Raw genomic sequence first — 72,089 nt, forward strand, 5'->3', positions numbered from 1 at the left:
TGCTTTGCGTTTCATGGTGTTTAATCTCTCAGGAAATCAAGTGTATTTAAAGTTTGTTATGTACATTTTATAACTTTGATCAAATGCGAATTAGTTAAGTGAGATACTTGTTCAAAAAGATCACAATGCTAACATATCGATTAGCTAAACTGGACCAAGTCAAAAGAACCAAAAAACATTTTTTGCTTTTCTATTTTTGAATAGCAATTCTGGGTTGGCTTTGTTGAAGACTGTTGCCGAGGGGGTGGGTCTCTTTTTTGCTTTTGTATTTCTGAATAGCAATTCTGGGCTAGCTTTGTTGAAGTCAGTGTTGCCGAGGGGTCTCTTTTGTGTTGGTAGGAGGCCTTACTACTCGTCTACAAATGGCGAATGTGTTAGTTTAGTAGTGGCAGGGTGGTTCCGGACAACATTGCATCCTGAGGATTCCTAACGTAACTTAGGATTCCTTCTATAATATTTTGCTTTACACCAAGCAGGGCCAATGTAATTTATGGTGTCGAGGATTCATGGTGCAAATAATGAGCAATTGCACCATTGAGTAGCTCAAAAGTTGGTTTATCTCATGACGTTCATTAAATGAATGCATCTTCACCTAGCAGAACTGCATAACTTAATACTAGTTTGATTTATGATCTAAGGCCAGTGAACTGGAGCAGTGTAATAGCTGCATTTGGGATTTTTGGAATAGCTGCATATATATTGATTTTGAACCATTCTGTTGGTACTAAGCAGGAAAAGCAAATATCCAGCGAAGTCAAACGGGGCCTAACCATTTCAGATTTAAACATCTTTTCCACAAACTCAATTTGCCTTTGCTTAAATTACGACAATCTGCTGACTTTTGTTGTGAAGGTTAACAAATGGTTGAGCCGAAGTATATCAACCTTGCAAGCTAGACATTTGACATGAAGATGATAAGGAACCTGCAAAAATATGGACTCTCCTGCACAATTGTGTTTCTTTTATTTGACCTTGCCAGTTGGCCATCAAGACTTGTCCGTCCTGTTGATTTGCTTTTTTCACTAGCTAGTGCAACTGTGTCAAAGAAAAAAGTAGTCCCTACCTTGTTCCCTCCCCAGTTGGGTTAGATTTAGACTTTAGAGAGACCTGCGCCTCCATGTCTTCATTCCATTCAACTAATTTAAGGCTAAATCTACCGTGCGCGAGATGTATGGTGCGCCATTACATCTCGGCCACTCATCAAGGGGGTGCGTGTGTATTTCGAGGCAGAAGTACTGAATCCAAAGGCGCTGACGACCTGCGCACCTTACGACCTGCGCACTGAAGAAGTGCTCCTAATTTAATGGTATGAAACAGTGTAAATGAAACAAATAATTGTGCAAGCACTCTGAGTCATGATTTTACAACAAAGTGGCGATTTGGATAGCTCAACCCATAATCACATCCACCCACCCACTTTTTCCCCACTCCCCCACACCAATACTCCCTTTCACTCAAAGCTGCTATAGTACCTTTTCTTCTGAACTCATGGATACTACTGCACATGTTAATGCTGTCTGCATATATTTCATGTGATCATCTGCCACCATGAAAAATGTATGCAGCCACCTTTACACATTGTCTCAGCTTCATTCATCCTTTTTGAGAGATTTCATTTTTACTTTTGGATAAATTAGTGAAAAGAAAGTACAAAATTACCACAGCAAGAACTTGAGCAATGCATATTCATGTAGGAAGCATGAAATTTTATCCGTAGATGCTCTGTGGAGTGTGGAGTGTGGACGTACGACACCTTCTAAGAATCTATACTTCAACTGAATTTATTTACATTGCAATCCTATTGTCAGGATCACAGTGGTACCATGATTTGGATAAGTAGGAAATGTCTCTTAATTAGGTTCCACTCCATCATGATGGTGACCTGCAATTAAAATAGAATCTGCTCAAATGTAATTTCAAATTTTCAATCTCGTAAGTGACATAAGTGAACAAGATTTGGCCGAGTCACTCAGAAGTCCATACACAAACCAATATGCCGACACTACAAAGTCTCGTGCTAGATCTTCAAAATTTCACAAAAATCTCAATATATCGCAACATTTTCCAGCTATGTGATGTGACGAGTTTAAAACGGAACCAAACAAAAAGTTTCTGATAATAGCCGTTGGTTGTCCCCATTATCCCCCCACCATCTCCACCGTCCATTTCAAAAAAAAAAAAAAAGTCTTCTCTTTAACGGCTACTACTCAAAACCCTAAAACTTTTTTCCTTCTCTCAAAACCCCAACTCATTCTTCTTCACTCAACAATGGATTCAACACCTCTTTCTCATCGATCTTCACCCCGTCTTCCATCCAAATCCGCTTCTCGTCTATCTCGAAACGATAACCTTGATGAAACACCTTCTTTAACAATAACAAAACTGCCCCTTAAAGAGTTTCTACTCCTTTCACCTTCACCACAGAAAAGATCAAGAACTAGACTTATTGAAAGGCCTGAAATGGTAGAAGAACCAGTTGATTTAGTTGTTCCAAGAAGACGGTGTAAAAGTAGAGCTTCGCCTATGGGGGTAATGGGATGTGCATCACCAAGAAGTACTCGAAGGTCGAGAAGGAGGTTGGATCAAGAAAGTAAAGAAGAGAGGGAGTTATTAGTTGTTTTGGGTGATGAGAATGTTAAGCCAAGAAAGAGACGACAGACTACTAGACCGCGTAAGGAGAAATCGAGTGTTCCTCCTTCAAGTTTATCTCCAAGTATGTTTTTAACTCTCCCCATTTTTCTTTTGATCATTTTCTTGTATTGGGTTTTAGTCTTTTTTTTTGTTTATTTTGATAGATTAATGAATGATTTGGGTTATTTTGTTTTGGGTGTGTAGAAACGCACGATGATGATGAAAGTAGTCTAGATACTATGAGGCAGCTAGTTTCTGATTTGATTATGTGGAGGGATGTTGCGAAATCGGCCCTTTGGTTTGGATTAGGTTTATTATGTTTCTTGTCTACTTGTTTTACAAATGGCTTAAGATGGAGGTTAGTAAGTTGCCTTGTTTGTTCAATTCAATGTGTTTTCGTGCTTTGATTTCGGTATTGAGTACTTCTGTTTCATTTGCAGCATCTTTTCAATGATATCTCAAATGGGCCTAGTATTTCTGGCTGTGTCGTTTTTTTATAACACATTCTCTAAAAGGTAGCATTCTGTTTCCTCCTACATTGTGTATTGTGTGCCTCTATTTCCTTAGTTAGTTAAAGAACTGGTGAAATTTACAGAAATAAGGATGACCCTAAAGTTGATTTCAAGCTGAAGGAAGGAGACATTGCTAGGTTGGCTCGAGTATTCCTTCCGGCGGTGAATCTTGTAATTGCGAAAACAAGAGAGATCTTCTCTGGTGATCCGTCTACGACTCTCAAAGTATATCCCTACCTTCTTCTTTTAAAGGGTTTTGATTGTTTAGATAGAGCTGACATATTTTCTGTTGCAGCTGGCACCCTTTCTCCTCTTTGGAGCCGAATACGGCCACCTTATTACCCTATGGAGGCTTTGTGCAATTGGTAAGAACAAAATTTTGTAGGTCTGACATATTTAAAATTGTGAAATGGTGCTTTTCTATCAAATTTGAAGTCCACGAGGAAAATTTCTGATGGTTTGTGTACATTTCAACAGGATTTTTCATCAGCTTCACTGTCCCCAGGCTTTACCGTTGTTACTCGGTGCAGATAAGTAGGCACGGTAAATATATGATTTGGTTTTAATGGGTTAGCACATGTATTTGATATATGGGGTTTGTCTGTCTAACATATGCAACTGTGTTTTTGTTGTTTCGGTAACCAGTTGAATACTTGAAAACTCGGTCTGCGAAGCATGGGGAGCCTGTTCTCATAAGAAGATTATTGCAGCATCAGCTGCTACAGTATTTTGGAATTTATCTAGTGTAAAGACACGGATTTTTACAGGTTTGTTTTTGTTTTTCATTTTCGGTATGTATTGATGAGAATGCACTACCTAAGAGTTACATACTATGTTTATTGTTGAGCTTTCTGTTCATTAATATCCAGCAGTATGAAAATATTGGGTTCATCAACATATGATATCTCGCCACTGCTTCCTACATTAGAGACTATGTCTATATTGGCCTATTCCCAAATGTGTTCATCGTAGTTCATGTACCTCTTGCATTTGAGTTACTGTCACATCTTCGTATAGCCTACTACAATTATGGGTGGGGGGTGGCAACATGTATTCTATCTTCTTGTTAAAATAAGAAAACTCCACTATATCTTCAACAAAAGCATGTGACTTAGATCTGATTCCAATGTATCTTCCTATGTATATATATGTCTAGCCATATCAAAAGAATTGAAACATTGTCTAGAATATCTAATATTAGACAGAACTTGCATATTGGCGTCTTTTTACATCAGCTGAACAGGTAGTCCATAAGAAAACAATTTAAGGTCGCTAATTAATGGGACTATTTTTTATATATATACCTGAGAAAACAAAGTAGGCGTCCAAGATGTTACATCGATATCTTCAGACGAATCGTAGCATACAAATTGTGTGATCTGAGCCCAATAATTAGGGTATAACAAAAAGAACACTCCTGTGATGCAGCAGTGTGGTAAAAGTATTTACTGAAGCATATGTAAAAGTGTGTATACTTCATTAAGGAAGTAACCTAGACCTTATAGAGTTATATGCCTACACAATTGTATGATCTGAGCCCAAGACTATAAACATAATTTTAAAATCAACTGAAAATGTCTCTAACGACAGTGCAGAAAACTGTTGTTCAATGTTAACTTTAATGTAATTCTCTTGCAGCATTTATTTCTACAGTGATACTGCGATACCATCGCCAAAAGTCAGCAGAAAAAGTTGTAGAAGTGGGAGTAGAAGATGAACAGAGCCAACAGCCACAGCAAGCCCTGGTGGTAGTACAAGAGGGAACACATGCATAGCAGAGCAAGAGGGAACACATGCATAGCAGAGTTAAACAATGAGCCTGAAAGTGCAAACTTCGTTTTACTAGACAAATGTGGCCTAGTCTAATTGTACAAATTCTATAACGAAGTCAGCTAATTGTTTGGACCAGAAATCCATATGTTTTTTCTATTAAATCATACAGCTAATTGTTCTTTTCTTTAGCAACAACGACTATGTACACTTGACTACAAGTGGTTGATATGTATAGTACAGTTGGTGTAATCCTCTATTATTTCCATAATATTGTTGGGGATTATATCAATCCAATCGATTCCCCCACTACTAGCGGATAACTTGTATTTGAACAATAATTGACTCGGGACAAAATCTAAATATCAACTACAATCTATATACTAACATGCCCGACTTCATTAAACAACTATTAACAGCGGATAATAATGTAAGCGGTAAAAGCAAACCCAACCAAAGATTTACCGTGGTTTCGACCAATGATGCCTACTTCCACAAAAGCCCGGTTCTTAATAAAGTGGGAAGGAAGATTACAATCTCTCATTTCGGTCTCTCACCTTACTAGATCACTCTTATCTCTTTCTGAGGGGTTGTATCTGCGTAAAGGGTTCTCTCTCTTTGTTTTTGGATTCGATCCTTCCGACTTGTTAGGTTAGGTTTTTCCAAAACCTTGATTTTTGTTTTTTTTATCTCCAAAACCAAATTCGGCGGAATCTTGTAAAAAGCCCACGAAAATTAGACTGAAGCTTGGTAGCAAATATTCTGGCCTTTTTGGTGATAAGACTTAGGCCCCCTCTCGCTGGCGGGTTGCCTAAATCAACTGGAACTCGGCGCGAAGGCGCCATCTCATCCGGCGGTATCTCGATTTCAGCGCCGAATTTGCCCGTTTCTCTCCGACTCTGTTTTCTCTCCCATGTGAGGGATAACTCGACAATCCCCCCCTCGAGCGGTGAGGGGATACCTCCATACAATTGCCAAATCAGCGGGAGGAGGTGTCTTTGCCATTCGTGATAGCCGCGACAAACATCAAACTTACCTTTCGGTAAGACTTTGGTCATCATATCAGACCCGTTCTTGTCGGTATGGATCTTCTCGATACCACAAATGTTTGTCTTCCGGTACTTCTCTAATCGATGATAGCATGCGTGTATGTGCTTGGATCTAGAATGAAAACTTCGGTTCTTGCTTTCGAGTGGGATGCTCACGGTACATCGTAGAACTACAAAGCTGTTTTACGCTTTTACTGGATTAGGTCGAAGAACCTCTTCATCCATAGCAACTCTTTTGCAACACTTCGATTGGCTGCAATATGCTTTCGGCTTCTACGTAGTGGAAGGCAAACACTTTTGCAACTTAGATTGCCAAAGAAGCTGCTCCCCTGCAAAGTAACGGATGCTTGGGAGGTGGACTTCATCAGTCGACATCACCGCCGTATGCTGCATCGGTGTAGCGCCAAGTAAGGGCTTACTTCCGCAAAACACAAACACGATTTGGAAGTGCCTTTGAGATATCTCGATATCCATAACACCTTCGATGCTCTTTGCAGGGTTTGGAAATCGCTTTACCGCAACGCGAAAGCAATATCGGTCCTAGTACTGCGCCATGGCATACATCAAAGCGCCCGGCTGCGGATGCGTAAGGAATCTTTTTCCATCGACTCTGCTCATGCTCACCGCCCAGGACACATCTCTTTGGTCATGCGGGCGGCCACCAAGCGGATGGCCCGGTGGCCGGCGATCCATGTTGAATCTCTTGACATACCGATGTAGCTTTCTTGAAAGCCTGACTTCCGCTCTTTACGTCGCGGTGATCCGTCGTCAGTATCTGCTTTTGCTTGACCCAAATCCTTCATCTCGAAAGGACTTTTCGAGTCTTTCTTTAGCTTGGATATCTTGTTGATGTTTGGGCTGACTATCGACATATCATCCCATCACAATGATAACGCTGATGAAATAAATCGGAAATCTCACGAACAAACACCGATGATCCGGGGCGGACTTCTTGTATCCGCGCCCGTAGGGAATCAAACTTTATGTACTGCTTCTCGGTGCTTGCTTCACCCATTACAAGCTCTTTATCGGCTTGCGTACTAGGTGCTCCCTTGCCTTTGACCTCGAAACCCTGCGGGTGGTCCATGTAGACATCTTCTTCCAAGGTCTCCATGAAGAAAAGCATCTTAACATCTAGGCTTTCGACCTCTAGGTTCATACTTGCGGCCGTACCCAATACCACCGGATAGAAGTCATCTTCACTCTGGAGAGAAAATCTCATCAAAGTCGATCCCTTTCCTTTGACCGAATCCGCTTCCACAACAAAGGTGAGCTTTGTGCCTTGGGTGAGATTGTTCTCCTCATGCTTGACTTTGTATATCCACTTATTTGAGAACTTTTCTCCTGTGGGTTTCTCGACTAACTTCATAAGTGTGATTCTTATGCAAAGAATCCATCTCGTCATGCGTGGCCTTGACCACTTTTCTTTATGCGTACGCCTTCAAGTGCCTCGCGATGGTACATGGGTTCTCCACCATCCGATAGTAGCGACGCGTCATTATGTGGTGGATACTGGTTGAAGCTAGTCTCCCTCTGTCGGACCTCGCGCTTGCCCGGTGCACCGAGGGAGGTTGCTTGCTTTACTCTTTACGGTGGTGGTTCATGCATCTCATCTGCATCTTCTATACCCGATAGGTTCTATCCCGTCATGAAGCGATAGGATTCTCATCATGGCTTCAAACTCATGGTTCTACGCATTCTCGATGCATACGCGCGTTCAGCGGTAGGAACTTACGGTTACGAATCGACAAGATCATTGGTGAAAGCGCGGCTTTCTCCTCACAAAGTCGCTATGGTTTGGTCTTTAAGAACCTGACATCTCGACTTGGATTACTTCTTGTTAATCGGATCATAGAGTTTGTAACCAAACTTTTCATCTCCATAACCGGAAAAATGCTTTGCTTGGCTTTGTCATCAAGCTTGGATCTCTCATCCCGGAATATGCACAAATGCCGCACCCAAATACCACCAGTATCCATAATCAACATCTCGCTGACCATACTCTCTGCGGATAATCACTATTGGAGGCTTTCGCGGCGACGGGTTGATCACGTGCCGCGGTATGCGCATTGCTTCTACCGGTAGCTTCTAGGTAGCTTAGAGTGAGATAGCATCATCTCATCCTCTATGATGGTGCGGTTCGTTTCTCTCGCTATTCCATTAACGTTTGCGGTGTCTTGGGAGCGATTGCGCTCATGGCCGAATCCCATGACTCGGCAATACTCTTCAAATGGCCCAATGTACTCACCCCGTTATCGGCGAATACATTTCTGACAACTTTGAGTCTCTCTTTCCACCATCTTTGTGGAATTTCTCAGGCTCGCGAAATACTTCATCTTGCGGTGCTTGGACTATAGGCCCATATCTTTCTTTTGGCATCATCGATGAATGTCAAAATCTGAAGCTCCACGGTGGGACTTCACTCTCATAGGACCACGTAAAGTGCGGTATTTGCACTAGTTCCGGGGCGGTGTGTCGCTTACGTGAGGCGGGAATCTTTGGAAAGGCACCTGTGTTGCTTTCACCAAACGATGAGTACATGTATTTAAATGTGTACCTTTTAATGCGGCATGACCTTTTGCTTAGCAAGAACTTCCATCCTTTTTATGCCCGTGTGACCGCGGTCTCTTTGTGCCCCGATTCGGATGAAACTTCTTAACTACGCGCGTTAAACCTGTTTTTTACACAAAAGCGCTTTGTGTTTTGTAAAGAGAGCAAGTTTTCTTTCCTCACAGGCTTCTGATGGAACCTCTGCTCGGTTTCCATACCCGTTACCAAAGCGAGTTTACAAAGCCATCGTCATCTAATTTCCGGCCGAAATTAGGTTTAGGCGGATATGTCGGGGACATGTCTTACATCGCGAGTGTCAAGGTGTAGCCGACATTGTTTTATATGAACATCTCTCGATGCTATAATCTTGAGACTCGGCATTTACCCATCTTACTTCACCATATTCACCCACGGGTAGGTAGTGAAGAATCCCATAGCGATTATTGGCGTGATAGGATGCTCTGTATCTATCACCCACGCTCGTATCGACGCGAAGGTACTAAGGCGGCCACACCACCAATCGACCGAATTCCACTAGGTAAAATTGACTAGTCGCGGTAGTATCTGCACGCTGTGTTTAGTTCCTCGCACCATGTCTTCATGTACCGCGGTTATTCTTCTCGTCCTCTTGATTGTTACTTTCATATCTGAAGTGGCCTTTTTTGCAGCACAATAGTAACATTGCCTCTCGCGCTAGGGGTTCTAGCTTCACCCCTAGATTTTGCGTTCATCGTCCTCAGAGCGAGATGGTTTTCTGTTTTGACCTCTCCCCGTTTCTTTGTGAAAGGATCTGCGGTGAAACGCGCTTGCCTCCTACAGTCTCTCATTCAACAAAGGCGTGGTAGCCATCTCCATGGTAACAATTCCATCCTTGGGCGCTCCATAGAAGCGCTAATGTCTCGACTTTTGGTGAGAGCCTAATAGAAACAAAGCCCGACCGTCTCCCAAATTGATCTTCATCAAATGCATCGATTGATGATGATACGTACTTCATTAAGATGCTTTCGGACATTGAAAAGAACCTTCTTGGTGCCATTAATGCGCAAACTTCTAACGACTAGCACTTTGTTTCCACGGGCTTCCTCTGGCAAAAGTCTTGAGTTTCTTCCATAGACCGAGAACGTAGTCTCTTAGGGCCACATGGTGAAAGACTGCTTGTCGTCAATCCGTTTGTCGAATGTAATCGATGGCACTACGTCAAGCTTTTTTCCAGCTTCGGCCCTCATCCCGGTCTTTACGGTTTTACTCTAGATTTCGTTCTGATGGGAAGTGCCAAGTCCTTGCGATTATAGCAAAGTCTTCCATCTTGGCTTTCGGATGGTGTAGTTCTTCCTATTCGGACTCGTCAATGCGGTGTTCGCGGAATGGTCCATCTCACCAAGTTATTTAACCTCGAATCTTCTCCGGGGAATTTCGTCAAACACGCCGACCAAGATTAGGATAACACCCAAAGGCTATTTAACAGAGCTCACGATACCACTTGTTGGGGATTATATCGATACCAATCGGTTCCCCAGCTTTACGGATAACTTGTATTTGAACTCAATTGACTCGGACAAAATCTAAATATCCTTCTGACTATCTTAACATGCTTGACTCATTAAACAACTATTAACAGCGGATAATAATGTAAAAGCGGTAAAAGCAAACCCTGACACAAAGATTTCTGAGTGGTTGACCAATGATGCCTACTTCCCAAAGGCGGTTCTTAATAAAGTGGGAAGGAAGATTACAATCTCTCCTTCTGGTCTCTCACCTTACTAGATCACTCTTATCTCTTTCTGAGGGTTGTATCTGCAGTAAAGGTTCTCTCTCTTTTTTTTCACGGATTGGGTGGATTCGATCCTTGACTTGTTAGGTTAGGTTTTCCAAAACCTTGATTTTTGGTTTTATCTCCAAAACCAAATTTGGCGATGCTTGTGGCAAGCCCCACAAAAATTAGACTTTGGTAGCCTCAATATCTTGGAGCTGAGTCGCGGGTGAATGGCGCCTAAATATTTATTTGGTGGTTTCTCTTGGAACCATTGAGGAGCCTTATCTGGCCTTGTATCGACATTTAAATCGCAACATATGACTTCAAAATTTGCATTTTGCATCCTGACTAAAACAGCCTCAAGTTGTTAGGAACTGCAATTCCGTCAAAGAGCTGCGTACTTTGATGCAGTTTACTAGATGTACTAATCTAAATGGCCGACTGATACATCATGTTGCTCCAGACTCTGTTCTAACCATATAGGTGGACTATCCATAACCAAAACGGCGCTATCTAGATAGACCAGAGCCTGAAGTGCTAGAAGCACGTAAACGTAGCATGGTTAATACGTGCACACAGCAATGGTTCTGTTTTCCTGATCGCATTCAGGTGCTATGATCTGCTACTAAAATATGAAACGTGTATTACAATTAGATGCAGACAGTGATGGTTCTGTTTACCTAGTATCTGGTACTAAAATATGAAACAGATACTTCAATATGAAAGATGAAATATGTGGAGATTGAAGTGATAACATTTTGAATGTTGTGCATTGAATAAATTTTTGTGTACTTGTCCAACATACACGGAAAGCATCAATGTAAATCCCAAGAGCCTTTCACATTCGCTGTCTTTAGATATTTACAGAGATTTTTCTATGTCCGGTGTGCAGGAATATAGTTAATCATTTTAGCAATCCTAGGCTTGCATATTAGGTTTGCCGGAATATCTAACATTGGCATCATCTCACCGATGTTGGAGAGGTTATTTCAGAGAGCGAGTTATTACTAAGATGTATGTATGGTTTTCATTGTAGAAAATGCAAGTAGGGAGATACGGCTTCCTTAGAAGACCATGTTGACATTCAATTTATAATTTATAGTCCGTAGAGAAAGGCTCCTCCGAGTTGGTTGTAAGACCTTTAAATCTGAGGACAAGTTCCAAAACAAAGTAGATAATTGTGTCTGTAATAATCCCAACAATTCACAGATACTTCATCTAAAACTATAGTTACCGCACCAGTGCTAGTCTGCTAGACGTAGCATTTTCAATTTGCAAAGCTGGCCGAAACTTGTTGGCATTCCACAAATGTTCTCATTGATGGATATTAGTGTCAGTCTGTCACACAAACAGAATTTGAAGATTTCCTTCTTTTTACTTACACTGGATACGGTTTGCTTCCCCGGTTATCTACATAAGGCAGTTTTATCTGCAAACCCGGCATCAAATCCTAATTATCTAGTTATGGCAATCTATGGTGATTGATGTAGACTAGCCTTCTGCAAGCCGGTGACAAAGGGTGGATTAGACTGGCTGCCTTAGCATGATCTCATTCATCCGAATGGACCCAAACATTTAATCATCCAACCGTCCCCTTTTGCGACCGATTCTGTGGTAGGCGAGTATTAAGTTAAACACTGACATTGTATGTTTCTCTATCCATGCTTAGGTCCATGAGGAAACATACCCCGAGATATATAAGGTCATTCAAGTTAGCGATAGATGTATAGTGCATCCAAAGCAAACAGAGCCACCTAATCTTGCATACACTCTTATAAAACAAATTTACCTCATGACATGATTTTATAAATACCATTGCCCCAACACCACAAATAAACTCTACGTATCCAAAAACACTACAATTTGTAAATGGCATGTAAGGAAGCATTTCCATTGAGTTCGGTAAAACAACATTTGCCACCATATTATTTAAGAACTCACAAACCATTGTGTGCATTGATCGTTTTGAAGAATGATATATAAACTTAGCTAACACAATATACACGCTTACAAGTGACGTTGGAACATTGATTTCAAGTGTTTATAATCATTGAAAATTGATACAAAAGTTAAATATCTGAAGAGAAATTCAAGGGAAAAAAACACTAAACTTTAAATTTTGTTCTTACAATGAGAGGCTTGGGTGAGAGAGAACTAATCGATCTCAATCCAATAAAAATTTGAGAGAGGGAGAAGTGGAGCTAGGGAGAAACGAAAGCACGAACAAGTTTGAGATAGGAACAAAGAGAGATGCCACCCGGCTCGTTTTTTTCTTTGGTGTCTCGAGAAAAAAAATGCGTGAATGAAGAAGGAGTTTTTGGAGAAAAACAAGCGTGAAAAAAGAATAAGAAACAAAAAGAGAAGTTTTCTTTCAGGAAAAATGAATTGTCCGTTTAAGCCCTTTTCTTTTTTTATTTGTTTGGTTTGTTAATTAGAAAAACATATCTGGATGTTAGATTTTGTTTGATCTAAAGGGTTGTATTGGTATGTCAAGATAGTATGTTAGAATAATATGTCGATTAGCCGGCCCGTGTATATATATATATATATATATATATATGTGTGTGTGTGTGTGTGTGTGTATTATTATTATAGGCGACCAAAAAAAAAACAACAATCTTACGACTTTTTGGGCCGTTGGATTCGTTTTGAGATTCGATCTAAATATCGAAATAGAGACTTTCGCTCATTCTCTCTCCTATTCCTCTCTCCAACAACGAAATCATTTCAAAAATTCAACCCATTCGACTCCAAAATCAACCCATTGTAGCTCCTCCAAAATCAAATTCTCCAAATTCAACCCATTTCAACCTCCAAAATCAACCCATTTCATCTCCAAATTTGCTTTAGGTTCCAGTGATTCTACAAGCAACCGATCTCCTGCTCCAATCAACCATTTCAGATCAATCATCTCTTGCCCGGCAACCCATTTAAACCTCCAAAATCAGCCCATCTCCCAAATCCAATCTCTACAGGTTTCTAGTGATACTTCACTCATTGGTTATTCTCTGGATAAAGTGTATTACCTTGAGGCGGGAGTGTAAGACTTGGATTTTGGTAAGTGTTAAAATTCCATTTTGGTAAGTGTTAAATTCCATGTCAAATAAATTGTATTACCTTCTTAGGTTTGTTATGTTGGTTGAGTACAATCTCTCATTGTTTGTTGAAATGCTAGTTATTAGATGATGTTTTTTATGATTATGATTGGTTTAAGGTTTGCCCATAGGCCATAGTCAGTGAAATAGTTACTAGCTTTATGGTACTTGAGATGATTTGGGGTGATGTGGGGTTTGGAGTAGGTAATATGTAGTTGAAGGGCTTACTATCTTTTTGGGTCAAAATTCAAGTGAAGTCCTTGAGGATAATTCGTTTGGAGCACTTTAGTTTTAGGTTAGGGTCATTCATGAGATGAGAAAGTCCTTATTGTTTAGTTATCGCATGATGATCTTTTTGTTCTCTTGTATCGTTTTCATCTCAAAACATACATTTTTGTGTTTTGGATAAGGTGTAAATTTTATTCAGTCAAAAGTCACAACTTCGACCATAATAGCTCGGGGGCCTCGGGATGACCATTTACCAATCTCAATATATCTTCAATAACGGAAATAGCATAGTCTTCCAACTGTAACTTTCAATTGGCTATATATAATAAGATTATCTATTATTGTGTTGAAAAAGAGTGTAAAATTTTGTGATTAATTCCTTGCTCTTGGTTGATGACCCAAGGACTTATTTATTATTCTATCATATACTTTTTTTGTTCATCTTTGGAGTCAAATTCATTTATTGTGAAGGCGGTGTGTTGTTTTGAATCTCATCTTATTGGAGGTTATTGGTTTGCTTAGAAGTAGCATGGCCGAAGTCATTCTTTGTGATCTTGAAGAGCTATAAAGTTAGTCAAATAAGCCGCCGGGGACTAAGTAACACAATCTGGAGAAATCTATTTCAGGGGAAAAGCGTATTTGCATCATTGGAACAAAGGAGAATTGAAAATCATTTAGAGGTAAGGGGGTGCGGTTATATTTCTATATGGTATAGCAATGTATTTGAGTATTTGACATGGTTTGGTTGCTAAGTTTTCAAATCGAGTGTTCATCTATCTACTTTCCATTATGTCCGGCCTTCAAGTGTTGTTGAATCATCTTCTATGTATACAATGTCATTTAGGCGTCTAATTACTATCTCTTTTTGCTGTTGGTCTAAGTTTTCAAATCGTCTTTGACTTTTTGGTGTTCATCTATACTACTTTCCATTATGTCCCCTTCAAGTGTTGTTGAATCATCTTCTATGTATACAATGTCATTGACTTGGTACTAATTACTATCTCTTTTCTGTGATTGCTTCCTAACAAAGAAGTATTTGAAGAAACACGAATTGTTTATGTGATTGCTTCCAACAAAAACGAGAATGTTTATGAAAGTTGAGGTACTTGACATTCTTGAGAATGATGGGGAAGAGGAAGAATAAGAATGGCTTGTTTTAAGTTTTCTCGGTTTAGGTTCATCTTTGTAGTTCCTTTTTGAACTGATTCATTTCATCGGTTATCTTGTGCTAGCTATTTTAACTAATAGCCGATAGTGCGGATGATTATACTTGTGCACAATCTATGTTTTGGAAATTGAAGTGTACCAAATGACTTTTTTACTCTTTGCCAGAAGCACTTCAAATATTGGTTGTGGTAAATGGAACGCAGACTTAATTTGTTTGAGTTAACTTGAGCGAGTGTGTGCGAATGGCTTAAACTTTGGTTGTTTGAGTTAAGCTGTAACCAACATGCGTATTTGAAGCTATAACAATAATTGCGAGAGTTCACCGTGTTTTCAAATTCAATTCAGCGTACTCTACAAAACTTCAAATGTTGTAGACTTTATCTCCGGCGGAAAAGATTGGTGAAAGAAGCGAAAACAAGTTTCTTGGATAGTACTAATGAAATTGTCACAAGCTTGTAGTATTTATCTACTTGTAGCATTTGTAGTTGTGGTTGGTTCCATGTTCGATCTCCAACTTTTCTGCGTATGCGTAAATCACGTTCTTATTATAATAAAAAAAGCGGTTGATTGAGATTGTGCAATCTGAATTATGCGGGATGGTAATGTAGGCAAATGAATTATCGTTAAGTTGCAGCGATTAATGATAAATTGGACCACAATTTCGTTCATTTTAATACATCAATCGATTACTTTATTCCTCTTAATGCTAATGCATACGTTGTTACTTGGATACATATCAGATTTTGGAGCTTCGGTTGTTTTGAAACTTGGACAACGGTTTGGAGCATAAATAGTACACAAGTACTAACAATTCCAATAGGGGAAAATGAGCAAGCAATACCAGAATTTCTTTGTTGAGTTATCGTTCTTATTAATGGGAAATCTAAGTATTACAAGGGAAATTCTTTATTTTCTTCATCTCCCCCTGCGTGAAACCAATCCGAACATGCTCCTGGGAAATCGGACCCGGCGGCAATCTCAAGCTCTATTCCTGGTGATTACATCTTTTTCTAGAAGGTTTCAGTCACTCTTGTCATCAATGATGCACCATGTTTTCATCAACAAAGCATCCAACAAGCCTCACAATGTCTGTTAAATATGCATAAAGATATTCCGGACAAGAAACAAGTCGATTATATAAAGAAATTCTCCTAAATATTAAATGCTCAAATTCAATTGGTTCAAACACATTGTTGACTTTCATTTTGTATAGTCGTACTAACAAACATAAAAGGAGCTCAGCTCCTCTAACAAAAGCTTGTATGCTTAGGAGAACTTCAACTAGTTGGCTAATTCTCTTGCAGAAATTTGCATGGGATAACCGTGGCACAAGTATATTTAGACATAGAACTTTGTCATACAAGTTCAAGAACTTAAGGATATATTACATGCCTCTTGGATTTTCAGCTATATGTAAAGGTAGTTTACTTGTTCTCCATTTCTGCGGGGGTTTGTTAGAGCATATATACAACCCTTTATCTCTGCGACCGTATTAGAATCTTGTGCGGATATTTGATAAATCTTGTCACTATGTTTTCTAGAGTTTTCAAATGCAATTCAAGTTGAGTTTTCTCCTTGTAGATCGAGTTGCGACAACTTGAATTTGATCACGAGGGAGTCGAGGGGTACCATATACACATACTTGTCTAGATTCAAAAAGCCGAGAACTTTGTGTCCATAAATAGGAAAGAACACTCAGAGAAACAACAATATATGTCACTAATCGATTATAGAACACCTAAATCCATAACAATATATAACACTAAGACCTACCGTCAGAAGGGTGGGCTCATGGGACATTCTTTAAAATTCCCAAACTACAAACTTTGAAAATTCCCAAACTACATATTCATAGTTTTACATAGTTTAAGTAGAAGCTACTAATCCTGCCATACAAAAATAGAAAAATAGAAACTTGGGGCTCATCAAACACAAAGGCAAAGTGATCTCATCAAACATGCCTTCACACATTGTCTAACAACAAAGAGGAAAACATTCATCTAATACCCCTCAAAGAAAAAGGATGTAGTGCTTCACAGTAATAAAGATCAAGATATAATATTGCACTAAACTGCCCAAGCAAAAATCCCATTGTATAACAATACACAGGGTATAGCCGTATAGTGTGGCAAAACTATAAATTCCATATCATAGCACCTTAAGAACCAGGCCAATCGGTAGCAGGGACCCCACAGAATTGTTAACAAACTGTCAATTACCCTTATCATCCAGATTCACGGCAAAAATATTGTCCTAAACAAAATAGAATTTAACACTTACCAAAATCCAAGTCTTGCACTCCCACTCTGAAGGTAATACACTTTATTCATAACAACCAATGAGTGAAGAATCGCTGGAAACCTGTAGAGATTGGAGCTGGGAGATGGGTTGATTTTGGAGGTTTAAATGGGTTGCTGGCAAAGAGATGATTGGATCTGAAATGGTTGATTAGACAGGGAGATCGGTTGTTGTTTGCTAGTGGGAAATTTCAAAATTTCGTATTTTGTGAGAACTGAAATTTCGTATTTTATGGGTTCAATTCCGAAATTTCGTTTTTTAATCTTGATCTGATCAGCTATGATCCAACGGCTTGAATTTTGCTGTTTAGATGCTGTTTTGAAATCTGCTGTCTACTAGCCTGCCCCATTTATATATATATATATATTTATATATATATATATATATATATATATATATTTTCGGTTGGGAAATAACTCATGCAACAACCTCAAAATGATATCAAAACCCTTCAAGCTTCAGGTGATCTAGATGGCTTATAACTTCAGTGTGCGAGGAAACAAAAAAAGAAAAGAATATTTGTAAGAAAAAATCAAAAATTGGTTATTTGTAAAACCAAAAACATCAAAAGACCAAAATTAAAAAAAAATAATAATAACAACAACAACAACAACATATACACATGGTAAACCAAAATGCGACATCCAAATTTCGACCAACTCCGGAGATGACCGAGCATTAAAAAAAACCAACAAAAAAAACAACGACATTCCCACACACAGCAAATAACAAAAGTAAAAAAACCAAAACATTAGTAGTGGCACGCCACATCCATAGTGTTGGTCAAAGTCGAAAAAAAAAACTTGGGGCGACATTAATCCCTTAGCGACATTACTATTAATGGCATCCCATCAAACCTCTCAGATTTCGCGAACAAGAATCTATAGGATCGCACCATGAATGAGGCCACCTTGGAATTCGAGAACATTTTTTCTTCAAATATGAAGGATTTGACAGGTTATACTACCACCTAGAGATGCTCTAACAACAGCAGCATAACCAAAACCAGACATCCATAAGATAAAAGCGCGTACTGCCGGATCCCTTGTTCTTAACATGCAACGCGTAATCTTCTTTTAGAACATCCGGCAGATCTGTAGACAAAAAATGCAAGTAAGTTTAAGAAACCCAATTTCACCAGATTTCAATAACTAATTGCTGAACTAAGAGTGCACCAACCTTTAAGCTTTTCTGAAGTGTTCTCATCAATTTCAGCGGCAAAACCAAATGGTATCTTAGACCAAACAATATAAATTTTGTCTTTAGCTTCTTCTTCACTGAAAAAACAGCCAGATTTCAAAGCCAATAATTAAAAAAGAATTAATATGCGCCTAGATAGGCATACCTAACTATTTGAGACAAACTCAACTCACAACCCATAAGTTAAGAACTGACTGCAGTATAGCTCTTGTTTTATTCTTTTGATCAGTGAAGTGAAAATTTTAATTAGAAATAAGTAGGTTGAGAAAACCTAATAGTATAACAAGAAAGAAAAAGGGAAAAAAAACTACTTTTACATGGACATGCCATATTTTAAAAATAATCAGTGTCGGATTCATATCTGTGTCGGACACGTCAGGACATTGTATGTGATACACCTCAATTTTTTGATATTTTCCGTGTCAGACACTTTGTATATGTGTACGGACACATGTATCCGTGTCAATGTAACTTACAAAAAACAAAGTCTCAAGGATTATTGTACAAGCTACCAATCAAGAGTTTTTAGACAAAATTTCACCCCATGTCTCACAAACACCGCATCTCCACAACCACTTCCTCACAGAATCACATTAAAGAGTGGATGTTCCCTAAGACTTACCCCAGCCTCCTTAGACAAACAAACTAAATTCCAATTAACAAGGCTTGTTTTACCAACGCAAATGACAAAATCAGTTCCAAAGGACCACGTAAACCCAACACTGTGTGATATAGCAGCGGATATTGATGACAAACTGAGCAATTTTCTGGGAGCAGATACATTTGCTGATCATAGAGTGATACACAACATTCACAACCTTCTCCACAAGAAAACCTGAACCAGAGAAATTTTTCGGTTAACTGATGAAATTGAACTCCTTCAGTTGTTTACACTTGACACAACTGCAGTCTCTCGGGGACAATCTCTCTAACTTCTTTTCTTGGTAGGAGTATGTTTTGGATGTACGAGTTGCATTAGTATGTTGAATATGTACCAGATGTATCCTAGTTAGCGTATTCACACCACGTAACTGTAATTCGCAAATAAGCCCATCCAATAGGCGACAATAAATTAAAACAAATAAACAAAGCAAATGCATTGAAATTTTTTATAAAGGATTTGGTAAATCCCAATTATAATAGCATCTAAACACTATCATTGGTAAAATGACTACGTCAAGAAAATTAGAAAATGAATAACTGGAAGAAGAGCAAAATCCAACAAAGCCCATATTACAGATAACAACAATATAAAGTTTTCAGCTGAAATGATCCATCAGATACCACAAAACATCATACAGTTAATCCAAATTACCCTAACACCCCAACTCACAATCACAAAAAAACCAAAAATTGACAACAATTACCCAATATTTACTCGACCCATATATTAAATGGAAGCAGAAGTGCAGAACTAACTAGGACAAAAGAACTGTAGAAGTTAAAATTAGCCCAGCATCAACGTATTCAATAAAATATATAAATTAATTAAAAACCTAAACCAAATTTTTGAAAACAATAATCAATATTTCTATCCTTACCTTCCAACAACCTAGCTAACATTTTAATACAAAGATTAAGGGTTTCTTGCTCAGTAGAGTATCCACCAACAGGAGGAAGCTTTATGTGAATAAGCCAGTGATCAAAATTCCATTCAGGATTTGGTTCAGAGAGCAGTTGATAACTAAAGATATCCTCAAGTTCGTGATTAAGGTTAATGGCAGTAAATCCGGACTCTGATTGTACTGCATGACGAGAAACAATAATTACAATTAGAATGGTAATAGTATCCTGTTATAGGCAGCAATTGAAACACACAACTTGGAAGGAATTCAAAGCAAGGATTACATTCTATGCACATATCATGAACATCTTTTACAACTACGTTTGTAAGACAAATAGTTACTTTGACAGCAAGGCTTCAAGATAAATTGTCAACAAGTATTTTGCTAAGTCTTGCATAATGTCTCTATGCTAATTACACATAATTTTATAGGTACGTAGAAGTTCTTGTAGTGCTTACTTATTTTTTCACAATATTTTAAATTTATAGAATCATTAAAGGCTGGTATCATAACCCTTTGAGCATTATGTGATCCAGAAAACTATAAATTATGGTGTTGTTAGACAGCCAAATTGTGAGATCTGGTGATTCACTTCCTTGCAAATAGGAATACAAATGCAACGCCTAATACTTTCAAAAACTAGTTGATTGTGGCAACCTCTTCCTTTTCTCCTTCAACTTTTTTTATCAGCGGAAGCTGGAGAGTTTGAGGTTGCAGACTTGCAGTAGTCATCGAAGACGGAGTTGCGGTTGCAGAAACCTCAATGAAGACGACGAAACACAAGTAAGATCACTTCTCTAATACCAAATTGATGCACTTGCATGCAAATAGGGATATAAATGCAACATCAAAGAATTGTGAACTAATTTTGATGCATGAGCATGGATTAATTAATTATTAGCAGTTTCTATTTTCATTGGTTTCCTAGTTCAATTAGGAATTGGAATTAGGAGGTTTCCTATTTGGAATCCAATTAGATTTAGTAGTTGTTTTCTTATATAAAGGCATCTAGGTCTTCATTGTTACATTGGTTGTTATTGAATATTATTTCTTTCTTCATGTTTGAAGGTTTAAACCCTAGTTTTAGGTGTTTCTTTCATTAAACTTAATTTGAAGCTTCCGCCAACAAGATACATCAAATTCTTATGCACCACTTTCGGTTGTTGTGCCACGACAACCAGACTTTAAAGTCAGAATATTGAAGTAGGGATGACAAAGTTTGACCAAAGGTTTTGATGCATGGGCATGGAATTAATAGTATTTGGTTTAGTTAGTTTCTATTTTTATTTGTTATGTACTTATGTTAGTAGTAGTTTCCTCTTTTAAGTCATTCCCAAGAGTGTTGCAAATAGGATTGAAGAAATTATGAGGAACTTTCTTTGGGATGATTTGGACCCGAGCAACATCACTATCACTTGGTTAGGTGGGAGTTGTGTTGTTTAGCTAAGAAGGACGGGGTTTTAAGTCTTGAGACATGAGTAGTTTTAATCAAGCTTTCTTTGGGTAAGTGGTTGTGGCGGTTTGGAGAGGAAACGTCATTTGTGGAGAAAGAGTGATTGTGTCCCGGCTTGAGGGAAACTCATTTTGGATGGGATAGTGATTCAGTTCATATCTCTTATGGTTATGGGATGCGGAGAGGAATCCATAATGTTTTCCTATGTTTCTAAAAGGTGTCCGATCTGTTAGGGCTTAGTGACAAGCTTCTTTTTGGGAGGATAGTTGGTTAGAGGGAGGTTCACTTGCCAACAATTATCCCTTGTTGTTTAACTTGTCTAGCTTCAAAGGTAAACCGTTTCTGATTGCATGATTAGAACCGAGGTGGTATATGTATTGGAATGTAGGTCTTTCTTGAGCTCTAAATGGCTGGGAGATCGATGTGTTAGCTTCCCTTATGGCTAGGCTTGATGCACTACCTTCTGTGACGCAAACTGTGATAAGAGAGTGTAGTACACTGGTACCCGAGCAAGAAAGGTACTTTCTCTGTTAAGTCTTTTTATTTCAGCATTCCTACTTGGTCAAATTCTTATAATCATTGTGCTCCTATTCCCGCTTTTCCTACTCTAGTCATATGGGGAACTAAAGTCCCCACGAAGATTTCTTTCTTTGCTTGGACAATCTCCTTAGAGCGTATTCTTACCATTGATAATCTTCGGAAACATAAAAAAATTATTGTTAACTATTGTCAATTGTGTAGGAAATATGGTGAATCTATAAATCATGTTTTGTTAGGGTGCCCTTTTTCTTGGAACATTTGGTCTTCTTTCCATTTAGAGTCTTATTTTTATTGGGTGAGTCCTGGGCGAGTGGTGGATTTGTTGATGGGTTGGGGTCATGGTCCTTTTACCTCATCAGGCAATCGTCTTTGGAGCTTGTTACCATTTGCTATTCTGTGGGGTATTTGGCTTGAGCGAAATCGTCGACACTTTGAAGGCGTTTCCGCATCTAAGCAAGAGCTTATTATATCTATTAAGGCTTTATTATTTCAGTGGTCTAAAATTTTTAAAGAGTTTAGGAGTATCCCTTTTGAATATTTTGTGGTGAGGTCGGATAGGCTTTTGTATTTAGAAGTAGAATAATTTGTAGTTCTTGGGTTAGCCTCCTGTGGCTCTGTTTTTAGTTTTATTTTGTTTCTTTGTAATAGTAGGCTCTCTCGGCCTACTTTATTTTCTTTTCACTTTTAATGAGATTTCAACTTTACCAAGAAAAAAAAAATAGTTTCCTATTAGGACTATAATTAAAATTAGAAGTAGGATTTTATTAAAATTTGTTTTCTCTTTGAAACCCTAATTTTTTGGGTGTTTATCAATGTTATTCATTGGTGTTATTAATTCGAAATTGTTTCCGCCTTCGTATACATCAAATTGGTGTCAGATTTTTGGGTTTTTTTCCTGGTTTGCTCGTCATGGACACTTTCAACAAAGAGGACACGGGCGACCAAAGCGGTGAATACCGCGACTAAACCGTGTAGAAGAAGAACTACAAGGTAGCAAGATGGAATTGCAAGAGATTAAGGAGATGTTGTCGAAACTCGTACCAAATTATCAACGCAACACAACTGTTGAAAAGCAACTAGTGCCAAGGGAAGAAGACAATGCCCCTAGTGATCACAGTTTGCATAGTTCTTGTTCCGATGTCGGCACGCGACCCTCCAAAGACACCTCACGCGCCGTAGCCGCGCCTTCTAGACCCACGTTCACCAATAAACTCTTGCAATGCTGAAGCATATTGCACAATGGGTGGCTGCTGCAGACCCCCACAATCGCAGCTTATCATACTCACCGTCTCCGGTTAGTCCATTCATGAGCTCCCGACTCTAGTGATTTTGGAGAAGACCCGCGAGAACTCTCCACCACCAAGTTCAGAATTTGGTTCCTCCAAATCAAGTTGGCAACCACCACCATCGAGAGAAATCAAAGAGGTCGACAAAGGCGTCCGCAAAGCCTACTACACAGATCGAGTATTTGCTCCCTGGCGGTTAAGTCTTCCACAAGTCCACAACCAGTTTGTCGGGGAAGAAGACCTCTTCCTCCTATTTCGATTGTGACATTGAAACCCCCACCGGGCTTCTCTTGACCAAGCCCAATATGTTAGTAGCACTAGACCGGGACCAGGTTCTAATTATGTTGCACCTAATTTCCAACCGTGGGCTTATCGCGGACTAGGCCCAAGGCATGAACAACATGCTTTCGGGCCCAATCCTAATGGTCACCCACCAGGCATTTTAGACGCCACCGGGGTGCTCCCACTGCCCGTGGTCGACAAGCTTCACCCCCAGTTCTCCACCGACGAAATCGCCGACAGCCACACCGGTTAGCACCAGCTTTTGATCCTCCGGACCGCCGGATTCTCCATCTAGTCCTTCCCACCAAGGCTTGAATAACCACAATGGTCGCAATCAAAGGCATGGGCATCAACAAAATGTGCACCATAATGCGGGTAACTTTGATATTAATCGTTTATTGTGCATTTTAGAAGAAGAATCATATGGGTAATATTAAATTAGACGTGCCTAAATTTGATGGAAAATTACGACTTTATGCTTTTGTTGACTGGTTAAATAAGATTGAAAATATTTTTTATTATAAAACTTTGGAGGATCCTAAGTGTGTTAAATTAGTTGCGACTAAATTAACGAGCTATGCACTTGTTTGGTGGGATGAGGTAGTTGACTCGTGCAAAATTGGACTCTGAGAAAAATTACCACTTGGGATAAGATCTTGTAGAGCTGAAAAGAGAATTTATACCTCATAATTATGTGAGAGATTTATTTATGTGCCTCCAAAATTTAAAACAAAAGCTTAAGGCGTGATCGAGTATACCGAGGTATCTTTTCTACTACTATACCACCTCCGGATATTGTTTCCAAAAAAAGCTCTTGATGCTACATGTTTTGAGTCGGCCGCGGTTGGACATAAGAAAAGTGATTGTCTACGAGTTAAAAGAAAGTGGCGTTAATCCATGATGATCATAGTGTGACTCGGCTGTTGTTGTTACACCTCCTCCCGATTCTCGTTCTGCTTTGATGATCGGCCCGATCCTTGGTTACTTCTTCTTGAAAAACCTTCTTGGTGTCGTTTTGCCATTTTGAAACTTCGTTGTATTGCGGGGAGGCAAGCGTTGCAATATCATTATTGATAGTGGTTCTAGTGATAATCTTGTCTCACAAGAAATGGTTGATAAGCTCCAATTGAAGACCGAACCACTTCCCGAACCATACAAAATACAAGGCTTGAGCAAAGGTAGTGAAATTGAGGTTATTCGTTGTTGCTTGGTTTCTTTCTCTATTGGCTCCATGTACAAAGATGCAGTTTGGTGCACTGTGATTCCTATGACTACTATTTGCTATCTATTATTGGGGCAACCATGGCAATATGACCAAGACACAACATATGATGGCGCTGCCAGTACCTATTCTTTCATTTTTCGGGCCACAGTTGTATTGACTCCACTTCCTCCTACATCTCTTGTTCAAGGACTGCCACAACGTTAAATTTCTTCTTCTTAACTTCGAGGGCGAGTTTGCTTTTAAGCCGGGGAGTCTGATGCATGGACATGGAATTAATAGTATTTGGTTTAGTTAGTTTCTATTTTTATTTGTTATGTTAGTAGTAGTTTCCTATTAGGACTATAATTAGAATTAGAAGTAGGATTTTTATTATATGAAGGCATCTAGGCCTTCATTACGAGGGGTTATTTTTGGATTGTTTAATTAAGAGATTGAATTAAGAAAATTCGTTTTCCATTTGAAACCCTAGTGTTTGGGTGTTTATCAATTTTATTCATTGGTGTTATTAATTTGAAGTTGCTTCTACCTTCCTATACATCAGGTTTACAACCTTGTAAATTGGAAAACCAAAACACCTCCTAATCACCATATGGACAAAATACAGAATGATCTGTAAACGAGAAATATAGAATCTATGAGACCTGAGATGTGTATGCACCACTCGGTTGTTGTGCACGACAATCAGACTTTAAAGTCAGAATATTGGAGTAGGGGATGACAAAGTTTGGCCAAAGGTTTACAACCTTTTAAATTGGAAAACCAAATATGGACAGTGCAAATAGAGAATGATCTGGAAACGAGAAATACAGAATCTACGAGACCTGAGATGCGCTTATTGCTTAATTCACACCCTTTACAAATCAAATGTCAGCCCTTGTTTTGGTAAGTGTTTCATCGTAACTTAAAAAAATAACTTCCTTGGTGAATAAGATGTGTTGTACATGGTGCCCAAAGACACCCAAAACTTCTCTCAAAATCCCACGTCTAGTAACTTAATAAACAAACCCAAGCTAACCACAAATGGGTCTAAACACCCCAACACAAACAAATAGACACACAGGGTTGGTGCCTGAATGTTTCCCAAGGAGGATCACAGTTGGAGGCTTAATAAGAAAGTCACAAGGGCAGTTTGTTGCAGACTGCATGGTGTCATGGCCGAATGCTACGAGTAAACAAACTTGTGTGCAATGTATAAATTTGGCTAACAGACTGAGTATTAGGTATCCTGTGGTACAAATGCATTCTTAAATGGCCCTATATAGAGTGTGTTGCAGGCAACTTCGGTGGTGTGAAGGTAAAAACTAAGTTCAAAAAGACTGTCACAGACACCTTCAAGAGCTCCAAGATTGCGCTGAAAACTTGAAACACGTCTATGGAATCCGGTGGAAGGAGATTACAAGTAAGCAATTTGCAGTGTCTCACGGGCCGTCACCGCAGATAATGGTCAAGAGTTAGGAATATTTTATAAAGATCCACGTCATGATTGAAACAAGTAAACTTCGAAGATGTACAATGACATACTACAAGCAATGGTGGCAAGATATAATCTTGTAATAAATAATTACGTTTTCAAACAATAATAACAAGTCAACGATACATAATACTTAATTCTAAACTTAGTGTAAGCAACCACTAGTGCAAGACATCAAACAATCCGAAACATACAATTGAACCACATTCTCAAATTGAAATCAAAGACTAACAACAAATATGTAACTTAGAACAGAACACTAAATAGTTCATGCAATCAAAAGCTTACCTTTGCGACCCTCGATAAATACGTAATCTGGACAAACAGCTTGAACACCTGACAACCCTATAGACATAATATGGACTTTTAGTGAGATCATATGTCATCAGATGGTGAATTAACTGATTAACTGATTCCTGTACTAAGAAACTTCAACCTTTAAGCTTATTTGAAGCCTCCTCATCAATTTCTGCGCCAAAACCAAAAAAGTCTTTCTGACATTTAACCCTGTACAGTTTCTTCTTTGCCTCTTCTTCACTGAAAAACAATGTAAGGTTTTATAAGGTGACAAATAAGGGTGAAGGTTTCCAGTGAAGGCAAGGTTGGCAGGGTGGAAATCAAAGTTACTTTCTAAAGGACATCTACAAAGCAGAAATAACGGCATCAAACGTGTTCTAAATCTATAACACGACGATATCAACAATTCCATGCATTGAAAAGAAAATTAATAACTAAAAGCATCGGAAACATAAAACTCTGTATTGTGTATCTTTACCTTCCAAGAACAATAGATAGAGTTTGAATATAGAGCTCAAATCTTTGTTGCAAAGAATCAAATTGACCACCAGGTTTCTCCATCTTAACAAACCAACATTTGCAGTCTGACCTCTGACCATGTTCAGTCAGATAAGGATCAATAATATTCAGTTCAGGCTTCACACCAACAGCTTCATGCATACCATTTAACCAATTTTCAGAATTGTTCTTTTCACTCATATCATAATAACAAAATTGCAAGCTAAGGTGCTCATCCCATACAGAGCAAACATCTATGACTGCATGAGAGAAGACAAAAAATTGAGTTAAAAGATTAATAACAATAATAACGATTTCATGTTATGCATAAAAACAATTATCAAACAAGAAACAATAAGTTTCTCATTAGAATTTCTAGGGATGCGTGAGCAAGGAAATACTTTTACCTCCACCTTTAAAAATAGTGCAACAAAGCTATCTGGCAATACTTCTGTTGATCTCCTAAAATCATGCCGATCTTAGGCAGGAACTTACATAGCACTTAGAAAATGTTTATATTAGAACTTACAAGTTACAACGATCGAAAGAATTCATAAAGTGTGCACGCCAAGAGCACTTACAAGTTAAGTTTGGCATGAGCATTTAAATCAAGACATTGTCTTCAAAAAGTTAATTTCTTTTGCAATGAGGGAATAAGAATACTCTAGGATCATAATACCAATATATATTTAGTTAAATCTGAATGATGGAAAGATTGGATACAGTAGAAATCTAGAATTGTATAGATAATAGCAAAATTCAATTATTACATGGGACTCACTCTCCTTAAATAAGACTACAGACATACTATCACTCCTACCTACTCTATGTGGGACTAAAAACCCTATTGTAGAACACTAATACTTATATTTCTCTACACTCCCCTCAAGCCAATATAGAAACAATGTATATTTCAGACTTACATTTACAATGACTAACCCCAACAAAAAACATCGATGCCATCTCCCCTTTAAACAAAATCACAAATAGAAAGATAATATTAACACCAAGTTCCAGCAGCAAGCCTCATCCTCGAACAACAGGCACCCGCAACAACACCAACAAACAAAAGCAAAGGCTCCATGCACATATGTCATGGTAGCTCCAACAACAAAACAGCAAATACTTCTTACAGTTCCCCTCAAATGCAAAGGCATATACTCTAATTAACTCCCTTATAAGCATCTTGTCGGGACAATTAATGACAGCATCAAAACCAACAACAAATACCTCAACAAGAGGTAGTAAAAATCAGTGAAACACCTGAGTACTCTGCACCACTACAGCATAAAAGGGAATCAAATCCTTGAAAGCTTAACCATCATTGACAGCAGCATATATATAAGCTCCACAACAAGAGGGCTAACAAAAAAAGGGTGAAAACACCTAAGTTGATGCAATCGCAATTGCAATACAAATCAAATCTACGGATTCTCAACTAAAAATCAATTCAATCTCAAAAACTATCATGGCAAATGCCTACACTATATTTATAGCCTTAGAAGGTTTATAATTTAGAAACAAATGGAAAAGGAAAGTAAAAACAATAACTAAACTTGTAAACAGAAATAACCTAAAAAGAAACATAGTCTAAATAATAATAATGAACCCTAAATCACATCATAAGTACTCCGGCACCATGACATAAAAGGGAGTCAAACCCCAACCAACACGTCGAATAATCATTGAGCTGCATCTAATCCACACAAATCATAGCTCCAAAGGGGTGAAATATCCGATCAATCGAACATCAACCCTGGGGAAGCATTATACAAAATGACTTACTAACTCCAAGCTTCAAACCAAAACCACAACAAACCACGAACACTAGCACCAAACAACACAAAAATAGCCTTAGGCACACAATGGGCCACTAGTAGCATGTCCTAGGAAAAAAATCAACAAGGCCAATAGCATATGGTAGAAAAAATGTTCCTCAATTTGAGGAACCACATATGGTGGGTAGAGAATACAGTAAAGATGTGGATTGGTTCCAATATTCTTGGTGTTGGTATAACAATTTCACCACGGAATACATAGTGGCGCCTCAAGGGTGCATTAACTTTGGGAGCATCCAACTGGCTTCATAAATCCACGACCACAACAAAACAAAATCCAGCACAAACTCCAATATTTTCCTCCGCTAATAACATTGTTACCAACTGTTGAGTTACAAGCCCACAGTAAACAGAACCATACATATGCAGAATTTCTGTCCAAACTCCTGTCTGCCGCCACACCATGGCATCATACTTAATAAAATTTAGTCTGATGTGGTAGAGTGACAAAACACACTACTGATTGATGCTCAGGCCATTACCATGGCTAAATCTTCTTTTATCAACGTTAACAATGCCCATAACCAGTAATAAGCACTAGACAAAGAACCAAGACAACATCAACCGATCACAAACAAAATCAACAGAGCAAGAAAGCAGATTCCAGAACATGAGATTTGAGAACAACAGATCATATCATGCTAACAAAATCCCAAATTCAGCTAATCAACGAAGAACCCTAACATCCTGAATGTATACAAGAGTGGATTTGAGTACTAAGTCCACTACCAATAGTCAACACCAATTGACAAATTGATTGAAACTCTTCAAAGCAGCAAGTGGGGATCAAACAACAAACAAAAAGTATGGCAACAAAACATTGAAAACACACTAGTGGGTAGCACAACGGCCTCAAAACAGAAATGTGTGGAATAAGGGAGAAAAGGGGCTATGTCGATACTAGAATAACAGAAACCCTAATAGCGAGAAGAGGATTAAATCAGGAGAAAATACCTCCACGTTCGTCAGAAAAAACCATCATAAAACGAACAGACATGTGATTTGCAGAGAACCACATAAAACAAAACAGCCGACAGAAAATTTACTTTCTTGGGACTCCAGCAACCGACCGGTCACGGATTTTTCAGCATCGCTGACCGTAAAAAAAACCACTAGGTGTGAACCTCGAGAAGGCTCCTAACTAGACTTGAATAACTAAACTAAACACTAATAATAATGGGTATTGCCAGGCATGACCGCAGCCATGCTTCGGGCCCACACATAGTGCCCTCACGGGCTCACGGATCTCTCACCAAAGCCAGATATTGTCCCAACCTTAGCCACCAGCTCACCACTGATCCCAATCCACAGTTGGGCATCCTCTCATCGACGGTGTCGAATTTTTAATTCAAAAGGCCTCAGTTGGGCATCCTCTCATCTATGGCGTGGGATTTTTAACCCAAAAGGCCTCGACGCTATTAGGGGTGAGAGTACACTTTATCAATTGGACTGTAGCTTCTTTGCTACCCAATGTGGGACTTCATACACAACTCGGTCCACACACTCAACAATCTACACCTTAGACCGAAACAGGCCCAGCCGAACCATCGGCTATGATCTTAAGTAGAAATTTATAATTATATTGACAATAGTGAAAGTGAATGATTACACAAGACTCACTCTCCTTAAATAGAGACTAAACTCATACTAACACTCCTACCTACTCTATGTAGGACTATAAAAAATTACTATAGAACACTAATACTTATATTTCTTTACGGTTATCATTGTTCATAAAATCGTGAACACTCTGAAAAAGATAAAAGCCATTTCTGGATGCATGGGTATTAAAGTTGACATGCATAACACCTTTGATCAATTCGAATGGAAATTTGTGACCACTGTGATTAAATCTTTTGGCTTTTCAGATAAATGGTGTAGGTTGATTTTGAATGTTAATCTTCTGTGTCTTATGCTATAAAGCTTAATAGTAGTCCTTATGGGAATATATCAGCATCAAGGGGTCTCGGGCAGGGAGACCCATTAAGTTCATTATTGCATTCTCTACACTGAATATCTCTCTGGGAAATTAATCAAGCTTGAGCATGGGAAAAAACTCCATGGTATTAATATAGGCAAGTATAGTTCCATTCCCTCCCCCTCTATTTTTTTTGGCTGACGACTGCTATTTTTTTTAGCTAATCCTGTAGAAGCTCATAATTTGCTCGACAGCCTAAGTGAGTATTGTAAATTGTCTAGTAAAACCAAAGCAAGTAGACATTAGTGGAGCTTCCTGAAGAGACTAAGTGATGCATGCGCATGGATTAATAATTAATTAGTATACCATTAGGCTGGAAAATTTCCAGAGTCGTTGACTATATTTGACATGATTAAAGCATTGCATGAGCATTTCCCCTTGAAATCAGAATTTTTAAAAGCCTCAAATCTCTATTCAACTATTTCTGATATGAAGGAAAATATTTATTGGCTCAAAACTTATGGATCTTATTCTTACTCTGAAAAAAATGACGAGGAAGGTTTTCTTCTATGGAAATGGCTTAAAGGAATTTATATATGCAGGATCAATCAGTTATGGTGCCAGAAATCCCTGAAGAAGCAAAAGCACTGAAGCATATTGCACTCTGGGGAGGACTAAACAAACTTTAAAGCTAGGTGTGGACTACCTTATTGTCCGATGTGACTGTTTAGGTCTTGTAAATAGGCTGGTTGAAAACTCATAATTTTTTTTATCTAGGTGTAGTGTCATGTCAGAACTCAAGTCTTGTATAAAAAGGTTCAAGTGGTGCAAGTTTGTACATATAGTCAGGTCTGTAAATACTATACCCCATGAACTAGCTTCAATGGGGCGGTAAGGTCAAGTCAAGCTTTGGCATGATATGCCAGTGCAGATGGGAAGTGTCAGTGTTCTAAATATCAGCCTAGGCAACCGCCTAGGCGGTCTCTAGGCGCTAGGAGGTGCCCAACCGACTCGCCTAGGCCTAAGTCATTTAAAAAATCAGTGGACCGATTAGGCGGGTCTAGGCAGACCAATCGACCTCAAGGCGGTCCAGTCAAGTATTTTTTTTTTGAATGATTAATGTCGAAAATTAAAGACCCATATAAGGCTTAAGATTTGAATGAGTTTAAAAGAATAAAGCCCAATGTAAATTATATGCCACTATAAGAAAGAGTATGTTTTTATATGAAGTCGATCTTCTTCAACTATTATGCATTTTTGTAATAAGTATCTTTGTTTGTGTTTATTTTTTGAGTTATGGTAAATGATTTTCTTCATTTCTTGTTGTATAGGTGTGTATTACTATATATATTATAAGATATATTAGGAAAAAAAAACGCCTAGCGCCTAGCCCATCTAGGCACTGCCCAGAAGGCCTAGGCGCTCTCCCACCACCCGACTACCGCCTAGCATTTTTTAGAATATTGGGAAGTGTGCTTCCTAGAATTATAAATGATCTGTACTCTCATGCTTATTTTGTATATATGAATATCATCTTCTTTGTTGTAAAAAGAAAAAACAAAATAAAAGAAAAGGAAAGAAAGGCACAAACTAAAGAGATGATATGATGTAAACTTGTTGATAGAACCTTCCACAAGGATGCTAGATTGTAAAAGTTGGGTTTTGAAACAAGAAAACCCCAAATCAACAAGAACAATAACAAAAGAAACAATCAAAGGAATAAAATGATCTCTCCATAACAAGAGAAAGCACTATAACATTCAAATATGCTCTAAAAGCTTAATTCTCTCGAACAATATCAATCAAAATTAATGAATAACTCAAGACTTTGTTTAGCATAACTCTCAAGAAACAACTTTCACAAATGCAACTCTCCAAATTAAGCCAAACAAACCTAATCAAAACCAAAGTTCTTCTACCCTACCACCAACCTTCTCCATTCCACTCTTCATCACATTGCAGCCTCCTCATGAATTTAATGCTCTAGTCTCCCAACTCCGCTTACATAGAGATCTTGCTTATAATCAAACAAAACTTCGGGGTTGATCAATGCAAAGGTGTTCAACTATATCAAAGGACGAAGGTTCCTATATTTTAATGTCAATATCAAATTTGCCTATTATTGGCTTCATCTACTGGATGAATTATTTTCACAACACACCTATACTGATTAATCTTGGAGACAGTATTCCTAATGAAAATCTGGCCAAGGAAGCACATCACGCCTAGACCAATATAAATAACCTTCAAAAGAATTTTCTCAACTGTTGGCATTGCATGAAATTCACGTTAACGTGCATTTTAGGATTAAAACACTAGTGTATTTAAGGATTTTTAGACTCCCCTTCCCTTCCCCAAACCTTTCCTGCACCAAAAAGTCTACTGAGATGTTTGGTCTCACATGGGATAGGTTAAGCCACACATAAAAATATATAAGTCTTGGGGCCTCTCCACTTATCACCAATTAGTTTTGACTTGGATGCCAAAAATTAATATGGTATCAAAGTCGGCTATTGTATTTCGCCCAAAGGGCTTGTTGTGTACTCCACATATTCCAAGTATGTTTTCCACGTGTTAGGCTCATTCGCATGTTGAGATGTTCAGTCCCACATATGTTAAACTACACATAAAAATATACAAGTATTGCAGCCTCTCCACTTATCGTTTTAAGTTGGATGCCCAAAATTAATAACCCCCAACAACAACATTAGACCCTATATCATTATTACCTATGACATCTCAAAAATTACCAAGCAGAAACCTCAACCTATTCCCCTAAATCTGCTACCTACCAAATACATTGTTGCACTAATTGTTGAAACATCAAAAGATGTCCACAGTTACCTCGTTGATGTTCCCATTAAATTTTGACAATTTGGTGACACTGACACGTAATGAAGACAGCTTGCGTACTAGTTTTAAAATTCCACAATATACTTATAAAAGTGGTAAATCATGAAACAAGACTTCTACATACACAAATACTCAATTCAGAACCAAACTCCAATACATATAGTACTTCAAAGACTCAAACACTAAAAGTTACACATACTAAAAGACTTCTATGACTAACATTCTTAAAAGTACATACACACAAAATCCTCATAAGCACGTCCAAATAATGACCATGACATAAAAACAATAAATAACACCTTAGGTGTTAGCATCATCATCTCTCTGATAAGAATATGTAGAAAATATAACTTTTTTATTCAACATACTAACCCTTAAATGTCTTATATAGGCTACAAATCCTACAATATTAAAACCAAAAGGTGTAGTTCCTATGCTACCCATGTACCTTATGCCCCTATATTATTATAATTATTGGTCCCAATACACAAACTTGTCTATAATCTCTACACTTCCTCAAGCCGAAACATATAGACTATATTTCAGGCTTGCAATACAATAAATAATCCCATTACATAAAACATATAACAAAGTAAAACCCTAGAGACAACATTGTGAAAAACTTGTAGAATCACAAAATGAGAATATAACTATGTTATTCATCATACTAACCCTAAATGCCTTTATATAGGGTACAATGTTGAAACACTAAAGGTGGAATTCATATGCAACCCATGTGACCTATATTATTAATATTGTTGGTCTCAATACACAAACTTGTCTATATTCTCTACACTTCCCCCTCAAGACGAAATATATAGACACTTTATATTTAACGCTTGCAATACAATAAATATTCTATCTTGCAAAGTTACAATATTGCTCTCTCTTTTTTGTAAACCCTTCTAACGGTCTTGATTTTCTCGAAATCTGAGTTTAGACTTCTATGGTTATAAACTAACATTTTAGATTTCTTTCTGGAAAAAAAAATAGTAATAGAACCCGAATCAATGCAAAGTCCTAAAAAAACATTATTTCAATTGTTGATGTGTATGTTGTGTTCCAGTTCTGTAATATATGATAATTATCATGCGTGTAACCTTAAAATAGCATATGAACAAATGTAGTTTCCCCTTCAATTATTATTTTTCTTTAAAACATATATAATTCTATACTATATGTCTTCGTAGAGCATATATACACAACTTAATTAATTGAATATGAATATTTGAAATCAACTGTTCTTAAGAACACGTGGTCGTAGGATAAAAAGAATTACCAAGTAGTCAACAACGATAAAGAGCTACGTTATCATATTGCCAAAGCATGTGAGGATTTCAAATGGCACGTCATAGTGGGCATTAGTTGCATAGTCACGGGTTAGGACTAGTCCCATTACATAACACGTATAACATGATATTTAAAATATAACTATAATTGTTATCGACAATCAATTTGGCACACCCTAAGTTGACTGAAATTTGGAGTAGTTTTCAAGAACCGGAGAATTTTGTTATTAACTGGCTCTAACATGTATTGCACTTACTAGATGAATGACTAAATAAACAAACAAAAAAAGTATGTTGTAACGTAGAAAAAGAAGTATGTTGTAACGTTGAATTCATCCGGTCCAATATTGCGAAATTAATATGTTAGATATAGATTAAATGCATTGCGGACGGACAAAATAATCCATGGCATTCAAAAGACTTACCCCCACGGTCCTTTTCCTTAGCATCAAATGCACAATCTGGAAGCACTTTTAGAACATCCGGCAGACCTGTAGAGAAAAGACTTCAGTAAAACTCCATATCAGATTTTCAGTACTCATTCCTGAACCAAGAATAAACCAACCTTTAAGTTTTTTTGCGGTTTTCTCATCAATTTCAGCGCCAAAACCAAACGGCTTAATGGACCAAATGACATAAATTTTCTCCTTTGCTTTTTTTTTACTGAAAAGAGTCCAGATTCAAAAAGACGTAATTAAAACGGAATATTGAGAGATAAGTATATATATCACATTAAATGAACATACAAAATCATTTCACTGCCCATAAATCCTAAAAAAAAACTGATAAAACCTAAAATATACATCAAGTAATTGTATATCTCCAAAAGTCAACCAAACAAAACACTACCAAAAACAACAATAGATCCTACAAAAGAAGAACTAGAAGTTAATCATAAATGATTGACCAACCTCATTCAAAAATTATTAATCTATCATAAGATCAAACTAAAATAGGAACAAATGACAAAATTAACTTACAGAAGACAATTAATACAAAAAGAAAAAAAAAATGCAAAAACTCTAACATGAGATCAATAACCAGTATGTACCCATCTCTCAAGAAAACAATTATAACGATCCAAATGATATCAAAGAAGCATAAATAATTGTGTCAAATGGACAATTGAAATACGTCGAAGACGAGAAAACCAATGGAACAGACAATGAAAACCCAATCTGAATTTCTGAGAATGAAAATTCAATAATTTCTCAGACTACCTTCTAAGAGCTTTAGCTAACACTTTAATACAGCATTCCAAGGCTTCTGTCCAAGTAGCAAATCCACCTTCGGGACACTTAATATTGATAAGCCAATGATCAAAATCCCACTCCAAGTTCAGTTTAGAAAAATGATAATAGCTGAAGATATTTAAGAGTCTCTGATTCTGGTTAAGCGGACTGAAAATATTAGTTGATTCTGCCACTGAAAAAATCAAACAAAAAGGGGCATGTTAAAGCCAAAAATCATTTGCAAATCACAAGTTGCAATACAAGATTTTAACAAATAAAAAACATGAAACGCCTAGCCTCACTTTCAAACACAATTTGTAAAGGATACAAAGAGGAAGAAAAAAAATTGTAGTGAAGAATTTTGCGTAGGAAACCTTAATAATTTTGACATCAAGGTAGTAAACAGATATTACACGAGGCACAGAAAAATTGCTGTAGGACCATGTCTCGGAAAGCGATCATTCGGAATATATCAGGAAATGTACGGTGTGTTTTGGAAGAAAAACTAGGATATAAATTTTAATATTTTATTACTGCATATCAAGACTGACCTGATTTTTCCAATATGTTTCCAATGTGTTTTCTCCTATGTAACAATTCAATTTATTAATGTAACATCCGATATAACCCCATATTTCATAATAGATATCACGCTATGACACGTAATATAGTTACATTTTGTTCTGTGACATGAAAAGTTTTGCAGAGTCTTACGTATCACCTCCTTTTTCTTTTCTTTTTTGTCTAGATAAGCAAAAAATATACTAAGGTACAAAAAGAAAGTATAAGAGAAATTTCCAAATTATAGTCTTGTGTGTGATGCAGGCATTATCACAAAATGGCCATGTGATTCAAACCATGCTGATTAAATGTAATCCTATGCAAGGAAGTGGTGGAAACCAGGGTTGCAAAGATGGATGTACAACACCATAGTGAATTCTGAATACAAAAGTTTGTTCTCAATCGCAAAGAATTCAAGGCACACGAAAACACTTCTTTTAGTGTAACGAAATTTGTTCCGTCTCTCCTAAAGTTGTTAACAGATGAGTTAAAAGAGGAGTTTGTTGATTGGTCCAATAGTATTTAAAGCTACACCTAGCCTTCAAAACCTGTTATGTGTTTGCCCATATATTTTAGTAACACTTTTGAAACCAATCAAGTAAAACTTTCATAAACAAGGATGGTTTTAAAAACAGAAGTAGAGTAATTTTGCATATGCACAAATGATAATAGCAATACTCAGAAAGCAGGTGGTGGATATAATATACTGTACATTTAGAACCGAAAGAACAGCATGATAAAAAATATTCTGTTTGACGAAATTTACCTGCTGTTGTTTTCTCCCTGGCAAGAAAGTACTTATCTTCCACCACATAACGAACAACCGGAAAATCTAGTAAAAAAGAAGAGTAAGTAGGATTATCACATTTAATTTTCTTATCTTTAAGCTTTTCTGCGGCCACGGCATCAATGTGACTGCAAAAACCCAAGTGGTTCCACTCTCTCGAAACACAATAAATCTTCTTTCTTGCTTCTTCTTCGCTGAAAGGGAATACGTTTGATTGCCTTTATCTTCAATGATTCACATTTGAGAATAAACTAAAATCATTACCTTCCAACAACCTCAGATAAGAGTTCAACATAATAATCAAATAATGCTTTCTCGGAACCAAACTCAAGACCATTGGTTTCCAGAATACAAATGTATCTGGGAGAGAACTCTATGATCGGCCGAAAGAAATGACGAGTCGATATTGGGTTGGATGGAGATATAACTGGGACTGCAGAATGTGAAAAATAAGCTAGAGAAGAAGGAAACAGGCGAGTGCGACCAAAAAGCAGGATTCGATTAATACTTGTAACCATTGTTGTCCAGGCTCCAGCTAGGGGGAATATGGTGTTCTGTACGAGCAAAAAGTCCAGTGGGGTGCTATTTAAAGTCCATATTGGCTGCTGCCAGATACGTAAAACTGAAACTGAGGTCACTTATTTTTCTTTTCATATACAAATGGGGTTTTTAGGTTTTGGTCCTCCTAATAATAGGGGTTTTGGGCTTTGGTCCACGAATGATCGATTATTAGGTTTTGGTCCTCCTAACCGTGAGTTGACCGTGAGTTGACCACGTTGACCAACGATGGACGTCTGCCCAACTCACATATTTTGCTATTACCTACAATACCCTTATGAGGTCAATGTTGACCAAGTTGACCATCTCCAATTTTGTAATTTGATGTCAATTCAACGGTATGTGATGAGACACGTGGTCACTTTTTAACGGGTAAGATCTTCTAGATCTTGGCCGTTGTTATCAAAACACGTGTTAACTATGGATCTCGATAAAATTGGCGGGAATAAACTCACTAACTCACGCCATTTCTCTTCCTTCACTCTCTCTCATTTTTGTTTCTCCCTTCTCATTTCTCTGTTCTATCATTTTCCACACAGAGAGAATGAAAGTGTTAACAGTCCTCTCATTGACGTAGTTTGGATCTTCGAAGGAAAGTTGCAAACTTGGTTAGTTAGGAGTTGGATTTTTATATATTAAAGAAAAAAACAAACTTGCAAACTTGGTTAGTTGGAGTTGGAGTTTTATATTAAAAAAAAAAAAAAACAAACTTGGTTAGGTACGTTGTCAATGCTCCTTCTTTTGCATGTTTAATTTGCATGTCAATGATTATTTTGAATATTTAAACCCTAATTAAGTCTGTAAATATTACGTATTTTGTCTGTTGGTTATGTTATTCCAATGGTTAGACTTTTTTTGTCTGTTGGTTATGTTATTTAATTTAAAATGAGGGATTCTCCATGTTGTTGCCATTAAATAATTACTTAAGAATAGTGGATTTGTATTTCAGTTTCCCCGTATTTTATTGATGTTTATGTCCATTCATTATTATATAAAATGTTGTGTTTTTGCTTTAGTTCAGTCATGTGGTATGGCAAAAGAAAATTTGTTGTTCATTTGGGAGGTTCATGGAAAAATACTATGCCTGGTTTATTTGGTTTGGAGGAGTACTCTGGTGGATTGAGGAGAGTATATTCAGTAGAAGGAGATGAGTTGAATTGGATGGAATTCATCCGTGAAATTAGGATGTTTGTTCCCGGAAAAGGTGTCATCCGTTCAATGCATTTTAGCAGGGTATTTGTGTCCACTGAGTACTGACAAACAACTTATGGATATGTGGGAGAATATAATGGTTGAAAGTGACAATAAATTCCATCTGTTTATGTCTTATGATTACCAGAATGTGCAAGGCATGACCCAAGATTGGGAGACAAACCCTAGGGTCATGGGTGTATGTCCTTCAATACCCATACATGAACCTAATTCAATGCCCACACATGAGTCCACACTTTCGGTTCAAGTCCACCAATTGATGAGTCTAGTTCAAATCCCTTCACATCATCTAAGCACATCTCTCATCTTTGACTTGACCATGCCAAATGATGAGTCAAGTGAAAATGTCATTGTAGACTTAACCACTTCACCTTTATGCCAAATGATGAGTCAACTAGAAATGTCATTGTAGACTTAACCACTCCCTCAAAACAACCTATTCTGACAAAAAAACCAAAACCAAATGATGAGTCCACTTCACAACCTATTCTGACCAAAAAACCAAAACCAAATGATGAGTCCACTTCACAACCTATTCTGACCAAAACCAAAAAACCAAATGCAAAACTTCCTAGAAGAGTAGTATTGCTGAAACATGGGATTCCAAAGACTTTTTTACAAAACAAGTCTAATTTCTCAGATTTTGAAAGTCAGAGTGATGAAGATGATGTTGAACCAATTCTGGAAGCAAGTGATGAATCATTAGATGAAGGATTTAAGGATGATCAAGAGGGGGAGATTGGCTTTGAAAGTCAAAGTGAGGATGGAGATGGTGTGGAACCAACTGTTATTGATCAACAAGTTGTTGGGAGTAGTCAAGCATGTGTGGAAGAAGTTCTTTCTGAATTCAATGATTTGTTTGAGAGTGGTGAGGCATTTGAGCATGATGTTGAACATGGAAACAATGATATATTCCTTGGTGATAGCTCAGATGATGAAAATGATAGACAGTTTGAGGTGGTTGCTAGATTTGGTCCTTGTAGTCAAGATACATTTAATTTGGGTGATCCTGAATCTGATAAGGAAGATGAGGATTGGGATCCTGTTGATGTACATTCAAGTCGAGTTCGAATGTTCACTAGTGTCAGATAATGAAGAAGAAGATACTGAGATGAACAATTTTGTGATATCAACAAGAAATTGCTATGTGGAAGAAGATGCTGAGAGGACTGATAACCCAGAAGCAACAGTCTCCAAAAAGAACTTGAAATTGAAACCAAATATGGAATGGAGACACATTGGAGAGTGTAGACAATTTATAAAAGATATGGCGCCTCTCCACGGGTTTAGTTTCAAACAGAAGAAAGAATGATAAGGAAAGGTATTTTGTGATTTGTAAAGATAAGGACTGCAAGTGGTTTGTGAAATGTAGCAAGAAGATAAATGAGCTTACAGTGAAGCTCAGGAAGTATAATGACATCCATACTTATGAAGCTGATGAGGAGAACAAAGTTGTGCAAGCCAAAGCTCCTTGGGTTGCTAATGAATTGGAAGCATTTGCAAGGGCCCATCCAACCTTTTCTCCAGTTGACTTGTTTAATGAGATATATCATGAGTATGGTGTACACATATCTTATTGGACTGCTTGGAGAGCAAGGATCATGTTGTTAGAGAAAATGCATGGTAATTATGAAGAGGGGTACATGGTGATTTCAGAAATGAAAAAACAAATTTTGGAAAGGAATGAATGCAGCATTGTAAAGTGGTACAAGGATTCTGTAGATGAGTTTGTGGGTTTCTTTGTTGCATACAAGGCATCATTAGATGGGTTTGTGAATGGGTGTAGGCCAATCATTGGACTTGATGGTTGCTTTCTTAAGGGCAAGTATGGGGGATGCTGTCTTAGTGTCATAGGAATGGATGCAATGAATGGCATTTTTCCACTTGCTATCTTTATATGTAGGGGTGAGAATAAGTTTACCTGGAACAAGATCTTTGAGCTTACTTAAGCCCCACTTGAACAAGCATCCAAAGAGGGCAGTACTCACTTTTATATCCGGCGAGGCGAAGGGGTCTCATTGATGGTGTTGCAACTAACTTCCCATATGCATATCACAGGTATATTACATCATATATTTAAACTTGATTTTCTCATATTATAGTCTATATTCACACCATTAGGTCACCTCAATCACGTTCTGTTTTAGGACATATGTACAAGAATTTTAAGACTATCTTTAAAGGTCATTATTTGGAGAGTTTATGTTGGGGGGCAGCGGCTAAAGCATCTGGGATAACTACACATGAGGCATTTATGGATTCAATAGAGCAGGCAGACAAGGATGCCAAAAAATGGTTGGAGAAGGAATCTAGGAAGACATGGGCTAGATCATATTTTGATCTAACACCAAATACTGATGCTGTCACAAGTAACTGTTGTGAATCTTTTAATTCTTGGATCCTTAAGATCAGAGACAAGCCACTGATGCAGTTTGTGGACAAGTATACATTGACAATTATGTCACTTATGTATGATAGAAGAGAGATAGGTGATGGACTAAGTGAGGGTGATTTGGTACCTGCTGTACAAGGTGTAATTGAAAAGTTGGAAGCCAAGTATCATAGGTATCAAATTTCAGGAGTTGCACCAAATGAGTTTTTAGCCACCAATACTAAGAATGGGAAGACCTTCCTTGTGCACATCACTGATATGACATGTGAATGCATTGTGTGGCAAATGACAGGGATACCCTGTGTCCATGCAATAGCTGTGATAAGACCAAGAAGACCAAAGAAGGAGAGTTGGGCCAAGTGAGTTGTTATGTTATTGTAAATTGTTTTGTTTTATAGTATTTCATATTATCTTCTTATATTGTTTTGTAAATTGTTTTGTTTTTTTAGGTAACTGCAGTCATTACTACACTGTGGGAGTCATTCGTGAGCAACTTATACAGGCTATATCTATCCAATTGCCAATAAAGAACACTGGGACAAGGTTGTTATTTGAATCTATATTGTTCTATTTATTTGTTATCTAAATGAATATGATTTTTTTTTTTTTTTTTTTTTTATAAACAGATTAAACCTAAGAATGTTGTGCTACCTCCTCCAAATGAAAGAAGGCCAGGGAGGCCAAAGAAACAAAGGATAAGGGGAAATGATGAAGAAAAGGCTAGTGGTAAAAGAAAATGTAGGAATTGTGGTGAAGTAGGACATAATGCAAGAACTTGCAAGGAGGCTGCAAAGGAGACAAGCTCATCACCAAGCAGAAGAGGTAACAATCCCTAACATGTTTGTTTGTTTTCTATTAGGATTTCTATTGGTTAGTTAGGAGTTTTCTATTGGTTAGTTGGAGTTCTATTGGGATTTTGTCTGTTTTCTATTAGAGTGTTTTCTATTGGAGTTAAGTTTTATATAAATAAAGTTGTCTGTTTTCTATTGGGATTTTGTCTGTTTTCTGTTTTCAAAGGAGACCAAAACCTACACACATATCCATGTCTTGTCTATTTTAAAACTTGTCTATTTTCCAAGATTAGACTAGACTAGACATATAAGCATGGTCTGTTTTCAAAACTTGTCTATTTTCCAAGACTAGACTAGACTAGACATATAAGCATGGTCTGTTTTCAAAACTTGTTTGTTTTCCAAGACTAGACTTGACTTTGGGCTATAAAACCAACACATTACTTTCATACCTCTCACACACTTCTCACTTCTCTCGTTTCCACATCTCTCACACACATATCAATGGGAAAGGGAAAGCAAAAGGTAAAGGAAAGGGACTTGACATTGTTGGACTGGTACCCACCCCACTTAAAAGATCTCATCCTTCCTGGTGTTTACAACAATTTCTCTGCTAGACAAGTTGAAATCTGTAGACAATTCATAAACCTTAATCCAAAGTGTTCACACAAAATGGTGCTGGATCACATGGTTGAGCTGAACTGGGAGGAAAATCATGGATCTAAAAGGAAGGAGGAAGACCTTCATGGTGGTGAACACCAGAACATACCAAAGAAAGTTGTTGTGCAAGCCTTAAAGGCTAAGGGATTTGTGCTCCCAAAATTGAAGTAGAAGTAGTGTTTATGTTTGTGATCAACTATGTCTATGCTAAGTAAGGTCTATTAAGTTTATGTTTGAGTGAAAAATGTTTGAGTGATGAATGTTGTTGTAGGGTCTATTATGTATAGGGTATGTTTTAATGTTATTATGCTATGTTTGTATGAAGAATGTTTGAGGGAATTGTCCTGTTAATTAAGGACTGTGTTTCAATGAAATTATGTTTGACTTATTGTCATATGTTTTAAATTAGGGAAATTATAATTGCATCAATAAATGTTTCTTAAATCTTGATTAGTCAAACAAAAGGCTCAAAATGGAGGGCAAGAAGAAGAACATGATCAGCACAACCAAGCTGAGCAGCAAGAGCACCATGTTCATCAGCAGCAGCAGCAAGAGCAAGAGCACCATGTTCATCAGCAGCAGCAGCAAGAGCACCATGAGCATCAGGAGAATAATGCTAATCAACAAGATGTTGGGCAGCAAGTGCCAAGAGCTAGGAGAGGGGGAAGAGCACCTAGGGGAAGCAGACCGCCAAGGGGAAAAAGAGGATCAAGGGGATTTCATTACTGGTTTGGTGGAGAGGATAATGATGGTGGTCATGTTCAGACACCAAGTACACCAGGGAATACATCTGCTCCTTGCCTCTCTGAGCCTTTAAGTCAAACCCAGTGAGATCACTCACATCACAAGATGTTGGAGTGTTATTTTGTCTGTTTTATTTTATTTTTTTTGTTTTCAAGAATCTTATCACAATGCTCTGTTGGAGTGCTATGGTTTTTGTGTTTTTTGTTTGAAGAATCTTATATAGTACAATGTTATGTTTTGATATGTAAAAGCAGACAACTTTATTTATAGGGTATGAATAGAGTACTTGATAGCACTACATCCACACAGATTACACCCACAGTAGAACATATTATATTTAGTACAACTTACACATAGCACTCTTCCTCACAACTCTCACACACTCTTGACACAAGTATTAGGAAGATGACAACTAGTGCACAACTCACACTTTTCACAAACTCCAACTTGTTCCTTGCAGAGGTTACAAACTTGGTGGTATACCTCTTTGTCGAAGTATATCCATTTCACAAACTTACAACTAGGACGAGAACACTTAAGATACTTGAATTGCCTAGTACCTTGATTTGTGTGACCTAACACAACTCTCATAAAGCCACAACAAGGTGCATAATCACAGTGAATGCCAAAGTATGAACATGTTGAAGCATAATGGCCCTCTTCATAGCACAATTGACAAACCTGCAAAACAGTAAAATAAATTAGCTTTTGGTCCTTCTATTAATATCATCGTTTAGGTTTTAGTCCTTCTAAACTAACCTAACTTTACCTTAGGAGCGGCAACGACTGCAACAACCTCACTTCCACCCATCTTCTCTCCTCTCTTCTATTTCCCCTTTAGGATTGAATGGACAACCTTACTTATAAGATTGAATTCCAAATCGGCTAGTTCGAGAAATTAGAAAATTGGTGTAATTGAATTCAAATCGGCTACTTGTCCAGATTTTGACATGTGTCTTATATTTTTTTTATTCAAAACCAATAAGTCACGTGTAAGGCACACGCCAAGGGTATTGTAGGTAATAGCAAAATATGTGAGTTGGGGGAGGCGTCCATCGTTGGTCAACGTGGTCAACTCACGGTCAACTCACGGTTAGGAGGACCAAAACCTAATAATCGATCATTCGTGGACCAAAGCCCAAAACCCCTATTATTAGGAGGACCAAAACCTAAAAACCCCTATACAAATTCATTCCAATCATTCCACAGCTCACCAATCCATTCTATTCACTCCACAATTCAACAATACACACATCCATTCAACTAAATAGAATCCATTCATTAAATAAGGTGATTTAATTGGGCACTCGTCAAATTGCACTGGGCAATCTCTCAAAATATACCAATCCAACCAATCTTGCCATGTTGAAACCCGCAGGTTGTTTGAGTGTATACTCAAACGGTCTCGCCATGTCGTTTGAGTATACACTCAAATGGTTTCGCCATATCATTTGAGTGTACACTAAAACGGTCTCGCCATGTCGTTTGAGTGTATACTCAAGCGGTCTTCGCGTGTCGTTTGAGACAAAACTCTTGGATTTTTAGCTAGACGATATGACGGGGTCGTTTTGGAAGTCTCCAAAACGACATGGCTGGGTCGTTTGGAGACTCTCTTAGACGACATAGCCGGGTCGTTTGGACTAAAAAAATTGAGAAATTCATTTTGTTTTTTGGTCATTTTCATATCCCTTTCTAAACACAAATTCTATTTTCATGTTGGGATTGTCACATGCTATATCAGTAGATTTGTCAATGCTATAAATTTCAAAACGAGAATATGAAATTTGTTCCGAATCGAATTCAGTGGTTGCCGATTCAATTTGTAATGCAATTATGTGTGAAATGCTTCACAAGTGGAAAATGGGCGAATGCAATCAAAACGAGAAGATGCAAAAAAAAAATTGTTTTTTTGGGTTCAGACTCGCGAGAGAGATGATACCAGCTAGAACTGTCGAAAAATTGATAGTCGGTGTGCGTTGAGGTGGGGGTGTATTGGGCTATTGTTGTTGGGCTTGGGCTAGAGGCTGCCCGATCGAATTCCAGTGGTGCCCAATACAGGACCCTTAAATAAACATAATTCAATTCATTCATTAAACATAATCAATACAAACATAAAAAAAAAATTATAAACTTACTTCGGCTCGAACCCTCGCCAGATTGCCTCTTATCTTATTTACTCTCAAATGCATTTCTAACTCTGCGGCTTTATCCTGTGATTTTTTATTCTCTTCTCGCCTGGCCACCAAATAATGATAGTAATCGTCGGTTGTAGTCACGCATCATGTGCATCTCTTAGCTCTAACTCGGTATATCACGCCCTAAGTGTAGTCTACAAAAAAATCAATTACTTTAAGAAAAATCATCACCATAAACCAAATATAGTTCAAATTATATATATATATATATATAACACTCTAGATGAGATCTCATCTAGAGTGTTAAAATCCGAGACAAAGTTTGGAAGATAACTTTTATCAACGTGAGGCATAGGTATAGCAACATGCATTCCCTGAGATCAAGGTCCAAAATATCGAATTCGGTGAATATTTCGATGTACCCAAAAACTGGATATATCGGAGATATTTTTTTTTTGTTGACCAGTCAAAATTTTGTTTTGTATGTCGATATATCAGAAATATCGTCGATTATATCGGAAATATCGTCGATCACATCGGAAATATCATCAATATATCGGTGGCAAATTGGCATATTTCACCCTCGAACTTGTCAAGTTTTACCACTTACCCCCCCTAAAGTTCAGTTTAGGCAATTTTAACCCTGTACTTGTAAAACGTATCCACCTTCATATTTCCGGTTCATTTCCGGCACCTGAAGAGTGACGTGGATTAATTTTTTTCTTACGTGGAATTTCTAATTTTGAGATGTATCAAATTATTGCACACTCAGCACACTCTGGTCAAGTCAAGTCAACAAAGACATGAGAAAATCACGTGACCTACCAACAAAACCACTTTCAGCACAAGACAAAAAAATTATTCCCTCTCGTATTTTCTATCCCCAAATCCCCAAATACCTAATTTGAAACCCTAATTCACAAATTTTCAAATTGAAACCATGGAAAATCTGAATTGAAACCCTAGTTCACTGTTGTTGCTCAAACTCATCATTTCTGCTCAAATTCTTCATTGTTCTTTGCTCAAATTTTAGATGTCTTTTGTTGAATAATCTGACTCAAGTAAGTAAATGTTTGATTCTATGATATGTCCATAGTAATTTGCGTTATATAAATGTTAATTGTGCATCTTCTGATGTTAATTTCATTACTTAAATGTAGTGGATCTTTTTTTTTATCTTAAGCGTACATCATGGTGGGACTTTTGTGGTAGCCCCAATTTGCAGTATGATGGGGGAGAAATGAATTGTTCTTATGAAGAAATGAATACTAAAATGACATACCTTTATCTCAGAAATATGGTAAAGGATTTTGGTTATCCTCCTAGTAGTATAGCTGAAATTTTATTTAACACTCCTGGGGTGGAATTAGAAAATGGGTTAAGGCCACTTAGGACTGATAGTGATGTAAGCTCAATGGTAAAAGAGGTTGATGTATTTGGGAACATAGAAGTTTATGTTATACACAAGCAATCTGATGATAGTGATGATAGTTCTTCTCAGAGTGATGTTGAAAGTGAAGTTGGTAGTATAGACAATGTAAGTGATGAAGAGTTACTTGAGGTTAGGCATATGAGGGTTGAAATGAAGAAGTGTAAGCAGAACATAGATGAAAATGGTGAAGGGGCTAGTCAAACTACTGCAGATGACATAAATGGTGAAGGGACTAGTGCTCCTCCTGATGTGGCATTGTCCGAAGAAACGAGCACACTTTGGATATGACAAACAGTATGGAGAAGATGGAGATTACAGCCCATCAGAGAGTGATGAAGAAGATGAAGCAGTAGAACCAGAGGTTTGTAGAAAGAAAAAGAAGAGTTGGCTCACATTTAATACAAAGACAAATATGTTTGCAATTGAACCTGCTTTGGGTATGAGGTTTACAAGTAAAGATGAGTTCAAGGACTGTCTAAGAGATTATGGAGTGGCAAATGGTTACCCAATTAAGTTTATAAAGAATGAATCAAACAGGGTAACCGCTATTTGTGGTGAAGGATGTAAATGGAGATGTCATGTCAGTCCAATGCAAGTTGAGTGTAGCTGGCAGATTAAATCACTAAATGATTTGCATGATTGTAATAGGGATTTCAATGCCAAATTTTGCAATGCTAGATGGCTTTCTAAGAAGTACAAGACTCAAATCCTTGCCAACCCTAGGTGGAAGCTAGAGGACTTTGTAGCTTCTGTTTTGCATACATATGCAATCAATGTTTCATTGAATCAATGTTCTAGAGCTAAGAAGTTTGCATTGGGGGAGAGGGATTCAGTTATGATAGATCACTATGCCAAGGTTTATGATTATGCTCATGAGTTCTTTGACAAGAAATCCGTGTGTAATCTTGTTAGAGTCTTGCAGGGTGAAGTGCTACAAATGAGCTTAATTCACCAAAATATTTTAGAAGGTTTTATGTATGCCTAGATGCTCTAAAAAAGGATGGGTGCATTGTAGACCTGTGATAGGGTTGGATGGTTGTTTTTGAAGGTTATATAAAGGGTGAATTGTTGACACCGTTGTGGGTAGGGATGGGAATAATCAAATGTATCCAATTGTATGGGCTGTAGTTGAGGGTGAAAACAAAGATTTTTGGTTCTGGTTTGTGAATTTGTTGGTTCATGACATTGGTGTGGCAGATGGTTTTGGGTGGACTATTATATCGGACAAAACAAAAGGGGTTGGTTGATGCAAAGGCACACACTTTTGCCATCAAGTAACACGTTGTTGTGCAAGGCATGTATATGCCAATTTTAGGAAGAGATTTAATGGTTCTATGTTAAAAGGACTTTTTTGGATGACTGCTAGAAGTACCACCAATCCAGTTTATGAGAGGAACATGAAAATGATTGAATTAGTGTCAGCTGATGCAGCAAAGTACTTGAGGACCAAACAAAATCCAGAACAGTGGTGTAAAGTTTTTCAATTGGATACATCTTCTTGTGATGCAGTTGAGAACAATATGAGTGAGTGTTTTAAGAGTTGTATTATTAGAGCAAGGCTCAAGCCCTTAATTCATATGTTGGAGGACATCAGGATTTATATAGTAAACAGGATGCAAAAAAAGAGGGAAGCAATGCAGAAGTGGACTGTTGTGTTTGCTCTAAGAATTAGGAAAACCATTGAAGAAAACAAGATGGCAAATAGAGACTGGTTGTGCATATACCATGGGGCTGAAGATTTTCAGGTTAGTAATGAAAATGATGGATATTCAGTTGACCTAAGAAAGAGGATTTGCAGCTGCAGAGAGTGGATTCTTACTGGGATTCCATGTTGTCATGCAATTTCTGCCATCTTTAAAGCTACCAAGAGGGTGGACAATTTTGTGCAGACATGGTATAAGGTTGAGACAGTTAAGCATGCTTATGAAGAACATATAAAACCTTTGAATGGAGAAGTACAATGGGTGAAGACCAAATGTATAAAATTGTTGCCTCCAAAGGCAAAAAGAATGCCTGGTAGACCCAAAAGAAATAGGAGGAAGGACCCACATGAGTCACCAAAGAAGGGACCACAAATTTCAAGGAGAGGGAAACATATGAGGTGCTCTAACTGTAAGGAGATGGGGCATAACAAGAAAGGATGCAAATAACCTATTGCACCAACTCAAAGGCAACCTAAATTGACTGTAAGTGGTTATTTTATTATTTCTATTTTTATTTTGGATATTTACATTATTGACTTATATTGTTGTTTGGGTTATTTTGGATATTTATATCTACTCGAAGGTGAAAATAAAAAACAAAGAGAGGAACACAAGTGCACCACCACAAAAGAGATCAAAGAAGAAACATGTATCAATAATGCCATTCTTATCTTTAAACATATGATGTTTAATTTGTTTACTTTTGGGTCAATAATGCTTTTTTTGTAGGCCCCAAGTACTGCAGCTCCAAGTACTGCATCTCCAAGTGCAACAGCTCCACCTTCCAGTGCAACAACTCCACCTTCAAGTGCCCACACAAGTACAACAACTCCACCTCCAAGTGCCCCCACAAGTACAACTGCTCCAAGTACAACAACTCCACCTCCAAGTACCCCCACAAGTACAGCAGCTCCAAGTAATGCACCTCCAAGTACAATAGCTCCACCTCAAAGTAAAACAAATCCTAAAAGCAGATCCAAAAATGATATGGTATTGCTCTATTTCTAGTAGTATCATGTACTTCCTTTATTTGTCTCTGAGTACACTTCTTATTCTCTTTTACAACTTCTTAGTACTTCCTTTACAACTCCTTTATTTGTCTCTGCTTCACTGTGTACTACCATATATAGCCTAACTTGCTATGTGTAGAAAATTAAAGTTTGCTAGAAATCAGAAATTTATAACTTGTTTAAGAGAAAGTAGAGACTTAAAAAGTAAAGCGGCTTGGAGCTTTTAAAAATGAAAGCTGATAACAATACATTTATAAGAGGGAGACTTAAAAGTATAAGAGAATGTGGTATGGTCTTGCTCTGTTTATTGGTAAATATGGTATTGCTCTGTTTATTGGTTTTGTTTTTAATTTGTATACTTCATACATATACACACATGTCATATTTGTAGGTCCCAACTATGACAGAACCATCAAATCCAGTTGTTGCTTCACAATCTGCATCATCTACACCCAGAGGTAAATAACCCAAAGGCAAAGCTATGATTCTTGCTACAAGTCTTGCCAAGAATACAAGGTCATCAGTTGCTCTTACTGAGACACAAGCATCAGCTGCACCCAAAGGTAAACAACCCAAAGGCAAAGCTGTGATGTTGGATACAAGTCCAGCCAAGACTACACCTAAAGCCCCTAAAGCCTCCTCCCGGAAATACACCACACACTCACTGGGATGAAGCATTAGCTGCACCTAAAGCTCCTACTAGAAAAGCTGCATCAACTACAGCTGCAATTCTTGATTCAGGTCCATCCAAGAATACAAGATCAACAAAGACTTTGGGTATTAAGCCTCAGGGTACGGGCTATAAGACCAAGACCAAGACCAAGACCAATTGGAGGATATAACACCTCTATTTAATTTGGTTATGTCAGTAGGCATTGTTAGTATTGTCAGTAGGAATTGTCAGTATTTTGGTTCTGTATTTTGGAACAAAGTTGTTTGATGTTGATATGTTTAATGTTGCTCTGTATTTTGGAACAAAGCTATTTTATGTTTATCTATTTAATTTATGTTGCTCTGTTGGAACAATTGTCAGTATTTTGGTTATGTATTATGTTGCTCTATTGCTCTGTGCCTTTAAGTTATGTTTCTCTGTTGCTCTGTTGCTCTGTGCTTTTAAGTTATGTTGCTCTGGAAAAGATTACCATGTGATGTCTATCTCATTTGAACAACAAGAGGCACAAATTTGGTTTGTTTTTTCATTCAGAACAAATTGATAAACAAACACTAATGCTCTCATCATCTATAGCTTGTTTCATTCAGAACAAACAGACACTACCGACTCTAATGCTCTCTACTCTGTAATGGTTCACATCCACATATATATCATCTAAAAACTCAACGAGTAAAGTTTGCATAAAACATACTTCCAAAGACATCTCAAAAATCACTTCAACCAGTCAATACATTCAAACTCAACCAGTCAATACATTCAATCTTTAAAGTCGATACAATTCACTTCAACCAGGACAACAACAAGTAAGCAAAAACAAACACTATAATCCATTTCTTCTTCTCGTTCTTCTTCTTTAGTTCTGCAATTTCAGCTCTCAATTCTGCAATTTCAGCTCTCAGTTCTGCAATAATCACTTCATGGTCATTCCCTGCCGGTGGATCAACCCAGACAAAGAATAAACACCTTTCTGGGTGTGGAAACTTTCTACACCCAACAAATCTTCTTTCGGGGTTCGTTGACGTCTGAGAAATCCATAACTTGGGTTCAAGTCCACAATAGCAAACGGTTCGGAATCAGGAGTTGCCTCGAGAGTTCACAGATGTGGTAGAATTAGACATAGACATCTAGAATTTGAGTAGAAATGATGAGTTTGAGCAAAGAACAATGAAGAGTTTGAGCGAAATGATGAGTTTGAGCAACAACAAAGTGAACTAGAGTTTCAATTTAGATTTTCTATGGTTTCAATTTGAAAATTTGTGAATTAGGGTTTCAAATTAGGTATTTGGGGATTTGGGGATAGAAAATACGAGAGGAAATAATTTTTTGTGCGCGCACAAGTGGTTTTGTTGGTAGGTCACGTGATTTTCTCATGTCTTTGTTGACTTGACTTGACCAAAGTGTGCTGAGTGTGCAAGAATTTGATACATCTCAAAATTAGAAATTCCACGTAAGAAAAAAATTAATCCACGTCACTCTTCAGGTGCCGAAAATGAATTGGAAATATGAAGGTGGATACGTTTTACAAGTACAGGGTTAAAATTGCCTAAACTGAACTTTAGGGGGGGTAAGTGGTAAAACTTGACAAGTTCGAGGGTGAAATATGCCAATTTGCCGTCAAAGTCAACAATTTATATCGGATATATCGTATATATCGGTCGATATATATCGTTATATCGGAAATTGCGATATATATCAGGGAAAAAATGATTCAATATTCGGTTGAGATATATCGAATATATCCATGTCGGTGTACAAAAAAAAAACGATATATATCGGCGATATTTTGGGCCTTGCCTGAGATGTAACAATGCTATAGCTCAATGGGTTATCCGAATCGGAAGGAAGTGGAGCAAAAGTCTCGTAATGACCTTGAGATGAAGAGTAGGGCTCAGCAGGGAGTGAGATACGCAAATCACTTCTAATAGCCTTATATCCCATTAACGTACTGTCGTAGTCACCATTCAAATCTAAATAGAGTTCTCATGTGGCCACAAGTCTTCATTATTTATAAGGTAAAACCTCTATTGACTAACTCTTCCCAATTGGGCACATACTCTCAGGAAGAGGGTGTAGGATGAAAGGTGTTCCAACGATTTGGTGGCAACACCTATTGCTCAGGTACCACACAATGATGCTTCTAAACTTAAAGATGACTCGACACATTGTAAGATCATATGAACAATGTACACGGCGAATCGCCTTATGCATTCAACCACCATCCACAATATCTCCAACCACATCCTAAACATTTAATTGCAAATATGTTTTAGTATACCATGGTGTCCATTATATTACCAATGCTGATCTAGTCTCGAGTTGATTACGGTCTAAGTGAATGTTGTGGCGTCCTTGACTAGATCGGCATTCTTTATAGTCATTCATTCATGCTCTAATCCGTGGGACAATATCACGGTCTATGTTCGTTCTCATAAGTGGAGCCATTGTAGGCATGTACTCATGCCACCAATACTACAATAAAAATTAATATAAAAAACAAATTTGTAATTTAATATAAAGTTATAATACTAAAAATATAAAACTTACTTGTAAAAGAGGTGTCAAGCCACCGCATTGACCATCCCCAACATTATTATTGACTCGGCACGCTTGATCTAATGCATAAATCAAAACTCCAAACATAGTATCGCCCTAATCAAAGCCATGAATGTATTCTAACCAATCCAAACACATTATCCAATCTTACCTCAGTTAACTATCACTCGTGGGGAAGAAACACTGCGTGATTAAGTAAAAATATAAGGCTCGCAAGTATCTCTCCCGATCTATACCCGCCGGGCACCAGCCTTCGCCACTCTCTTTAGTCTTGTCCATGAACTCATTCATATATATATATGATACCCCATTTAGACCAATGCTCTGGCCTTATATTGGGCCAACACTTTTATGCGTAATCAAAAGTCGTGTATAGGCCTTCTTCAAATATGATTGAATTTCTTTTTCATACGCTCATTCCCGTGAGCATAGTAACATCCTTGCGGAGAGTGTGAGTTGTGGGCCACCACTGCTCGATCAAAATATATATTAAACCACGGTCGGCGTTTTGATAATCACATCGAAATAGTGACCAAAATAATAGAGATTATAAAATTTCATTTTGTATGTCAGCAAAACAATCTCCTTTGACAACCATTATTTTCCACCAAGTATTCACGGATGCCCAACAACATCGCATTTTCATCTCCCTCGCCGCCTAAATATTTATTCAAAACATTTCATTAAAATAAAAAAAAAATACAAATTAGGATGTTAAAAAAAAAATCAAATTTAACAATAAAATGCTTACCATATTTACACTAGCACGATGAGATATGTATATTTATAGGTTTCTAGCCAATGTAGAATGTGTTAGTGGATCGATTGGGTCCGAAAATGAAAGTATGGGAGGGTTTTGCAAATTACAGACTTTGTTTTCATCCTTATCGTTGTTTAGCATTGACGTCGACTATTTTGTCAATCTACTAACTGATTTTCAACCGAAAAATCGTTTACCCTTGTTACTCATTTTGAGTGGTGCAATTCAATCAACATCCTTCTATAACTTCAAACAACAATTAAACACAACACAACACAACACTTCAAACACATTTTAACATCAACATCACTACTTCAAACACATTTCAACATCAAGTCATTTCAAACATCCTTACTTCAACCAATTATAGTATTAACATCAATACAACAATTCATATGTTTACAATCAATTCATTTCACAAAACATTACAAAGATTAAATAAATAATGCAATTGAAACAAACAATATAAACACTACAAATCTCATTTCAATTTAACTACAAACAAACAATTTCAACAATCTAACATTCTTTAAATCAAATTTAACTACAAACAAACTAATCAAAATAGCCTCGATCACAATCAAAACAACTCAATATCAATCGAATAAAATAACCTCAATAAAATTGAATTTCAATAGATAGAGAGAGTGAGGGAAACTTACTAGTATGGTGCAAAAAGCAGGGATTGAGAAGTGAAGGAGTGAGGAGATCGAGAGAAAAGAAGAGAAAGTTGCGATTTAGCGTATGGTCTATACAGATGACACACTTTCTATCGTCTGTTGCAACTTAACAGACAGATGATTTATGCCGCTCGTCTCTCGAACTTAACCGGTGTTAAACAACGTGATTGGAATGGTTTTTTATTTTGGGCTGCCAAATTTGGCTGGGCAAGCTAAAAGAAAGGGACGTGGTATTGGCACCTCCATAAATGGGACTAGCACTTCTTTGACAAAAAGTAAAATAATAATGGTTATTTCTTACATGTCATTTTACACCCCACATGCCCATAGTTCTACGACAGGTAGTTGCTGCGAGATCGCACAATCTGACATCGGGTTGCCGCAAGATCCTATATCCCACGGTAGGTAGTTACCGCGGCATTTTTTTTTTGTTTTTGTTTTTTTTCACTTCAAATTTTGCATATTGAACACACACGACATATGAATACCTCATTTTCTTCTTTAAAATTTCTTTATATACTACAAGAACAACACCAAAACCATGACAAAAAAAAATGTACAATCGAGTTATAATTTTGTTATCTCGCGGCAAATATTTTCATATGCTATAAGAAAATTTTGTAAGCAAATTAATGAAGAAGAGTTTTGATAATTAACACAAACAAACTCAATTTTAGTAAACAAAATCATCTCGCGGCAACTAACTTTTTTTACGATGACTATTTAAAAAAATGACCCACGACAACCACCTTCCGTGAGATATGGGATCTCGCGGCAACCCGATGCCGTGGATTGTGCGATCCTGCAGCAGCTATTTGCCATTAATGTTTTTGTGTATTTAATGAAGGGGTGCTAATACTATTGAATTGGTCAAAGGGGTGCCCATTTATGGGGGTTTCAATATCGCGGCCCAAGCTAAAATTAATGTATGACATTTTTTAGTAGCCCAATTTAGCAGCACCCTATTGTAATTCACTTTATTGTTCACAATTACTGTTCAAATTCACTTTATTAATGTTCACGATTACTGTTCATTTTTTAATTGAATAGTAACAGATGGCATAAAGTATGTCTGCTAATTCCACAAACTGTTAAAAAAAGCCCCTTGGACTGGTTTTTCTTATTTTAATGGTACCTTTTTAGCAGCTCTCTTTTGGACTTGTTCTTAGGATTTTAGGATTTTTAGACTTTTTAGAGCGACTCCAATGGGAGCTGCAAAATGTTCACCATGATCATCAAGTCCTTGTCAAGAGATTTTGGAATGTTAGATCCTTTAATGAGACTAAAAAAATATCTTGGTGTACTTATTGTCTTGTCTGCAAAAGAGATGTGAAAACTTTGAGCTCTTAATAGACAAAGTAGAAAGAAAGATTTCTGGCTGGAAAGCAAAAGTATTGTCTGAGGCTGGCAGAGGTATTCTTGTAAAGACTTGTGGCACAAACCATTCCTATCTACACCATGAGCACCTATCACATTCCTGCCAAAAGATATGAATGCTGGACTTGTTGGAAGCTTGTTAAAAAATCAGGAATCTCTATGGGCTTCTTTCATTCAAGTGGTGGCAGATTTCTACAAACTCCTCTCCAGGTCCAATGCTCCTCCCTTTGAATTCACAGACCCTAGTAGATTAGGTTGGCTGTCCCTCAAAATCAAAGGATAACGTAGAAAGAAATGAGATTTCATCATTGGGGGAAACTTCTTCTTCGCCGACCTTCGACGAGGTATCCACTCAAACTTGCATGTACCCATCTTAAGTTATTTCAGGTAAATCAAAATTTGTCTCTTTTTCAAAACAATAATGCATTTGGTTCTAATAAGTTTATTATAAGCCCCAGAAGAAGCTGTAATTACTTTTCAACTGAATCAGTTTTAGAACAAAACAAGGAGGATGATCATGTCCTTGCTGTTTTAACTCATATTTTGTCAAAATCGACTAGTAATGATGAAATTAAGACTGCGTTGAAGTCAATCATGTTTTCGTAACTCCTAAGTTGGTTTTCAGTACACTGAATAGTCTACAAGGGGATGTGGAGACTGCGAGGAAATTTTTTCATTTTGTTGATGAGACTGAGAATGAGAGGATGTTTACTTTCAATTGTTATTATTCGATGTTGGGTATATTGGGTACTAGTGGGAAGGAGTATGTTCATGAGTTTTGGCGGTTATTGCAAGTTATGAAAAAGAAAAAGGGTTCCGGGATTTCTAAGACAACGTATGATAAGGTTGCTGACAGTTTTCAAAAGGATGGGTTGCTGGATGATTTGGACAAGTTGAAGGGAATGTATAGTAACAGTCAGGCTGAGAATTCTATGAAGCAAGTGGCTTCTAGGATTTCTAATGTTATTAATGAAAAAGATTCGTTTGATTTCCCCAGCGACGTCCAACAGAAGATACTTGATATCAACTGTATTTGGTCTCCTGAGTTAATTAAAATGGTAGTTGAGAAGGTGGTTGGTAATCCACGGAAAATTCTTCTCTTCTTCTGGTGGTTTCAAGTTACTTTCTCTTTTAAACCCGATTACTTCTTATATGATGCTGTGGTTAAGGTTTTAGCCCATTCACACAATTTTCGTTACATTGGGTGCATGCCTTTTTGGCGTATTGTTGTGGAAATGAAGGCATGTGGTCATGAAATGGAGATGGAGACATATTCTTTTGTTATGCTACTGTTTTGTAAGAAGCAACTTATTGAGGATGCTGTGGAGTTGTATGAGTACAAGATGGGTTCTGCAACTAAGCCTCCTGTTCAGGATGGCGTGTCTCTCTTTCGAAATGTTGTAGAGTGGGGTAGAAACTTAGATATGCGGTTGTTTTCTAAAGTTGTGGAGACTTTCACTGAGGGTGGATATAGCCTGACAACGTCTATTCTTGATGAAGTTGTTAAGTCATTGATCAGTGTTGAAAAAGTGAAGGAATGTGATAAAATCCTCAAGGCCATGGAAAAAGGAGGATGCGTACCTTCCAGTGAACTTTACAATAAAATCATCTACCATCTTGCTACTGTCGGAGGTGAAGCAGTTTTGATGATGAGTGAGATGAAAGCATCTGGACACATTCCTGATTCCAAGACTTGGACTTCTTTGATTTTTGGGCAATGCGTAGCTGGTGATGTGAAAAAGGCATCCAACTCTGTTCGAACGATGGTCAAAAACTTTGGGATCACAGATGCTGGTCCTGCTTTTGAAGAAGTGGTGAACGGGTTTTGCCAGCAGAGAAAAACTACAGAGGCGTACAAGTTTCTGTTCAAGACGGTTCGTGAACACCACTTAAAGCCTCAGCATTCAACATACAAAATGTTGATTTGGAAGTTGTTGGCTGAGGGAAGGTTCAATGAGGCACTGATCCTTCTTGGATTGATGAACGGTCACGGTTTCTCACCTTTTCTTGATCCATTTATCGATCATATCTCCAAGTCTGGGTCTGGGGATGATGCTATTAGCTTTCTGAACGCTGTGACGGATAAGAAGTTTCCATCTACTTCTGTAGTTCTCCGTATGATTGAAGCATTTTTGAAGGTTGGGAGGCATAGCGAGGCACGTGATTGCTTTTCAAAGTGCCCCAGTTATGTTCGAAACCGCACTGATGTGCTGAAACTTTTTGTTGCCCATGAACCTGAAGGTGTCAATGCTACTGCTGTTGCAGCTTAGGCATCATGGCATGCTGACTTCTATTGTGTCTGGTGAGGTTTCATTAGAATGACACTATTCTGAAATGCACCGTGAGTTGTCTTTAACCCACTTTTTGGATTGGGTATTTTCTGTAGTGTAATTGGTTTTGTTTAGTGCTCAAACCAGTTCATACAATCTAAGTCATCTCTGGTGTCTTTCTGTGCAATTACTAAAGCGTTTGTTGTATTCACGATGAGTGGCCTCTGCATAGTTGCATTTACAATGTATGACCATTTGATTTCTGAGAAAACGTGCACAACAGTTCCCCTTAATTTTAGTTGAACCATTAGAATACCTTCGTCTAATGTTTTGTACGAGTAGACTTGTTCAATATCATGAAGTTTGATATATATGATAGTTGAGAATATAATCGAGCTTGTTTAGAGATTTAATTCTTGTCAGATATCCTTATCGTACTATGTCTTAATGTTCTGTAGTACAAATGTACAATATCTATCTTCTGAAGGCCTTGGTTTTTACATGACTAATGTTCTATAGGTGTCTTTTTTTGTCATTTTATCTGTTTGAGTGGAATTTATGCCATGACACCATACTCTGAACCCGCTGAAATCTGTTATATTAGATTATCAAAATTCTGTTTGTATATTGATCCTAGATGTACTTTTTTAGCAATCACATCGTTGCACAATGATGCATATAAGCCAAAGAATTTTCCTTGAGATAACATAGCAGCCAACTGACCAATTCACAATTCACAATTCACAGTGATCTGTATTTGATTTTTTTTGATAAACTTCATTTATTTTTAAGTTGTGTGTTTAGGAGTAATCCTAGAATTTGTAATAGGTTAGCTCATGAGATAGGAAAATGGGGCCGGATGTATGGATCTATGAACCTATGCGAACTATCAGGGTCTGACTTAATATATTTGGCTTAGACTAAAAAAATTAGTCATTAGGAAAAATAAAAAAAACTGTCTTTGAATTAAACTTGCTTACTTTGTCAGGGATGCTTAACTCAGTTGATTTATTTGTTGTACAATTTGGCTGCTACTATCCTTGAAAATGAAATGGATGGACTTGCCTTACTTGCCCCTAAGGATTACCAAACTCGAGACTCTTACTTTTAGGTGGGGAGAAGTTACATGCTATTAACTACATCAAAGAATGATTGGGTTGAACTTGGAGTCTCAATGCCTAAATAATTGGATCTTTGTAGATTGAGAACTAAACAATTAGCCAAAAGGTAAGGGCTATACAGATTGCAACAAAGACACTCGTTGATCTGTTAGGTATGTGTGTTGCAGAAGGGAGGGCAAGTACCATGCAGGCAATGCGCCTCCCTTGCCCAATCCATTACTATTTATTCAATTGCATTGCCACTCAAGTAGTTATTAATAAAATCCTTCCATATCCAAATCCAGAACCCCAGAGCAAGTGGGCAATTGTTTCCTCCTGATGCTTATACAAAGAACATCTAGATCTTGATACATAGTCACCACCCTTACATATTTACATACTGGCTTACTGCCATGTACAAGTGACTTCCACATATAGGAATGTCGTCGTATATTAAATTGATTCTTTGTCACTTTATAAGCTGATTCACTTTATAAGCAGGTCTTACTAATCTGGAGGATGTTGAGATTAGCAGCTTCTAGAGGTTCCTGGAATTAGCCCCCTGAAATAAACTGACTGAACTTGGCTTTTAATCTTCTGAACTAAGCCTAAAGCCTCTTCGACCTACTGATTGCAAATAAAAAAAAGACCGACTGATTGCAAGCTAACTTTTTGTCTCTGTAGATTTAATTTTTACTCCCATCACTTATTAGTTATTCCTCATTGATTCCAATCCAAAACTTCAGATGGTGCTTCCTTAACTCTGAATAAAATAGATGTGGCTTCAACCACTTTATACTAATACTAATAATGCTAGTACCCTCTATTAGTAATGGTACTGATATATGTTTTGAATTTTTGATGCTGCCTTTGACAGATCAAGTGGCAAAGCAGCTGCAGGAGCCATAGCCAGAAATGAAGAAGGGAATCTATTGAAAGTTGCTGTCAGAAGATTCAACACAACTTCTTCAGAGGCAGCCGAACTCATTGCAGCTGAAGTTGCTACCTTATTGGCTAAAGAGGTGAATGCTGAGGTTGCTGTCTTCAAAGGGGATAATCAAAGTGTGATCAAGACTTTGAATAGCCCTCTGGACAACTGTTGCTGGAAATCTAGAAGTGTTGTGTCTTATTTTTAAGAACTTGGCTCTGTTGCCTAATTTTAAGGTCTTTTGGTGCCTAGGTTGGTCTTAGGAGAGGCTCATGATCTGGTTGCTTGGGCTATCAAGGAAAGTAACATAGAGTCTCTTCCTGTGTCTGTTAATCAGGATATGTCAGTGTCAGGTCCTTGTGAACCGTGTATTTTATGTTTATGAATGAAAAAGTATCCATTATCGGAAAAACTTTATATGTTCATCAGTCTTGTGATATTTTACACTCAAGTGAAATCATCTTCCGCTTAAAAGAACCTGTGATGCAAGTTCTATCATCTCAGTCAAATTTACTCAAGTGTTCCAGCCCCTTCAATCACCTCCCCACAAGGTTTGCAAACTGGTGATAGGTGTGGAAGAAGTAAGTGATCAAAGGAAAATTCGGGAACATATTGTGAATTACTATGAGAAACTCTATTAGGAGGACCCGATAGTCTGACCAACCATGGATGGGATGGTATTTGATATGAAATCTGAGGACCAAGCTGCTGGACTTGAACTTCCGATCCTAGAGAATGAAGTGCTGCTGGATTTAAATGATTTGGGTGGCGATCCGGGACCCGATGGATTCCTCATGCTGGTGTTTCAAAAATGTTGGGATACATTTAGGGCTGATTTTATGGCAGTGGTACAAGAATTCCATGACTCGGCATCTCTTGATCATAGGAATAACTCCACTTTCATCACCCTCATTCCAAAGAAGGAAGGTGTTGTGTCACTTAAAGATTTTCGATCGATCAGCTTGGTAAGTTGGTTGGCAGTATTTACAAGATTATCACAAAGGTTTTGGCATCAAGACTCTGGGTTGTTTTACCTTCAATTCTGTCTTGTTACCAGAGTGTCTTTGTGGGTGGGAGACAAATACTAGATGGTCCTCTCATTGCAAACGAATGTTTGGACAGTCGGATTAGATCCAATCAAGCTTGAGTTCTCCTGAAGATCGACATAACAAAGGCATATGACCACGTTAATTGGGATTTCTTGCAATACTTGTTAGACAGAATGGGCTTTCGAAACAAATTCATAAGTTGGATCGCCACATGCATCTCCTCTGCATCTTTCTCAAGTTTGGTGGAAGATTCTCCTACGGGGTTCTTTAGAAGCCAACGCAGTTTAAGACAAGCTAGGTGATCCCATCTCGCCCTTTTTGTTTAATATAGTTATGGAAGCTTTAAGCAGGATAGTCACTAAGGTAATGGATTTGGGCATGGTAAGAGGTTTTCGACCTGCTCCCAATGGGGGCCTGAAATAGCAATTCTGCAGTTTGCTGATGACACCCTATTTCTTCTCGAAGCATCAGTTTCTCCACTGATAGTTATCAAATCGTTATTATTTATTTTCAAAGCTTGTTCAGGGCTTAAAGCTAATATGTCCAGGCACATCTCTTTGAAGTTGGTACAGTGGAGAATATGGTTTCTTTAGCCCATGTTATGCGTTGTGAAGTTGGAAAGTTACCATGTAGGTATTTTAGACTTCCCCTAGGAGCCTCCTATATATAAAAGGGTATGGGATCCGGTGATTGAGACAGTTGATAGAAGATTAGGAGGGTGGAGGAGGAAACTTCTATCTAAAGGTGCAAGACTTGTTCTCGCTCAAAGTGTTCTGGCTAACCTTCCTATTTATTTTATGTCACTGCTTACTATTCCGGTAAGTGTGGCTAAACGAATTGAACGGAGAATCAGGGATTTCATCTGGGGTTCAACCGAGTGAAAGCGGAAGGATCATCTCATTAATTAGGTGGGATAGAGTTTGCACACCAAAAAAGGAAGGTAGTCTAGAAATCCATGTCCTAACTACCATGAACAAGACGTTGTTAGGAGGCTGGTTATGGAGATATGGTCATGAGGAAGGGGCGCTATGGAGGAGGGTAATCGACTCGAAATATGGTAATGCCTCTTATGGTGGCTGGCCCTATCAGGTGACTCAAGCTCATGGCATGAGTCTATGGAGAGGTATACTTGCTATTCTACCTATGCTTAAAAAGACTATTTCTCTCAAACTCGGCAATGGTACTCTTATTCGTTTCTGGTTGGATACATGGACCGGCAAGAAGCCCCTTAATGAACAATTCCTTTTGATATTACAAGTTACTACTATGCGCCATAGTTGAATCAGTGAATTGGTTAGTAGTAATCAGATGGGATTTTCATGGAACCTGCACCTCCGTAGGGCCTGCAATGATTGGGAATTGGAGCAGTATACTAACCTCTCATCTCTCCTCCAAAGCATTTCCCCAAATGATCAATGCGATACTTGGGAATGGAAAGCCATCAAAGGATGGAGTATTCTCTGTTAAAACCTTTTACAGGTTCTTAGTCGAGCAAAGTAGAGGTGTTGACTATAGGGTGCTTTCCCAATGCCGGTTCTTTTGGTCCGCTTTACTTGGTTGGATGCGGCCCTGACATTTTGGTGGCCCAAAACGGTGTAGTAGAATGTGGCCCAACTTTTAACTAATTAATAATAAATTGCTTTAAAACAAGTTAACAAGATAACATTTTTTAATACATGCCTAAATAATAAAGGCCCAAAAAGGTATCAAAGCAAATAAACAATAAAACCAAAGCCATTGTTCAAAATTGTAGGTGTTTTTGACTTGTCATAAAAAGTGAGAAACATCACTATTTTGTGGCGAGAAGAATGTAGCCCATAATTTTGATTTTGAGTTGGTGGCGGTCACTTTGCATCAGGGCCGGCACTGTCTTAGTCGAACCCCTTACAACGGATGCTCTTATCCATTGGTGTTCAGATGTTTTGCCGGTCTGTACTATGTGCATAATGGTAAATGAGTCTATATCATCTTACCTCTTTCTACATTGCTCATATGCTCTAGAGGTCTGGTCCATTATGATGAAACCCTTTGGTTTGGCTTTTCCAAGGCTGGTATGCTGGTATGAGCCTACTCATTAAAAGATTGGCTTATGGGTTGGCCGAAAATGAGAGGAAACGGATTCATAGCCAAACTGTGGAAGCTCACTCCTTATGCAGTTCTGTGGGTGCTATGGAAAATCAGAAATGACCGAGTTTTTTGACAAAAGTTCACACCTCCAACGCGTGCCTGCATAGTAGCTAAAAGCTTTCTCTGGCACTGGCTATGTACTTCTTTAACAAGAAGGCATTCTCACTTCCAGGATCTGATCCTTCAATGGGATACTATCATTACTGGGTTCTGAATTTTCTCTTGCTTTCCTGATGTTCTAGCTTTTGGTTTCCTTTTTCTTCACTGTTTCTCTAGTTTGTTTGTTTTCTTCTATCCTATGTACACTGAGGCCATCATGTACTTGTTACAGTTGAGGATCTCCCTCACTACTCTTAGGGGCCATTTGTTTTTGCCTCTTATAAGACCTTGAAGTCTTATAACCTCTTATAAGATGTGGCCCAGTGATTTTGGACATTTATTTGGTTTGTTTTTTGCCTATTATAAGAGGCATTCTACTAGAAATGTATTATAAGAGGCTCCAATTCTATAAGTACCAAAATTAGATCTAGTTCAATTCTATAAGTCTTATAACTTGAAAAATGACTCAAACACCCCCGTCCATATACCCCTAGCCTCATTTATCTCTTCTTCCATTTTCATTATCTTATTTTCCAAATAACTCCATTACCCTAACCACCACCGACTACCACCACCACCACCACCACCACCACTGCCATCGAACTATTAAGATTATCACCACCACCACTGTGCTATTAAAACCACCACTACCACCGTACTATTAAAACTATCACCACTACCACCACCGTGCTATTAAGACATCCACCACTTCTACTACCATCACCATCACCATGCTATTAAAACCAATATCATCACCTCCACTACCACCACCACCGTGCTATTAAGACCACTACCACTACCACCGCCAATTAAAGTAGTTTCCTAAAATTGATATTCTAATTATCAAAATTGATTTGAAACCTAAAAATCAAACTATAATGTTTATTTCAAATTAATATATTCAAGTTAAATGTGATGTAAAGTAGGGTTATATTTGTCAAATAACCATCTATAAGATGTCATGTATTTGTTTTTTCTATTTTTACAAGTGCTTATAAGAGGAACTTAAAATTAAAAACAAACCACTTTATAAGACCATCTTATAAGACCCTCTTATAACACATGGTCTTATAAGACTCTCTTATAACTTAACCCAAAAAAACAAATAGCCCCTTACAGTGGCCACAGTGGCCAGTGGGGTCTCATCCAAATACACCGCCCTCCAAATGCTTGCGCCCAAGACTGATTCCTCTCACTTGCAGAATCAAAACTCAGTTTTGAGTTATAGACAATGCATATGTGAAGCAGAATAACGTCTCCAAATCATTAACAAAGATTTTGGGCTACTCAATAGAATCAACTAGAAGATTATACCGAGTTTTGAATGTCCAAACCATTACGGAACCCACTCACAACATTGTTAGCAATCTCGATGAGAGAAGAGATAAGTTTGCATATTATATATGGGGATAGAGGCAATGACACTCTTGATAAGAGTACCTCTACTGCTTTAGATATAAACTTGTTTATCCAAATTTCACTTTTTTTTAAATATATTTCTTATAATTTTGTTAGGGGTCGTTTGTTTTTTTTTAACCTCTGAATGCTGAATGCTGAATGCTAAATGACCCACCTTCTGAATGCTAAATGCTGATTGCTGAACTCTGAAAAACATGTTTGTTTTATGTCAGAATGACCTGGCTCTCAATGTTGAATATAAATCATTTGGACAATTTTACCCCTGTTATCAATTTTACCTCGAGTCCAAATGTATGACTCAAACTTGGTGCAAGAACGGTGCTTTTGAATCAGTTTAGTTTTACCTCTGTTCTAAAGCACAAAATTTTCATAAATTTTCAAGGGGAAAACGAAAAGAGCGTTCATCTCTTAACATTCTTGATTAAAGAGTGGAGTCATAGAAGAATAATTTTGATGTTTTCCATTCAAATTCTAACTATAGACCTTCTGCAATCAAAAAGTGAAATTAAAGGGTCGCTTTGTTTTCCGAGCCTTTGAACGATGAATTATGAATCTTGAATTGGCCCATCCTCGATTCTTTGAACTTGGAAAAGTATGTTTGTTTTATGTGCGAGATGACCTAACTCACGAATACAAAATCATTTTGACCACTTTATCCCCGGTATCTAAAACTAAAGACTGCATGCAGAGAGTTTCTATCAAATTATTTGAATTTGAAATTTGTTTATGTTTATAATTGAAAATGTAGAAGTTATGTGGATTTTTCCTTTTTATTTATTTGTTTTTCTTATAAGTAAATTTTATCAAACTTAATACTCAATTTTGAACAATCAAAATCAATTTTCTTTTTTGGTTGTAAAAGCGTCTGACGATGTGATTTTTCCCTTGTTTTCCTGTTTTGCATATCTTCTCTTAATTATTTTACCATTAAAATAAGAATAAATGGGCCTTGTACGCTTGTAGCAAAGAATACCCAGTATATTGGTACCACTATCAAATCTTTTAGAATTCCCTTCGTCTTCAACTCACCCAAGCCTCCGTCAGTTTCAAAGAAATCTCCTACTCTCTCTATTTTTCTCTGGCTTTGTCTCTCTTTTTTCTCTAATCGCTCTTTTTGAAAAGTTAGGGAAGAGAAGATGAAGGGCATGTTTGACATATGTTGCGACAAGAAAAGAATTTCAGCATTCAGTGGGTTTTTACCTTGAACGCTGAAGACGAAGTTCTACCAAGCACGCAAGACAATTAGAAAAACAAACAACTCTCAACATCACTGAATGCTGAAAACTTATGTTTTAGCGCCTCTAAATGCTGAAAACCCAAAAAACAAACAACCCCTTAGTGTTAAAAATGTGGTTTTTTCTATTAAAAAAAAGTGGTTTCAAATGATTAAAATCAATACCAAGATATGTATTATTTTGATTACATAAGGAAATGTTTAAGGCCTTAGTGATTATTTTTTTTAATCTGTGATGTAAGTTATGACTAAAAATAATGGAAAATTAATTTTCTCTTTCTCTTTACTCTGGCAACCTTTCTAGTATTTATCTGGCAATCGTAAAACACAACTTATTTTTCTGCCAAGAATGTAACAGGCTTTAGCTATAACTCAAGTTCCACAATCAAGATACAATTGATGTTTTATTTTTCTTATTTTCACCAGCCCCATATGGCTGTAGGTTCTTGAAATTTGGTGTAGCCGCAAGTCGCCATTTTCTTACAAACGTTTCCCAAGAACAAGCTTTCTTATTAGAGTTCAAACATTAATATTAATGGAAATCGGTCATAAATCTCCTCGGAATTCCAACTTATGTCGTTCTTTCTAAAAGATTGTCACAAGAGAGAATTTGTAAACCTAAGGCTCAAGGTGGCTTGGGTTTAGAAAAGCTCAAGATATGAATAGAGCTATGATAGCTAAGTTGGCTTGGAAGGCATACACCGATAAGACTTCTCTATGGGCTCAAACTTTCATCCTTAGATATATATTATAGCTATACCCTCTTGACTCTATTTTTTAAGGCTTCACAGAGTCTCCAACTTTTCTAAACTCTAATACTAATTACGAAAAAAAAAAAAAAAAAAAAAATTCCAAATCCTTAGATATATATTATAGTTATACCCTCACAAAAAATAGAGCACTCCAGAGACTTCAGTTTTTTTCTAAATTTTATTACTAATTATGAAAAAGTAGGATATAAATAAATAAACAATCCTATCTAGAGTTTCACAGAGTGTCCAACTTTTCCTAAATAATATAGCTAATTAGGAAGAAAAAAAAAATAATATTTTCAACAAAAAATAATTTTCCTAAAACCCTTACGCCACAAAGAATAGTTTACACACTAATCTCAGGTGAAGTTTAACATAACAAAGTTTATTTCTAGAAAATGATAATGAAACTATGAAAGAACAAAGGAAAAAATGAATTGAGTTGCTTGAACATTTACTTTATGCATTTGTTAACCACACATGTGACTGGAAAAAAAAGAAAAAAAGTAAACTAATCATAAAATAAGTAATAGTGTACACCCAAAACAAATAAAATTGTATTGTATGCATTATATATATGGGCCTAACAAATAAAGTTGAATCAATTTGAGGTGTAAAATTTAGTCATAGTTAAGGATTTCAAAAACCACAGGCCACAATAATTACAACATATTTTAATTAAATTTATGAATTTTATCATTTTCTATTTTAGCGGAATAACGAGATTCAGTTAAACGAACGTTGGTTTAAATAAATTATATAACTATTGATTTAGTTAAAGTAGATGTTGGGCTTAAATAAATTATATACCAACCCAAAACAAAACAAATTATATGTGAAAAATTAAATTATACAAAAAATAACATCACAAAATATATAATAGCAAATGAAAAAAAAAAAAAAAAACAATAATAACAAATATTTTAAAGTATATATAATACTGCATAAAACTAACGTCAAAGAACAATTAACGAGAAACAGAAAACTAGATGCAAATGCATCAAACTAATCTCAAATAATATTTAACGGAAAATCAGAAATTGGATGCACATGCAAGCATTAAACTAATCTTAAAAATTAATTAATGGACAATTAGAATATTGATACAACTGCATTAAACTAATCTCAAAGAATAATAAACGAGAAAGCAAAACTTGGATGCAAATACATCAAACTAACACCAAAAAATAGTTGTCGGGAAATCGGAAACTGGATGCTAATGCATTGAACTAGCCCTTAGGCTGTGTTTGTTTAGTGGCAAACTTCTAGTGGGAAAATATTAGATTTGCCAACATTTTCCCACTAGAGTTTTGCCATGCTAATTTGTAGTGGAAAATTTTTAGTTTGCCAGTGTTTGTTTACAAAAATTTCTAGTGGGAAAATATGGGATTTGCCAGTTTTGCCAGTGTTTGTTTACATGGTTTTTTTTTCCCATGGCAAATAATTTTTCAACTTTTTGGAAATATATATTTTTTTGTTTTCAAACTCAATAGTCTAAAAAAAAGCTAAAACTAAAATACAAAATAAAGATAATTAAAAACAATACAACTCAACATTAATAGTAATAGTGTTTTTGAAACAACCATAAAATAAAGTCAAAGTGCAATACTCCTTAACGACCATTGTTATCCAAACACATATAAAATGTCATTGTGCCTTGGATAAATTTTATTTCTATACTTTCCCATACACGGATCACGTGCTATGGCTTGATCCCAAACCTCGTTGCTAGCTATGATCTTCTGTTCTTCATAACTCCATTCAAACCCCTGTTGCATTGTTACACTAGCAATATCGCGTGCTATCCATCGTAAGGTCTTCACTCGCTGAGTTACATGACTAATAGTCAAGTCGATACCAAATGTAAATGTGTTTTGGAGTGTTTCTCTTGCACGCTCTTTTGATATTGGAAGAAATCCGTTCTCATTCTTATGACCTAGAAGTAGCTCGTTATGGAATATACCGATAAAAACATTGTCCATCTCAGTTGTCCATCGCATTGCCATATCTAATTAATAAGCATACAAATTTAGTTAATATACTTAAAACAATGACAAGTTAAGAAAGTGCATTAGGATAATTAGTAAAACAAACTTGGTCCAAATGTCGTTACAACCACATAAACATAAATTTAATTAAAAGACTCCACAGACATATCAGATTAGTACAACTACAAGACGAATAGTAATTTGATCATTATAGCAATTAAAATAACTAAAAACACCATGACCAAGTAGCGGACGTAGACCCAATCGTCCGTTGCTCTACTACATGACCTCTCATATTTTCTATGTGAGGTGCATATGGAATTTCTATGTGAGGTGCATGCGGAACATGAGAAGCTAGTAGTTGGGGAGGTTGTGAATTTGTCAAATTGGTCTCTTCGATGGGTGCATATGGAACTTCTATGTGAGGTGCACGTGGAACGTGAAATAATGGGGAGGTTCCTTGCACCTACAAATAATGGATTTCAAGACCTCTTACCGGCTGGTGAGTGATCAATCTATGTTCAGCTTCTTCTACGGATTTGCATCCATAGTAATCTGCGTTACTATGACCATTCACTTGGGCTTTATAGTCATCCCAATTTGTGTACACTCCGCGATTCTTTCCCTCGAGTACTACGTAACACCACGGTGTTTTCTCCCATTCCTGTCATCATATTAGAAAATGGCCATAGAACATACAATTATTTTTCACGACATACAAAATGGCCATAAAACATACAATTAATTTTACAACATACAAAATGGCCATAGAAAACAATTATATATATATATATATATATATATATATATATATATATATATATATATATATATATATATATATATATATATATATATATATATTTTTTTTTTTTTTTTTTTTGTTTTAGATTATCTTGTGAAACATGGTCTTAGATGACTTCTTAAGTCCACCCCTAAGCTTACTGCATATGGTATGGTTGTATGTAAATATACCTATTTTGCTTCATCCTGTTTTACGTATAGATGCAACTTAGAATTTTTGTGATTTAGACTTTAGTATACCTTTTCGGTTCCAAGATAAGCGGGGCCATTTTATGGTGGTGTGGAACTCAATCGAGAAAGTTGACGAACTATTGAACTTCTACAAGAAGACTACTATCTACTTCATAGAGATCCTTAAACCATGAGATCTCACTTCTTTTTTACTTGATAGGAACTTTTTTCTCATTTTTCCTTTTATCTACTCGAGAGGTTTTATATGTCGCTACTCTGCTTAGATCTATTTGTCTTACTTCAGTACATAGCTGGTCACTAAATTGACGCAATCATGTGGTTGTACCTGTAAAGCTTGTATTAAGACTGTAAGAGTCGTCAAATAATACGGATGTTGAATTGGATCACCCTAATTCTAACCCACCAACTAAAGGTGGGCAGCAGCAGCACCCACACCACTGCATCACCCGCACCACTCACACCACTGCAACACCCACCCACATCACACAACTCACACACTCAGCACACTCACACTCTTACTTAGTTCCACCTGCACACACAGTAGCAGCAACACCCACACCACTGCATCACCCGCACCACTCACACCACTGCAACACCCACCCACATCACACAACTCACACACTCAGCACACTAACACTCTCACTTAGTTCCACCTGCACACACAGTAGCAGCAGCACCCACACCACTGCATCACCCGCACCACTCACACCACACCACTGCAACACACACACACAGCAGCACCACTTGCAACACACCACACACACTGCAACACACACCACACACACACTGCAACACACACACGCACACAGCAGCACCACCTGCAACACACACCACACACACACTGCAACACACACACGCACACAGCAGCACCACCTGCAACACACCATGCACACACTGCAACATACACACACAGCAGCACCACCTGCAACACACCACACTACTGCATCACCCGCACCCCCTGCACACACACACACACAGCAGCCAGAGGCAACACACAAAGCCAACACTCTACACACACACAGAACCTCCACTAGCACACACAAACAAGTTCATAATGTGACCACCACTCTGCCAAATTCACGTGAAATAAAGTAGTTGTCGAAAACAAGAACTAGAAACAAAGTCCAAAAATGTAAAGCCGCATAATAAGAGAAAGTGCCAAAACAGATGTCATATATAATCATACCACTAACAGTAAGGAGAATTAAATCCAATAATCCAACACTTGTACCTTAATACAAAATATCCAACTAAACTCACACTTGGCCTTACAAATCAAATAGATGCATGTCCTCTAAATAAAAACTTATTAAAGTTGCAACTTGCCAACATAAAACCTTAGAAACATCTTCTGCTCAAAGACCTGCTTGGTGTAGCTTCCTAAACAACCAAGCAGCCTTGATATCCTCTTCAAGGCCCAAAAAAACCTCCATTAGTGGCAAATCAACTGCCAGCAAGTCAAGTGACCTTAGGTAAAGTTCCGGATTCATATCCGGAAGAGAATGCAAAGCATCCTTCAACAATTCTATTGGCTTTGGGGCAACTACTACCGTACAGTTCTGGTGGTTTCAAGGCCTTGGCTAATTCAACTACCGCATCAGTGAACACCTTAAACGAAGGGGGTTTGGGTATATCCTCAAAGAACTGAGACTTCCTAGATTTCTTGGCAGTAGGTGTACACTATACCAAAACATGACATCCCTAACAGTCAGAAACCGTTACTAAAAATATTTGTAACGGTTTTATATAATCCACATTTGAAGCGTTGCTAATTCGTTATTAATATTAAGTAGCGGTTTATAACCGTTACATAATTATTTATTGTAACGGTTTCTAAGCTGTTACTAAAATATTTACTAACGGTTTTTCTTTGCTCAATTGTATTACTCTTTAGCAACGGTTTTATAAAATTAGTAACGCTTTTTGGTGTTACTCTTTTTAACATCGATAGCGGTTTTATAAACATTAGTAACGCTTTTTGTGTTACTCTTTTTTTAACATCAATAATTTTTTATAAAAATAGTAACGCTTTTTTGTGTTACTCTTTTCTAACATTAGTAACGGTTTTATAAAGTTAGTAACGCTTTTTATGTTACTCT

General features: G+C 37.3%; 7 protein-coding genes and 1 long non-coding RNA gene across 9 annotated transcripts in view; 6 read left to right on the forward strand and 2 right to left on the reverse strand.

Annotated features, from left to right (window-relative positions):
- LOC147494497 (uncharacterized) overlaps nt 1-12 on the forward strand; it is an 11,113-nt gene extending 11,101 nt beyond the window's left edge. Inside the window, exon 10 of the transcript XR_015199903.1 lies at nt 1-12. This exon is cut by the window's left edge and continues 3,592 nt beyond it. The gene's annotated coding sequence lies outside the window, so the exon portion shown is untranslated.
- Nucleotides 13-2,247: 2,235 nt separating this feature from the next.
- Nucleotides 2,248-5,182, forward strand: LOC147494498 (reticulon-like protein B17). The gene is given in 9 exon segments (XM_086566157.1): nt 2,248-2,713; nt 2,836-2,989; nt 3,072-3,146; nt 3,227-3,368; nt 3,439-3,508; nt 3,621-3,686; nt 3,789-3,806; nt 3,809-3,910; nt 4,782-5,182. Coding segments are annotated over 9 exon segments (1,209 nt in total). The 5' UTR covers nt 2,248-2,268; the 3' UTR covers nt 4,919-5,182.
- A 12,947-nt stretch (nt 5,183-18,129) lies between these two features.
- LOC147494499 (uncharacterized) lies at nt 18,130-37,904 on the reverse strand. The gene is made up of 11 exons (XM_086568909.1): nt 37,613-37,904; nt 37,328-37,542; nt 35,989-36,193; nt 35,334-35,431; nt 35,194-35,259; nt 26,851-27,130; nt 26,512-26,612; nt 26,364-26,420; nt 19,795-19,998; nt 18,233-18,330; nt 18,130-18,147 (listed from the first exon to the last, which is right to left on the reverse strand). The coding sequence occupies exons 1-11, from the start codon at nt 37,864-37,866 to the stop codon at nt 18,130-18,132; spliced, it is 1,596 nt and encodes a 531-aa protein (XP_086425035.1). The 5' UTR covers nt 37,867-37,904.
- Nucleotides 37,905-40,229: 2,325 nt separating this feature from the next.
- LOC147494500 (uncharacterized) lies at nt 40,230-41,067 on the forward strand. Its single transcript, XM_086568157.1, has 2 exons — nt 40,230-40,402; nt 40,491-41,067. The coding sequence occupies exons 1-2, from the start codon at nt 40,230-40,232 to the stop codon at nt 41,065-41,067; spliced, it is 750 nt and encodes a 249-aa protein (XP_086424283.1).
- Nucleotides 41,068-41,372: 305 nt separating this feature from the next.
- On the forward strand, nt 41,373-41,873 carry LOC147494501 (uncharacterized). Its single transcript, XM_086568158.1, has one exon. The coding sequence runs from the start codon at nt 41,373-41,375 to the stop codon at nt 41,871-41,873; it is 501 nt and encodes a 166-aa protein (XP_086424284.1).
- A 2,062-nt stretch (nt 41,874-43,935) lies between these two features.
- Nucleotides 43,936-44,583, reverse strand: LOC147494502 (uncharacterized). Its single transcript, XR_015198680.1, has 2 exons — nt 44,475-44,583; nt 43,936-44,386 (listed from the first exon to the last, which is right to left on the reverse strand). It is a non-coding gene; the product is annotated as an uncharacterized LOC147494502 (long non-coding RNA).
- Nucleotides 44,584-48,627: 4,044 nt separating this feature from the next.
- LOC147494503 (uncharacterized) lies at nt 48,628-49,422 on the forward strand. The gene has a single exon (XM_086568159.1). The coding sequence runs from the start codon at nt 48,628-48,630 to the stop codon at nt 49,420-49,422; it is 795 nt and encodes a 264-aa protein (XP_086424285.1).
- A 6,340-nt stretch (nt 49,423-55,762) lies between these two features.
- Nucleotides 55,763-60,738, forward strand: LOC147494504 (small ribosomal subunit protein mS81 (rPPR8)-like). Of its 2 annotated transcripts, none has more exons than XR_015199911.1 (3): nt 55,763-56,372; nt 56,654-58,369; nt 60,276-60,738. XR_015199911.1 is itself a non-coding variant. In XM_086568912.1 (3 exons), exons 1-2 carry the CDS (start codon nt 56,323-56,325, stop codon nt 58,296-58,298), a joined length of 1,695 nt encoding a protein of 564 aa, XP_086425038.1. In that variant the 5' UTR covers nt 55,764-56,322; the 3' UTR covers nt 58,299-58,330; nt 60,276-60,738. The 2 variants fall into 2 exon arrangements, 1 of the variants encoding a protein (XP_086425038.1); XM_086568912.1 differs by having other exon boundaries at nt 55,764-56,372; nt 56,654-58,330.
- Nucleotides 60,739-72,089: the final 11,351 nt, after the last annotated feature.

Source organism: Coptis chinensis, chromosome 6 (genome assembly GCF_015680905.1).
Source record: "Coptis chinensis isolate HL-2020 chromosome 6, ASM1568090v1, whole genome shotgun sequence".
Classification (NCBI taxonomy): Eukaryota; Viridiplantae; Streptophyta; class Magnoliopsida; order Ranunculales; family Ranunculaceae; genus Coptis; species Coptis chinensis.

Excerpts from the sequence above, each read along its gene's own strand:
- LOC147494499 (XM_086568909.1), bottom strand. The coding sequence starts at position 37,866 with ATGGTTACAAGTATTAATCGAATCCTGCTTTTTGGTCGCACTCGCCTG. Across the intron at positions 35,432-35,988 it reads TTAGCTAAAGCTCTTAGAAG|TAAAAAAAAAGCAAAGGAGA; the intron begins GTAGTCTGAGAA and ends GACTCTTTTCAG. Across the intron at positions 35,260-35,333 it reads AACCGCAAAAAAACTTAAAG|GTCTGCCGGATGTTCTAAAA; the intron begins GTTGGTTTATTC and ends TTTTCTCTACAG.
- LOC147494503 (XM_086568159.1), top strand. The coding sequence starts at position 48,628 with ATGACTGCTAGAAGTACCACCAATCCAGTTTATGAGAGGAACATGAAA.
- LOC147494500 (XM_086568157.1), top strand. The coding sequence starts at position 40,230 with ATGAACAATTTTGTGATATCAACAAGAAATTGCTATGTGGAAGAAGAT. Across the intron at positions 40,403-40,490 it reads GATATGGCGCCTCTCCACGG|CAAGAAGATAAATGAGCTTA; the intron begins GTTTAGTTTCAA and ends TGTGAAATGTAG.
- LOC147494501 (XM_086568158.1), top strand. The coding sequence starts at position 41,373 with ATGGATTCAATAGAGCAGGCAGACAAGGATGCCAAAAAATGGTTGGAG.
- LOC147494504 (XM_086568912.1), top strand. The coding sequence starts at position 56,323 with ATGAGATTTCATCATTGGGGGAAACTTCTTCTTCGCCGACCTTCGACG. Across the intron at positions 56,373-56,653 it reads CTTCGCCGACCTTCGACGAG|TACACTGAATAGTCTACAAG; the intron begins GTATCCACTCAA and ends GTTGGTTTTCAG.